The sequence below is a fragment of the Vigna unguiculata genome, chromosome 3 (assembly GCF_037176805.1).
Source record: "Vigna unguiculata cultivar grain cowpea cultivar isolate G323 ecotype 2 chromosome 3, ASM3717680v1, whole genome shotgun sequence".
Taxonomy (NCBI): Eukaryota; Viridiplantae; Streptophyta; class Magnoliopsida; order Fabales; family Fabaceae; genus Vigna; species Vigna unguiculata.
Window position 1 is genome coordinate 35546343 of NC_140794.1, and position 72089 is coordinate 35618431.

A 72089-nucleotide genomic window follows, 5' to 3' on the forward strand; every position below is an offset into this window, starting at 1 on the left:
ATAGATATCACACTTCAAAGAATGGAAGATAGGCCTAAGAGTTTAAACACACAAAGGGATAAAGGACCTTCGATAAAACTCAGGGGTTCTTGAATCACTCAAGAACTTAGGAGAATCACACTCACTAAGATAGAAGAGATAAAACTCTTATATTTTCCGAATAAAACTCAGCTTGCCTTCACTGTTGAAAATGGTTCAGCTTATATAGGAGCTTTAACCATTAGAATTACAAAAGACACATAAATTTCAATTACAACCTACTTAAAGCTATTTATGATCCACTCAAGCTAATAATTATCCGTTACTTAATGGTTGATTGTAACTAAATTTAAGGCTACCAAAAGTCATCCACAAACTTTCGGCAAAGGTCCTCTTGATCTTCCAAAGGTTGGTTTTTAAGTTGGCATATGGACCTTTATTACAACTTGAAAATAAAGCAAAACTAAAGCCCATTAATTGGTTAAGCCAATACACAACTTGGTCAGCCAATTTTAAAAGCATTGGGCCGTTATTTAGATAAAGGAAACTGCATCAATATGGCGAATTAGTTATCCTCCATCTGGCACATATGCATTCACATCATACCCTCCTTCTTCGAGAATTCGTCCTGAATCTTAAGACAGTAGTTTTAATATAAGTTTATTATGATCTTTTGAAGGACATTATTTTTCCACAACTTGAAACTAATTCTCTTCCTCTAGGATCAAATACAACTTAAATATATTCATCTTTGTTACTTTCCAATGGTTGCAATCCGTGGAGCACTTTTCTTGCCAACACTAACCCACCTTGATATGTAACAATAAATAAGCCCATGCATTGTGTTTGACGAATTTGCTTCTCATCAGGGGACCAAATCCATAATAAAGCAGAATGGACAAAATTTATTTTCAAACATGGAAGTTGGTGTGTGACGAGTGCGTATTTTTGCCCTCATTCAGTGTTTAATTCTGGGTATTTAATTTAATTTATGTGCTTAAAGAGTGATTTAATTAATAATTCTTATAATTAGGCTGTTTGAGCTTGTGTGATAAAAATGTCTTAAAAAGTGATTTTTAGCTGCCTAAATTATTTTTGGATATTTTAACATTTGTTGATGCAGCTGAAGTTAAGATTAAGTTTATTTAAAGGTGGGAAAATAAATTGATTGAAATTATAAAACACCTTTAAATAAAGCTCAAATTAGCAAGTTTTGAAAAAACACTTTTGCACCACAGTTTTTACTCATACACTGCCCTCTTTCTACATGGGTCTCACCAAAATCCTATTCTGCACCGCAGTTTCTACTAAGTTGCATCCCTCCTACCACTTAAACTCCACTCAACCAGATGCTGCCATGTGGCAATCCTCAACTCTTAAAATTGGCCAACCAGCACATGCCACGTGGGGTTAATCTCCACTAAAGAATTTGAGCCAATAACATGTTGCCACGTCATCATCTTCATCTCCACACAACCAGAAACCCTAATTCTGATATGAGAGAAGGAGAAGGCTACCACGTGTCATCCTGTCAATGGGCAGTCAAATAGTCAACTAGTCAAAAGTTGGTCAAATCTGGTCAAGAAGTCAAATCTGGTCAAAGAAGAGGGGTTTAAGTGCAAATATTCATCTTTTTGGATTTCCCAGCAAATTTGGACTACATGATTGAAAATGGTTTATTTAGAAAATTAATACAAATATTATTTGGTGATAATTTATTAGATGTCTTTAAATAATTAATTTATTTCGCGCAAGGAGGGGCGAACGGTGACGACGTCGCTGGTGGGGCCTCCGACGGGGGCTGTGTCGTTGGTGGTGGCCAAAAGGTGAGCGCATGTCTCAACCGTCGGAGTCATGGTGGCTGCTGGAAAACGAGAAGAGACGGCTACCATGGGTAAAGAAGAGCTTTAATTTTAATTAGCTTTAGCTTGAGTAGAAATTGGGTCTGACCATGTTATTTACTTGTGCACCCCCGTTCTAATCTCTGCACCTCCATTATTTGTGTTGGACTGTGATGAAGGATTGACCCCAACCAAGGATGGAGGCACATGCTTAAAAAGACTAAGCATGTTTAGAAAGGAAGTTCACTAATCCTTCATCCCTTTAATTTGTGTTTGTTATTTTTGATTCCCTAAGTTGACTTAGTTGAATCAACTTTAGTTGGCTTGTTGACCTTTCACTAGGTTTGACTTGTTGACTATAGTTGACTTTACTTAAGCCAACATGCTAATCTATGTTTATTTGCTTTGTAGGTTAATTAGGAGTAAGAAAGCAATGCTAGGTGGCGCATGGTGATTGGGGAGCATAAATGATGTGGAGGAGAGAGTAAAGCAAAGGCATAAAGCACAAAGTAAAAGGCATAAAACAAGTGTACCTATGTACCTTTGGTCTCCTTTGTTTTTAGCACACTTTGGCCACTTTTTGGAGACATACACTACAAGGAAAAATATTTTTAACAGAGGTTTATTTTTACATTACCCATGGTTAAAACCTCTACTAAGTTCTTTACCCGGGGTTTCGATTTCCCCCGCTAAACCATCCCTGGAGAATGTGTTAGCCAGGGTTTTTACGAACCCCGGGAAGCACCAATCAATAACGGAGGTTTTTTATCCTCTTGTATTTAACATAGGTTTTAAAACCTCAGTTAAGTTTTGTGGGTTTAAAACCCCCGGTTAATTACCATGAATTTTGAAACCTCCGTAAAATATCATGGATTTTGAAACCTCCATAAAATACTATCGGTTTTTGAACCTCCATAAAATAACATAGGTTTCAGAACCCCCATAAAATACCATGGGTTTCAAAACCCCCTAAAATACCCTGGGCTTCAAAACCTCCGTAAAATACTATAGGTTTCAAAACCTCCGTAAAGTACCACATATTTTTAAATTATTATTATATTTTTTTACTCATTTATATTTATGTATTCACATATATTTTTTCAATCACAATTATTTACATTTATTCTATTTTTTTAATCTATATTTAATGAAATTATACATAAATAGATATAAACTCATCAAATTGACAAATTATTTATGGATAACTAAATGTATATCAAAGTATAACAAATATACGAATTCAAATTCAAATTCAAGTACCATATTAGTCAGCAAAACCTATCATGAAGTACTGCAATGGTTCTCAAAACATAAAATGATTCAATTAACTTCCACATTATATTATATTCGTCAACTATCACATATGATTTTTCTCATGTCCAGAACTTGTTGTATTAGTTGGCACACTTCCTTGATCAGAAACCTACAATATAAATGTGAATCATAATTACAAATGTAAACTCTAAAAAATAAAAGAAGTTATACAGTCTTAAACATTACCGGTGCAGGATTGAACATACACTACAAAAAAATGGACATTTGTGACGATTAAAATTACAAATTTTAGCGGTTAAAAATCGTCACAAATAAAATTTTTAGCGGTTTAAAAAATCATAAAAAATGTGAAAGACATTTTTTTGTATTTTGTTCAATCTAAATAATAAAGTTATTTATCTGAAGGTAGGTGAAGAACAAATAAGGAAGATATGTACCTATAGTTCGGCATTGTAATGGGGTGCCAATCTCTGCTGTGAACATTAGGATCAATCCATTAGTAGTTCATTCAAACAAGCTATTTCATATAAAAAATAAAATTCCCTGAGGTAAATACTTCATGGAAATTTTAGCTATGATCAACATTCTGCAAAAAGTGTTCAATTTCTCATTTGTTGATTTTATAAGAGCAACCTTAATGAAGTGGAAAAAGTTATTTAGTACCCTTATTCAATCTCATCAACAGCATTAACAAATTTTTCATGATTGATCCATGTTCACCATATTGATGAGTTTTACGTTGGATATAATTTCATTATTCAATACTATCAAAGAAAAAAAATGATTATATAAGAGAGAGCCCTCTTAATTGAGGCAGCAAGGAAAGCAAGAACAATCTCCTCATTCATAACAAAATGACTTAGATCACTCTCAGAAACTAAGGTAGAAACATGACCCGAATGATTCAACCGCACAGAAAAATAGTTAATTTTTTGCTTGTATGGAAACTTAAATTTTAATGCCAAGTGTTATGAGGAATGAGAAGTAAAAAATATGTACCAGGATATCTTTCAGACCAGTAGATTGATCCTGTGGCAGGAACCAACATGGTGAATAATGCCCCTTTTGGTCAAATTGCTGAAACAAGAGTGTATTCATCAATTGTGTGGCTAACTGCAGTAACATGTTTTGAGTGAACCCTTTAATCACTAGTAACCCTCTATCAGTAACCTATAAACAAAATTAATTATCAAATGCTTTAATGTAAGATCAGAAGGTTATCAAGTCTTGCATTTTAATGGCCAAGTGGGGTGATGCAAACACAAGTTAGGACACTCTTAGATAGTAGGACCACTTATAACTCAAGTTTTTGTCTTTCCTGCTCTATTAAAATTACCTTCACATCCGTATAAACTTGTGCATATAGAATTTATTGTATTGCGCATTGGCTTTTGCTTCTCTCTGAATGATGAAATGGATAACCTTGTCAAGAGTCCATTTAACAACCATAATTGGTTTTCTAGTTACCAATATTTCATTGCAGGTCATTGCACCAACTCTAGAAATGTGGATCCTAATAATAGAAATCCTATAATGGATACTTTCTATTTGATTACTAGATAACTGCAACTGTTACAATTAAGTCAGTTTGGCAGGAATTGGTTTCCCCTTTCATTTCTTTCTTTGCTCTTGTAGTAATACAATGTTGATCGATCAGTTTGATTGAATATTCTTAGTTTGTTTACAAAGGTTATTTAGAATAGCAAAGTACTCACTCAGTCTAAAGACAATTTTATTGAACTCCAAGATAGATGTGTAGTCACAAAAGAAATGATAAGGTATGAAGAAAATGTATTGTATGACAAGATGTAGGTATGTATAGTTGTGATTGAGACAAAGATGACATAAAACTGGTTAACACTGTAAATTGCAACATGGTTTTGTCTGCACTATGAAAAGGGGAAGAGAAACCAAAAAGGTTAATTGAGAAGCATACCAAAAAGGATCACCACTACAAATTTTAGACCAAAACAGACCAATTACTTGGGTATAGGTATATCAGGATCACAAAAACTACAGTATCTATCTTCAAATACCTAAATATAAGAAGCATACCATAAGAATGGTAATAATAAAGATATAATAGATCACAAAAATAATAGTCATTTTTTTAAATCTTTAACTTGAAAGCTTCTAACACTAAAAGTTTTATTTTTTTCCTTTCTTGGCTAATTCTTGATGAGAGGAGGACTAAGGCTAAGGTGCACGAATTATTTTTACTTCACCTTGGGAGGTTTAACACCAATTTCAATATTGCGGTTATTTCCCTGCATGTCAACTTGTAGGTTAATTTTACCTGTTATCCTCTTAGAGTTAAAAAGGGTAAAAAAAAAGAAAGTTGCAGGACTATCAAGGTGAGTTTCTTGCCCATTCAGTAGTTAAATGAGAGTGAAACATATATGCATAAAAAATTTGACAATTAATTGAGTTTGTTTAAACAAATTTCTCCATAAACATAAGAAAGAAAAAGTTTTCTCATGAACTAAAATCAACTCACATTAGCAATCTCCTCAATTTCTCTAAAAAATAATTTATAATTAATGCATAAACTAATTTTAGTAAAGGTAGATATCTATTTTATATTTTCTTCTCCTTGAATGTTTGGAGAAAACATTAACTAGACCAATCTTCTAACCACTTATTTTATACTTTGCAACACAATTTAATAAATAGAAGTTAACTTGTGTCTACAATCTGAATGTGAATTCATAAGAAACAGACCAACCGCTAATAACTTCAATGTGTGCAATGGCACAACACGATCATCATGATCAGTTGTCAACAGCATGGTTGATGGATACTGAATAGACTGATCAGTATGTTGTTCCCATGGTCTCCTGACATTATGGAGTGGAGAGTATCTACAACAGTGGATAATAGAAACAATCATTTTCAATACACAAGTTACATATCCAAACATTAGCAAATCACAAGAGTTCATTAAGCAATCTATTTTACCACATTTTTTTATTCTATCCCATTTTACAAAAAATAATATGTAGTATTTACCTTCTCTTCAAGGGTATAAAATACAGATAAGAATTGAAAATCCTCAACTTCAACAAACCAGGAAGAAACTATATATATATATATATATATATATATATATATATATATATATATATATATATATATATATGTATGATGCTTGAAATATTGGGAGTTAGAAACACACCAACAAAGAAAATAGGAATCCCCCAACAGAACTATTAATAATAAGAGAACTGTGGAAAAATGCACAGGTTTATGCTCTGTACCTATCAAGACAACTTCAGCTTCAGGACCAAAGAATAATATGCTGTACATATATATATATATATATATATATTATATTTATAGAGTTCCTTATTCTTCCCTGTTATATTCATCAATGATAAGCGATCAAATGACAAAGGCAGTAATTAAAAATGTGAAAAAATATTCTAAAGAACTAATTTTCATAAATTTCAACAATTATTTTTTCATTAGATGTTATCAACTTTACTAAGTGATCTAGTGTCCGTAGTCGTCAGCCACCACAAATAAAGAAAAAAGAAAATGCTCTTTGACTCCACACGTGGGAAGGTCATATCAGTGCTTTATCTCTTTGGCACATCATAAATTTCTGCACTGTAAACCCATTATCATTCTGCAATGCTTGTTAGGTGGGTGATGCTGCAAGATATTTTAAATTTGTCCCAGGTGGCAAAACAAAATATTAAATGCACACAAAATAATAAAACTTAAAAGTCAAAAATAGGCCTAACATAACATAAACATTAATAACTCACAGAAACTAACATAACACAGTAAAAAACACTTAATTAAATGTCAGTACGTGTCACAATCCCTTGGAACTAATAAGAAAATTACTATATCAATTCGCAGAATCTCAAAATAAAAACAAAAGAAGAAGCAAAAACAGGTTTGAAATGAAGACCCTCAACTAAAACACCATTGGATTTGAGTCCAAGAATCTCCTTGTTACTTTGCTTTGTCAAACTCCTCTAAAACCTTGCTCAAAACAGATTCAACCAATTGTTCTGTGCACAAGAAAAATATTAAAAACTAGATTTAAAGGAACTTTTTCTCTTAGGATTGTGAATGACTAAAACAAAGTGAAGCAGCATACTATGTTTAGGACATCTTTTATGGTCATCATTCCTATCTAATGAAGCCTATAAAACTTCACTAAGAAGACTGACAAAATTACCTGCTCACTTAAAATTAAAAGTTGCTTTATAAGGAAGAGTTGTCCATTTGTGATGATCTTTTTGCTATTAATTTGCTTGCTTTTTGTGGCAGACAGAGGAAGCATAACAGAGAAGGTTTAGACTAATCACATTGTCAAATTTAAATACTTAGTAATCTTCTTGCTAGTAACAAAAAGGTCATTGATATACTGTAGAGAGCAAATTTTCTGCCAATTTAATATCCATCATGTATACTATCACAAGAAGTAACTCATCCACAACAAATAGCTTAGCAGGAGTATTACCAATGTTAATACATGGTTACATAAGTGGTATTCCCAAGTACAACAAACATGAACATCAAAGGATTGAGTCCCTGCAAACAGGACCATTTCCACACATATATTTTACTGTGCTCCTATTCAATGAAACCTCAGATTTCCCTGAGCATCATTTCAATTCACCAAAGCTACCAAGGTCACAATTGACGGAGGTGGTCTACTATTCACTAACTAAAAAGTGAAGTAATTTACTGCACTATGACAAGAAAAAATCTCAGCACTAAGCACACAGTGTAATGCGCTCCAATAGAATTTTAAGTATCATTATGGTGGATCATAACAAGTAAGAAGTAACATATAATCATCCATTAGAATTTTTTTTTCAATGGAATTTCAACCAATATTAAAAAGTGGATTCAAAAGTTTTTTTTTTCATTCTGAAAATGTTTATGTAACACAGATGGGGTTGCTTTTACTACCTGAGTTGTTTCTCAGTGGTGTTAACAAAGTAACCATCTTGAAGGAGGTTCTTGATAATCCATGAACCAATAAAGCTTGTTCCTCTTGTTACACAAACTCTTCCTTTGCTTTATTCCATTTTCTTATGCTTTTTCTCTTCCTCTGATTACTATTTAATGTGCCATTAATGCATAAGCAATAACAATGTTTGATAACTACACTCTTAGTCTCCACCACACAGAATTTGAGAAATAAACAAAAGGTTGTCTACATCTAAATCTTGAACCTCTTGAGAAGCCTGTAACATATTTGCATCAAAAGCCCTCTAAAAGAATTTATAAAAGCAACAAAAGCATTGAAAACTTAATAAAAAACAACATAATAATTATTAAAGACAAAATATTGAAGAGAAAAACCTGTAACAGTGAAGCCCCCCATCTATATGCTCCTAGATTGATGCAGTCTTTTTGCTAAACCAAGCAGCCCCAAAGCAAGTCCATATTGTGCAGGCACACACTATGGTGAAATCTCCAAAGCTTGTCAAAATTGTTCAACTACCTTCTCGTAGAAAGACTCAAAGTTTAACATATCATCAAAAACAGAAACAGTTGAGTAGTAATAGAACAACTTCATCAAACATTTGTTAGATACAATACACTTTAATATTTTTCAAGTATGGGTTTAGAGACAGAGTATTATATCTTGTCTTCTGCATTTCCTAGGTGCTATAATTTGATAAATTATAAAACTAAACATAAGTACAACCATAACCACCAGAAAAAAAAATGTATAGTAAGGAAATAGAAATCTACCAAATTCAAAGTCCAACCAGATAATACTAACTAAATGCTAACTATTACTTTGTATCAAAGGAAAAATTTTCACAAATGAGGAACTTTTGTTACAATGTCTATATATACTGCAAAATATCAATCTAGAGATAGTTGTAGTTGTCTAACCAATAACAGTTATAAACGATTTTAACAGAAAAAATTGACAAGTAAAAAGTACGTTTAACTATTTATAAATGAATTTGTAATTCTTCATGAAGATAAGTTCACCCTTGAGCAATGAATGATCATAGCAAGAATAATCTATAATCATATTTCTTAAACTCTAACATGAATTTATAATTCTTCATGAAGATAAGTTCATCCTTGAGCTGCTCCAAGTGCTACTTCAGCATATCACCACATTCAATCACTCAATTACTAACAAATTTCAACTTGTATCAATGACAAATTTCAAGTTAGGAGCAGAGAGGAACAATTAATTACCATAAGAATCGAAGCTGAAGGTAGGAGCACCGTTGTTGGGTTTGGGATGCTTGTCGTCAAGTAGAATTTGCTCCACGCGTTGCCAAGACTGATTTCGTTGTCGATGAAGAAGGTAAAGGCGGCGGAAAAACAATCGACGTCGTCATTGCCGTTTGATGAAAGCGTTGGCGGCAAGATGAATGTCGATTTCATATTCTTCAGCGATGGCAGAGTCACCAAATTCCTTCACATGCTCATGGTAGACATACTTCTCGTGATCGGTGAACGCGACTTTGAAGTCGAAGGTTCCAATCAAACCCTAGCTCGACGAAGGCATGTTTTTCGTAACTGTCCTCGCGCGACGAGTCGAGGATCGACTCCACTACGCTGGCCGAGTACACGAATCATGTGGCGAGGAGGTCACCGAGCTTCGGATCCTCAAAGTTGATCTCCCAACAGTCCTAAAGACATAGGACTCAAAGTTGATCATTGTACTTGTAGCCACTGGAGGAGATGGAAAAAATTTGGTTAAATTATCCTGTCAAATTTCAAATGCTAACTTCCTGTAAATATAAATTTATAAAAAATGTTTCTACGAAAAGATACAAAATTGCTGCGAATTTAAATTTTGTATGAAAAAATTTATAAAATAAATAAATTTTTCAATAACTTTTATATCAAAATTCGACATAAATGAATTTAGTGAAATTTGTAAGAAATTTGAAATTTTTATAATATTTTCCTGCGAAATTTTAAAATTATTTAATATGTTATTTCCTGATATAAATTTGTAACAAAATTCGTAATAAATATAAAAAAAATTGTGAAATTTGTTAGAAATCAAAATTGGTAAGAAAAAATCATATAATAAGTAAATTCTTGGAAAATTTTGCAAGAAAATTTTATGAATTTTTTTCACAACAAATCTTGCAAATAAATCATAAATTTTTAGTAGTGTACAGAAGAGAAAACCTTTACAAAAGTTACAACCAAAACAATTAAATTTAAAATAATATAAAAAAAATTTAACGATTAAAAAAATTAACAGAAAACAAAAATGTTTTTAGCGGTGTTTTTTCACCGTTACAAAATAACCGTAAATAAAAAAATAATTTTATATAACAAAATTCAAGTGAATTAATTGTGGAAGGCTTTTTTTTTAAGAAAATAATCTAAATGTATTTTTTTAATAAATAACTTTTAAAGAACATTACATATATTTTCGTAGAAATAAATTGGCAAAAAATAGTATAAGTAATAATTGTATACATTTTATGGAGTGTGAACATGGAGTTTGAAAGAAACCTAGACTATTTTCTAGAGTTTTAAAACTAAATCTTTGTAATTTAGCAAAGATTTTAAAAACCTATACTACTTTTTAGAGGTTTAACACTAAACCTTTGTAATTTAAGAGAGGTTTTAAAAACCTAAACTATTTTTTAGAGGTTTAAAGTTAAACCTTTGTAATTTAACGGAGGTTTTGAAAACCTACACTATTTTATAGAGGTTTAACACTAAACCTTTGTAATTTAAGGGAGGTTTTAAAAAAACCTAAACTATTTTTTAGAGGTTTAAAGTTAAACTTTTGTAATTTAACGGGGGTTTTGAAAACCTACACTATTTTATAGAGATTTAACACTAAACCTTTGGAATTTAACGGAGATTTTAAAAACCTCAGTTAAGTTAATCTATTACTAAGGTTATATTAACCTTCGCTAAATAACCCCCGTTAAATGCAATTTTTTTTGTAGTGATATGAGACACATTCTTTCTCTCCTTTTGTGCTAGAACGAAATTAGCCTTGCACACACCATACTTAGCTCTTTTGTCTCTCATTTTTGTAACCTTATTTAACCTAGTTTCTAGAAGCTAGTGTTAGGTTTTTGTAGAGACATCCTTAGGTATCTTTTATTTTCTTAGAGGCCCCTAAACTCTTCTATATAAGGGGTGCTCCTAGACATGTAAAAGGGTTGAACATTTTGAAGTAAAAACACTCTTGTGTCTCAACCATTTGTGAGAGTTTCCTCCCTTGGGAGTGAATACTTTTAAGCCTTATCTTGCATAGCAAGTGGCGGCACACATCCACTCATCTTCAAGGTTGTCATGGCTTCTAGCCTAGCCTTGTAGTGGCGTGCTTCTCACATTTTTACCATTCCTTTCCTTTCCATTTTATGTTTTCTTCTTCCTTTAATTGCTCTTGGTTTTCTATGGTTTATGTGCTTTCCATTTCCTTTTTGTTTTGAATCAATCCATCATCTTCTTCTCTTGAGCTTTGTGAAAGGAACCTTCACATCTAGATAGCTTGCTATCTTAATGTCCAGTGGAGATTTCACTTAGCTTTCTTAATCAACTCACACCATATTCAATAATCTTAAAAAGGAACAAGATAATCCTTCATCATTTGGTATCTAGAGCCTAGGTTATCTTGAATATGGTGTTTTTCATGTGCTAACCTTGTCTTGTTGTAGCTACCTTGTTATGGTTCAAATCCACTTTCATGACACACAAAAATAGTGCTGGCAGAAAACGTGACGATTTTAAAACATTAAACTGCACCAGCTTAGCCGTCCAAAAATTACGTTTTTGGTTTCAAAAGAAAGCTCTGTTAGTCTAGTTTCTAACAAAAAAATAACCAATGCATTTGGAGTTTTGTGGAGAGAGTTATGATTGAAATAGTGAGCAAAGGACAGAGTTGCCGAGATCACCGCGAATCAACGTTTTTCAGGTTATGTTGGGCAGTTTTGGCTACTGTTTTTGTTACTCTTCTTACTTCTAAATGTGGTTGGATAACATGTCTTTGGATGCTTAGTCTTTGAGCCTCAATTCCATGACTTTAAATGCATGTAGCTACATGTTTGTGTCTTTGTGTATGTCATGTTGAGTATTTAAATGTGTCTAACTTTTGCTTGAGTCATATGTCATATGCTTCTTTGAGTTTTCTTATTCTTGTTTCTAAGTATTTGAGCTATTGCATGAGATCTATGCCTTTTTTTGTAGCATGCTCCTTGAAATTGATTTTGACCTAATTTTAAGGAACTAAGTGTTTAAGACACCCTAAAACATCCTTCTCATCATTTTAAGTACCTAGTTTTGAAAAGAAAAAGTGTTTTCAAGACCAAATACTGTTTGGCCGAGAGCTAATGTGTTGCTTGGTGAATCCATTTGGCCATTTTTACTAGGTGTTATGCTACTAAATTTTATACTTGGATTTTGGGTGATATTGGCAAATTAGTTCCATGCTTTAACTTGGTTATGATCTTTCTTGGTGTATGCATAATTTGAGGTATAATCTTGGCTTGTTCAAATGCTTTCCATAGAATCTTTAAAAGTGTTTTTCATTGCTTTACTCTTGTTCAAGTTTTGTCTTTAAAACAAAATTTCCTTAGAAGTTAAACTTTCTTGTTTTTGTGCTTTTCTTGCTTGTCACTAGGTGTTCTTTGTTGTGTCTTAGTAGTTTTCTTTTCTTGAAACTCTTGGGATGTTCTGGCCGAATCACTTGTCTTGCATTTGAAAGGTTTTGAACAAGTTTTTAAAGTGTTTGCTTCACTCCTTTGGTGGATTTTGAGTGCTAGCCTTGCCTTGTTACTTTGGGAGAGTGATCTAAGCACTTGGGTCACAATTTGGGTTGGATTTGGTCTCGGTTTTCATGTTGTCTAACCTCTAATCCATTTATTTTGTCTCGGATTTGAGTGTTTTTGTTGTAGGAATCATGGCAAGTTCATCAAATGCACCTACACAAAAAAAAACAATACATTGATGAGATTGCTTCCGGATTTGGAGTTGTCTAGGAAGGAGGCCTTTGAACAATTGAGAAAAGACAAGGAGCAAAGTGACCTAAGAATCCAAGGGCACATTCAAAGGCTTGAAGCTAGGGAGAAAGAAAGAGATCCTAGGAAAAAAGGGCATTCTAGGCGCAACCCATCACAAGAGAAGCAAACTCCAAAGATTCCTAAGTTCTATGGTGGAAGTGATCCCAAAATCTTCCTTGATTGGGAAGCTAAAGTTGATCAAATTTTCATTGAAAATCGTGTAAAGGATCAAGCACAAGTTGATCTAGTAGTTTTAGGATTTTTGGAGTATGCCAATACTTGGTGGCATAAAGTTTGTAAGAATTATGACCAAGGGCCACCCGTGGCTTCTTGGATGGACATTAAAACTCTTATGCGCGCTAGATTTGTTCCTCCCTCCTATAGGAAGGAACTTATTATGAAGCTCCAAAGGCTTCACCAAGGTCCTATGAGTGTGAGTGAATACTTTAAAGAATTAGAGTCTCAAATGCGTAGGGTTGAAATAAAAGAAACTAACAAAGAGAAAATAAAAAGATTTGTGAGAGGTCTTAGGAGAGACATAAAAGACCAAGTAGAGTTGTATGAGTACTCCACTCTTGAAAATGTTTTCACACTTGCCCTTGGGATTGAAATTCAATTGAAAAGAAAAAGAAGGGCAAAGAAGAGTTACTCACACAACCACTACTTTAGTCACTCATGAAAGGGAAATGATAAAAAGAAACATAATAAGTTCCCTTCTAACTCTCATCAAGAACCACCAAGTAAAAGTAAGTCTCCAAGTGATCACATTCACCATTCCACTTCTTCAAGATCAAGTTCCATTAAATGTTTTAAATGTTTGGGTTATAATCCCATTGCTTTAAATTGCCCAACCAAGAGGACCATGATCTTAAAGAAGAGTAATGATGTTGAAAGTGAACACTCATCTCCCCATTCTCTTTCAAAAGAATCTTCTTCCTCTAGTAAAACTAAAATTTTTGAGAAAGACCCTATGTTATTAAGGCGCATGATAGGTCAAGATCAAAGTGAGTTTGAGCCCACTCAAAGAGAAAACATTTTTCAATCTATATGCAAAATTAACAAATGGGTTTGCTCTCTTATTATTGATGGAGGAAGTAGTACCAATGTAGCTAGCACAAAGTTGGTGGAAAAGCTTAGCTTAGAGACCATTCCTCATGCTAAGCCCTACAAGCTTGCTTGGATAAGTAAAGAGGGAGAAATAGATGTCAATAAACAAGTCCTAATTAACTTCTCTATAGGAAGCTACAAAGATGAGGTGTTATGTCATGTTGTTCCCATGGAAGTCACACATATCTTACTAGGTAGGCCATGGCAATTTGATAAACAAACTTTACATGATGGCCATACCAACCAATACATTTTCTTCAAAAATGGGAAAAAGACAACTTTACTACCTCTATCACCTCAAGAAGTTAATAAGGATAGAAATATAATAAGAAAAGATAAAGAAGAAAAACAAAAAGGGCAAGCTTTCACCAAGGTGTTACTTGCCTACAAAAAAATTCTTCCAAAGCAAGATGTGCATCACCCTTCCTTCTCTTCCCAAGCCAAAAAGGAAGGCCCAAAGCACAAGCAAGAGAGGAAGAGTAGTCTAGAAAACAAAAATGGCCTAACCAAGGCTAGGGGTAATACCCTTAGAAAGGACGGAACAAGAGCTCATAAAAGGGAGGCACAAATCCTCCCCCAAATCAAGTCAAGCTCCATCTACAAAGGCTTAAAGAATTTGTGGTCAAATTCTCTCCAAGGAGAGGAGGATGATGAAGGATTGACCCCAACCAAGGATGAAGGCACATGCTTAAGAAGACTAAGCATGTTTAGAAAGGAAGTTCACTAATCCTTCATCCCTTTAATTTGTGTTTGTTATTTTTGATTCCCTAAGTTGACTTAGTTGAATCAACTTTAGTTCACTTGTTGACCTTTCACTAGGTTTGACTTGTTGACTATATATGACTTGACTTAAGCCAACATGCTAATCTATGTTTATTTGCTTTGTAGGTTAATTAAGAGTAAGAAAGAAATGCTAGGTGGCGCATGGTGATTGGGGACCATAAATGATGTGGAGGAGAGAGTAAAGCAAAGGCATAAAGCATAAAGTAAAAGGCATAAAACAAGTGTACCTGTGTACCTTTGGTCTCCTTTGTTTTTAGCACACTTTGACCACTTTTTGGAGACGTATGAGACACATTCTTTATCTCCTTTTGTGCTAGAACGAAATTAGCCTTGCACACACCATAATTAGCTCTTTTGTCTCTCATTTTTGTAACCTTATTTGACCTAGTTTCTAGAAGCTAGTGTTAGGTTTTTGTAGAGACATCCTTAGGTATCTTTTATTTGCTTAGAGGCCCCTAAACTCTTCTATATAAGGCGTGCTCCTAGACATGTAAAAGGGTTGAACATTTTGAAGTAAAAACACTCTTGTGTCTCAACCATTTGTGAGAGTTTCCTCCCTTGGGAGTGAATACTTTTAAGCCTTATCTTGCATAGCAAGTGGCGGCACACATCCACTCATCTTCAAGGTTGTCATGACTTCTAGCCTAGCCTTGTAGTGGCGTGCTTCTCACATTTTTACCATTCCTTTCCTTTCCATTTTATGTTTTCTTCTTCCTTTAATTGTTCTTGGTTTTCTATGGTTTATGTGGTTTCCATTTCCTTTTTGTTTTGAATCAATCCATCATTTTCTTCTCTTGAGCTTTGTGAAAGGAACCTTCACATCTAGATAGCTTGCTATCTTAATGTCCAGTGGGGATTTCACTTAGTTTTCTTAATCAACTCACACCATATTCAATAATCTTAAAAAGGAACAAGATAATCCTTCATCAGACTATTTATGTATTTCTTTACGCACCCCTGATGTTTGCCAACCTCGCACCCCATATTTGTTTTGGACTTGTTTGTTGTTACTGATTGCACCTCACTTTTCACAGTTCACACCCATCCTTCTAGATTCACTTTACTTTTGACTTTTACTCACTGCACCCCCACCTTTTAACAAACACACCTCATTTACTTCATGCACCCTCACATTTTGTTTTTTCCATTTTTATCCTTTTTATTAAATTACCTTTATAAATTTCTAACAAAGACCCAGATAAAACAAAAATATTTTAAATTATAGAAAATTATAAAAAAGTAGAAAAAATCTAAAAAATGAAAATATTCTCTTTTGCTTTATTGTGTCTGTTTAGTCGCCCGCACCGTGTGACACTCATTCTCAAAAAACCAAAAAATAGTTTTTTTTGCCTTTTAGTGTGTGTCCGACCGCTCGCATCGTGTGACACATAGTTTCAAATAATTCAAAAATACCAAAAAAATACAAAATTTTCAAAATATAAAAATTTGAACATTTTCAAGCAAAAAGTCTTTTTTAAGAACTACGTGATCCTTGATTCTCCACCGTGATACATGTAAGAGCAAGGGCAGTCCTTGTCAGGTTCACCTCTAAAAAACCAAATCTTTTTCTCAATTGTTTTTCAAATATCTCTTAAAGAACTACTTAACCCTGATTTCTCATCTTTAATGAGAATACGTAGGACCAAGGTCAATCCTTGTCAGGCCCAAAAAATAAAAAATAAAATTTTGTTTCTTTTTAGCATTTTGGTCTTATTATTTCTTTTGGGGGAAAATTAATATTTTGAAAACCACATCAACTTTGCACTTTTAATTAAAGGTATCGCCTTCGTGCGGGCGTTGTAAAGTGCTAACACCTTCCCTATGCGTAACCGACTCCCGGATCCAAAAATCTGGTTTTTTTCGCAGACTTGCTTTATTTTATCGTTTTTCATAGTTTTCCAGAAATAAATTTGGTGGCGACTCCAAATCTCTTTTTTAAACCTGTTTCTCCTTTCGGTTTTCCTTCCCGTCGCGATTTCAGTTGCAACACCATGCATTGTGTTTGACGAATTTGCTTCTCATCAGCGGACCAAATGCATAATAAAGCACTATGAACAAGCATTCTTTTCATACATGGAAGTTGGTGTGTTTCATTCACATGTTTATCCTTTTGTTTCTGTAAAATGACATCACAAACTATAGAAGAAAAAAAATTGACAAATAAACTTTCCATCATATTTCTCTCTACTTCCATTTCTTTTTCTTCATTTTCCCTCCCTTCTACAGTTTTTATTGCTTCTTTTTCTGTTCTTTCTCTTTCTATTTTCTCCTTCAACCTATGTTGACCCTTACTAACTTGTCTTGGTGTCATAAATTTCAACTTCATTTTATGTCCCTCGTGCCTCGAATAAAGGGAACGTTCATCAAGATTGAGTGTTTCAAAAGGAAGCCACGCCCATCCCAAAAGAAGATGACAAGAGTCCATGGGAGCAATATCACATAATACTTCTTTCACACATTGCCATGTACCAAATTTGATCCATGCTTAATTCGGATGAAAGGTTGTTGGTAACTGGAGTTTCTCCACCAATCTTTGGCTCACAAAATTTTTGTCGCTTCCGTAATCGAATGCAACTAAACATGGGTGGCCTTTGATTAAACACCTTGTATAATAAACTTCCACTCCCATTCAAAATCTAGATAGCCAGGCTCTGAATACCAAATGATGTGAATCTAGAGGGTTGGATTCGTTTTACTGATCTATCAAGGTTGGAATGCTAATAAGCAAGAAATTTGAGAAATTATTTAAAACGAGATAATGGGAACATATAAGAAGGTCGAGTAGAAATTGATAGACATCACACTTCCAAGAATGGAAGATAAGCCTAAGAGTTTAAACACACAAAGGGATAAAGGACCCCTGATAAAACTCAGGGGATCTTGAATCACTCAAGAACTTAGGAGAATCACTTTCACTAAGATAGAAGAGATAAAACTCTTATATTTTTTGAATAAAACTACACTTGCTTTCAGTGATGAAAATGGTTCAGCTTATATAGGAGCTTTAACCATCAGAATTACAAAAGACATATAAATTTCAATTACAACCTACTTAAAGCTATTAATGATCCATTCAAGCTAATAATGATCCGCTACTTAATGGTTGATTGTAACTGAATTTAAGGCTACCAAAAGTCACCCATAAACTTTCAGTAAAGGTCCTCTTCATCTTCCAAAGGTTGGTTCTTAAGTTGGCATATGGACCCTTATTACAACTTGAAAATAAAGCAAAACTAAAGCCCATTAATTATTTAAGCTAAAAGACAATTTGGTCAGTCAATTTTACAAACTATTGGGCCCTTATTTAGATAAAAGAAACTGCATCAACATGGCACATTAGTCATCCTCCATTTTTCCCATATGCAATTCACACATACCCTCCTTCTTCGAGAAGATTTGTCCCAAATCTTAAGACACTAGTTTTAATATAAGTTTATTATGATCTTGTGAAGGACTTTATTTTTCCACAACTTGAAACTAATTCTCTTCCTCAAGGATCAAATTCAATTTGAATATATTCATCTTTGTTACTTTCCAATGGTTGCAATCCGTGGAGCACTTTTCTTGCCAACACTAACCCACCTTGATATGTAACAATAAATAATTCAATGCATTGTGTTTGATGAATTTGCTTCTCATAAAGCGGACCAAATGCATAATAAAGCACTATGGACAAGCTTTCTTTTCAAACATGCTTATCCTTTTGTTTTATTGGTGTGTTTATTGGTGTGTTTCATTCACAAGCTTATCCTTTTGTTCCTGTAAAATGACATCACAAACTGTAGATGAAAAAATATTGACAAATAAACTTTCCATCATATTTTTCTCTACTTCCATCTCTTTTTCTTCATTTTCTCTTCCTTCTGCAGTTTTTATTGCTACTTTTTCTATTCTTTCTCTTTCTATTTTCTCTTTTAGCCTATGTTGACCCTTACTGACTTGTTGATGAAGGATAGACCCCAACCAAGGATGGAGGCACATGCTTAAGAAGACTAAGCATGTTTAGAAAGGAAGTTCATTAATCCTTCATCCCTTTCATTTGTGTTTGTTATTTTTGATTCCCAAAGTTAACTTAGTTGAATAAACTTTAGTTTACTTGTTGACCTTTGACGAGGTTTGACTTGTTGACTGTAGTTGACTTGACTTAAGCCAACATGCTAATCTATGTTTATTTGCTTTGTAGGTTAATTAGGAGTAAGAAAGCAATGCTATGTAACGCATGGTGATCCATTCCCTTTTTGATTGAATCAATCTATCATCTTCTTCTCTTGAGCTTTGTGAAGGAACCTTCACATCTAGATAGCATGCTATCTTAATGTCCAGTGGGGATTTCACTTAGTTTTCTTAATCAACTCACACAATATTCAATAATCTTAAAAAGGAACAAGATAATCCTTCATCATTTGGTATCTAGAGCCTAGGTTATCTTGAATATGGTGTTTTTTATGTGTTAACCTTGTCTTGTTGTTGCTATCTTTGTATGGTTCAAATCGACTTCCAATACTCACAAAAATAGTGCTGGCAGAAAACATGACGATTTTAAAACATTAAACTGTACCAGGTCAACGCTCCAAAAATTACGTTTTTTTTTTCTCAAAAGAAAGCTCTTAGTGTCTATTTTCCAAAAAAAAAGAACCAACGGATTTGGAGTTCTGTGGAGAGAGTTATGATCAAATTAGTCAGCAAAGGTCAGATCTGCCATGAAGACGTGAATCAGCGTTTTCAAGTTCTGTGGTGGCAGTTTGGCTACGGTTTTTGCACCTCTTTTAGCTCCTAAATGGGGTTGGATAACATGTCTTTGGATGCTTAGTCTTTGAGCCTCAAATCCATGAGTTTAAATGCATGATAGCTACATGCTTTCCTTTTTTTTGTGCTTTTCTTGCTTGTCACTAGGTGTTCTTTGTTTTGTCTTAGTAGTTTTCTTTTCTTGAAACTCTTGGGATGTTGTGGCCGAATCACTTGTCTTGCATTTGAAAGGTTTTGAACAAGTTTTTAAAAGTGTTTGTTTCACTCCTTTGGAGGATTTTGAGTGCTAACCTTGCGTTGTTACTTTGGGAATGTGATCTAAACACTTGGGTGGCATTTTGGGTTGGATTAGGTCTCGATTTTTTGTCTAACCCGTAATCCATTTATTTTGTCTCGGATTTGAGTGTTTTTGTTGTAGGAATCATGGGAAGTTAATCAAATGCACCTGCACCAAACAAAAACAATACATTGATGAGAATGCTTCGGGATTTGGAGTTGTCTAGGAAGGAGGCCATTGAACAATTGAGAAAAGACAAGGAGCAAAGTGACCTAAGAATCCAAGAGCACATTCAAAGGCTTGAAGCTAGGGAGCAAGAAAGAGAGGCTAGGAAAAGAGGGCATTCTAGGCGCAACCCATCACAAGAGAAGCAAACTCCAAAGATTCCTAAGTTTAAAGGAGAAAATGACCTAAACATCTACATTGAGTGGAAACAAAAAGTGGACCAAATTTTTACCATTCATGTTGTTAGTGATCCAAAGCAAGTAGATTTGGTAGTCTTAGAGTTTGAGGATTATGCCATGACTTGGTGGCATCAATTATGTATGGACAATATTAACCAAGAGTCACTCGCGACTTCTTGGAGGGACATTAAAAATTTGATGCGCGCTAGATTTGTTCCTTCCTATTATAGGAGGGAGACTCTTTTGAAGCTCCAAAGGCTTCAACAAGGGTCCATGTGTGTAGATGAATATTACAAGTTAATGAAGTCCATGCTTCTAAAAGTAGGACTCCAATTTGAAAGTGAAGAGGAAAAGATAGCTAGATTTGTGAGTGGGTTAAGGAGGGACATACAAGATTTAGTAGAGTTATATGAGTACTCCTTTCTTGACAAAGTTTTAGATTTGGCCATCAAAGTTGAAACTCAAGTGCAAAAGAAAAAAGAGGCCAAGAGGAGCGGTTCATACAATGACTACTATTCTCGTACTTGGAAAGGTAAAGAAAGAAAACATGATAAATCACCACCCAAGAGTTCCCAAGACCCACCTCCTAGGACTAATTCATCTAGGCCTTCTAATGAAACTTCTAATTCTTCTCAAGGTACAAGGACAAGTTCTATAAAATGTTTTAAGTGTTTGGGATATGGGCACATAGCTTCAAATTGTCCTACCAAAAGAACCATGGCTTTAAACCTTAAAAGAGAAGTAGAGAGTGAACATTCTTCACCCCTTTCCCCAAAAATTACTTCTTCCCACACTTCTTCTTCAAGTGAAAGGATTAAACCCCTTGAAGGTGGATTGTTAATGATAAAGCACGAACTAAGACAAGTTTCCAAGGAACTTGACCCTTCTCAAAGACAAAACCTTTTTCATTCATGGTGCCATATCAATGACAAACTATGTCCCCTCATCATAGATAATGGAAGTTGTGTAAATGTGGCTAGCACAAGGGTTGTGGACAAGCTTGGCTTGAAAACTATCCCTCATGCCATGCTGGTGGAGCTCCAAAGGTTCATGAAGAACTCCATGGGCAACGGAAATGGATGAAGGAATGGAGGCAAGTTTTGAAGGCACTTGCAAGAAATGGAAACTGAAGGAGGTGATAGGATTTCCTAATCTATGCTAGCCTAAGGAAGGTGGCTAGAGGGAGGAGTGCTCTCAATTCAAGTTGCATCTATTGCTTAAAATTTCAAGAGTGATTACAAATGAGTGAAATTTTGGCTTTTATATGAAGCCATTTACACATGAGAAAGGAGAGCCATTGGATGGAGTGGGCCTTGATCTTGGCCCTTAGATCAAGCTTGGAGAAGAAGGTAACTTCCTAGCCTTTGGATGAAGGCTTGAAAAAGAAGACACTCTCTTAGCCCTTGGATAAAGGAAGCACATGGGTGGAGTGTGGACTTGGCTCTCTGGGATGCATGATCCATGAGGTCTAGGAAGGAGTGTTGACTTCCACTTAGTCCACCTTGGACTTTTTATAGCTCATGGACACCCCTCCTATTGGGCTTAGTCAAGCCCAATTTTAGTAATTCAACTACACATTGTTTGACTTATTATTCTAGAAAGCAAGGCCTAAACAATGGGCCAATCTTATTGCTATTCTATTGCTCTTTTAAACAGCTCTTCAAATCTTCATATCTTCTTTGGCCAATGTGAAGAGTGTGAGAAGCCCACGTGGGTTTAGGCCATCTTGAATGAAGCCCAATTGGATCTTTTTGAACATGCCTCTTGTTATTGGGCCTCTTGATGGGCTTTGGCTTGAGATGCATGTGGGCCATGGATTGGGCCTTATGCATGATTTGGGCCTAGGCATTGGACAAGCTATAAGCCTTGTTGGGATCATATCATCCCCTCCCTCTTGAAGAGGATCTGACCTCAGATCAAGAGGGTTGTGTAAGGCTCACAACAACTAAAGTTGGGTTCCACCAGGATCAAAAACATATCTGCAATAGTCATCAAATAAAATTGCATTAAAGTCATAATGACCATGCAATATAATTGATTGGAAAATGTCTGAAAATGGGCTTATAAAATTGGAAAAAGTTGGTATGAGGCCCACTTCACAAGAGTGTCTTACACTTTGACTTAGATGATTGTTGAAATGAATTTTAAAGGCAAAGTGTGTTTTGGCACAATATGTTGAGGAGGATGAAATAAGTGAATAAGATGGAGAACAAAAAGGTTGAGAAGGAAACAAAACAAAAGATTTAATGAAAAAGTGAGAAGAGTTTAAAGATGGGAGAATTCCCTTTGAAAATTGGGTCTTCATGGAAGGAATTGGTGAAGGATGGTACACCCAATCCTTAACAATGAGTTCCCTTAGGCTTGAAATACTCTTTAACTCTACCACTTTTGATTGTCGATCAAGCTCACTCTCTTGGTTTATTTTCTCTCTTGCTTCAAATTATTTTCTCTCATTCTCTTCTTTGGCTATTCTAAGATACTCCTCTTTAGCCTTTTCTTCTTCATCTCTGTTCTTCCTCTCTTTTATCTCTTTTTCTCTCTTCTTTTCATATTCTCGAAGCTTTTTAAGTTTTGCTTGCTCTTTCTTATGTTTTGCTCTCTTTCTTTGTTCACTCAAGAGCAAGTCCAAATTGTGCTTAAAATCTTTTTCTAGTCTAGAAAACTTAGCAAGATTTTGGATGAAAGCATCGTTGTTTCCACATGCATGCTTTTAATTCATAAAATGTATTAATGCATGATTTTCTCCCCTTTTTCACTCTATACTGCCTCTTTTGCCACCACTCGGATGCATGTACTATAAACCTAGAAGTAACATGCCTAAGAATGTCAAATTGACTATATTTACCAAACAATGGTTGCACCAATTTTTCTGTATCCCACATCCAATCTCTAAATGATATTGGTCCTATATCCTCCCTAAAGAATGGAATGTCACTATGAAATGTATGATGCAACTCAGGACTACCATATTTATGCAAGCTAGGACTATATGTAGAATATGTACTCATGGTGATTGAATGAACTTAAGCAACTTGAACAAAGTGTGGTAGAGGAAATCAATCACAAGTGGACCTCTAGGTTAAGCGAGGTGAGTCTTTAAGACTTCTTAAATACCAAGGCCAATCCTTGCCAAGATACACTTGTAAAAGGTGTCAAAGATCACACAATTGTTTAAGTGCAAAGTAAATAGAATCACTTGAGTCACTAAGCACAAAACAAGCAAACAAGATTCAAAGAAATTTAACACTAAAAATGGACCCCTAAATGGCAAAAGATTAGAGACTTTGGTCTCACACTTAAGCCTCTATGCAACGTGAAAACATGAATATAGTTATGCGGCCTAATGTAAGGTGAGAAAGCACTTAGAACTTTCAACACACTTACAACTAAAAACGATTCACTAATGGAGGATGAAGGTTCTACTTAGGAGATGGGATTGAACACCTTGTGGTTCCCCAAGACACCTAAGTAGACCAAAATACAAGTTCAAAGAGAGTTAAAATTGGTACACAAAATTTAGGCAAAGAGGAGCAACCCGAGAGCACCAAACTTTTAGAGAACTTTGAGTAGAAAATCAGGCACAAAGGATGCTCCAAATTGACCGAAATAAGTGACTAAATTGTAGAAAAACTAGTAAACTAAAAAGATGCAACAATTACAAGCCACAATGGCCAACAAAAATGCTTGAACACCACAATTTTGGACAGCAAAGTGATGCACTCCTAAGAGCACTTTGGTGCCAAATGAAGCCTTAGTTGATGGCTTTGAAGTATACACCAATTGGAGGAATATTTGGACCCCTTGTGGACGCAACGTGCCACACCAAACAACAACAAAACCTTGCCAAAATAATGAACAGAAACAACAAACAAACTATGCCAAAGGCATTGGTTAGCTCTCACTCAAGCAAGAAATTGATGGCTCAAAACTTTCCAAAATATGGTGAAGGTGAGAGGAAGAATTCAAGAACACTCTCTAGAGTTTTACTTCTCAACCACCACCTAAAATGCTACCTTAGACTAGCAACCAATTTGGAAAACAAAATCACTTAGTTCACAATCAAGAGCATTGAGGCCAACATTACTTGCCAATTGAAATGTAAAACACAAGAAAAGCTAATTAAGAAAGCTAAACCACATTGAATATGATTTGACAAGACGGAAGTGAATAGCCAAAAACAAGGACAAGCTAGAACTTAAGGCTTGAAATAAAGGAAATTAAAGGTAGCGTCATATAAAGATAACATACTAGTGCAGTCCGGGAGTTTGAAACTCAACTCCTTACATGATGAAGACATGACCACCTCCTTAGAAGCTCCCTCAAGAAGGATCACTAGAAGCATGTCCAGAGGTGAGTCTTCTATTCCATCACCTTTATCTTTGTTTTGCATTACTTTAGTTTGAATTCCCTAAGTTGGTTTCTAGTTGATTTATTTTGGTTGGCTTGTTTACTTTGATCCAAAGTTGACCTTTGACCAAGATTAGATTAACTTAAACCAACATGCTAATCCTTGTTTGTCTTGTTTTGTAGGTAATTAAGAGAAAGTAGAGCATGGCTAGGTGGCACTTGGTGATTGGAGCACTTGGATGAAGTGGAAGAGAGAGGAAAGCAAAAAGCATAAAGCAAAAGCAAAAGTAGACATGTACCTTGTCTCCTTTTGCCTTTGTGGTTTATGCCTTAGAAGGTCACTTTGTCTCCTTCCTTTTTTGGCCTAGAATCCTCATGGGAATGCCTCCACATATCATCTCCCTTCACTTGGCCAAGACTCACTCTCACATTAGGTTTAGGGTTTGCTAGTTAATCCTTTTTCATGTTTTTGTATTTGCTAAAGGACCCCTATGAACTCCTATTTAAAGGGTGCTCCTTGTCTTGTAAAAGGGTTGAACATTTTGAAGTAAAAACACTCTTGTGTCTCAACCATTTGTGAGAGTTTCCTCCCTTGGGAGTGAATACTTTTAAGCCTTATCTTGCATAGCAAGTGGCGGCACACATCCACTCATCTTCAAGGTTGCCATTGGCTTCTAGCCTAGCCTTGTAGTGGAGTGCTTCTCACATTTTTACCATTTCTTTCCTTTCCATTTTATGTTTTCTTCTTCCTTTAATTGTTCTTGGTTTTCCATGGTTTATGTGCTTTCCATTTCCTTTTTGTTTTGAATCAATCCATCATCTTCTTCTCTTGAGCTTTGTGAAAGGAACCTTCACATCTAGATAGCTTGCTATCTTAATGTCCAGTGGGAATTTCACTTAGCTTTCTTAATCAACTCATACCATATTCAATAATCTTAAAAAGGAACAAGATAATCCTTCATCATTACAACCCAAGGCACACCACGATGCCCAACAGAAAACTGGATAAAGAGTTTAACCAAAAGCATATAGATCTAAGGACGAACAAATACATGGGCCATAACCCTAAAGAAACTCATAAAGGAATTAGAAACCAGTCCACGCGGACTATGCAGCGAAATCACCACCTCCCTGTTGCCTACGGGTGTTCCTCACATCTGCGCACACCAACAGGTTGATGATCATCGCAAAAGAGAGTACCACACAGCAGAACACACAACAATAAAAGTAGGGTAAGCTAGAGCTCAAAAGAATTTCATCAAGTAATCTAATAAACTTTCACAATCAACCATACATAAAGCACTCAACATGCTATGACTCTCAAACCAATACACTAAGGACTCGACTCGACTCATCCGGATACATACCATCTGGTCGGATTTAGCGGATGCTTGCACTTGTGGTGGATGCCTCTGCTCACCCCCGAGCTATGTGTTACAAGTGTTACAATGAATCAATTTCCCTCACCACAAGGTTAGCCCTTACTAAATTATAGGTCTCCTGCTACTCTCACCACAGGAATTAGCCTGCTCTAAATGAGACTAATTGACCACTTAGAGTGTCAGGATGGAACCTTACCTTGAATCCTTACCAAACCATACAGATGGGGCACCACCATAGACACCCACTAACAGTGGCTTTTACGGTGTCTTGCTGAGGCGAGACCCTCCTCGCCTGAGCGAGATGCTCGCTCACTCAAAATGAGCTGGTCGCCTGAGCGACCTCTCGCGTGAGAAGACCTGGGCGAGCCTCTGCTTATCTCGCCTAGTCAAGGCCAGCTCGCTTGGGCGAGATTATCAGTCTCCACCCACTATTCACTCACACAATAGACAAAACCAAGCCAAGCACATGCAACAATACACTTCACAAACTCAGAGCAATATACAGAACCGTAAATCACACGAATCATACACAAACAATCATGTTAACAACGATTTCATAGAAACCCTAACTTCCTGTACGTGGAAAGCGGCTAGATGAGGCTTCGACACGAAACCACGGAGCACAGCAGCTCGAGAGATGGACTTGGAAACTAGCGGAACAACGAAATAGTAGCAGAACAGAGTTATTATGGAACCCTAAATGGAGGAAATACGGAAAAAAGCTTTTAGGGATTAAAGGCATGAGATCGGGGATCACTTACATGGAGCAAAAAACAAAACTGAGCTTTGAGCGGACTTGTCCGAGGCAAGGTAGCAAACCCTAGCAGAGCTCTATTGGCGTAGTTGAGAGAGATGGCTGAAATCTGTGAATGAGTGAGAGTGAGTGTTAGGGTAGATTAGGGTTTGGTTTTATCACTTGGGCCATCCCTAGGCCCAATTACAAGGGGTAGCCTTTTACTTTAGGGTAGAAAAGAATAAAACAATTTTAATGGGCCTTACATTCTCCCCAACAAGAAAATTTTCAAACTCGAAAATAAAGACTCACCAGGTAAGCAGATGTGGATGTGATTTTCTCATGTCCTCCTCTAACTCCCAAGTTGAGTCACCTGTCCTCCGATCCCAAATGACTTTAACAAGACTGACAACTTTTCTCCAACGTTCCTCAACCTTGCTATCCTCTAAAGCGATGGGTGGTACTTCCATAGTGAGGTCTTCTCTGATCTGTATATCCTCGGCTTCCGGGTGCAGGTTTGCCAACTAAGGAGGCAAGGCTATCTCGTAAGCCACCGGCCCAATCCTCCTCGTGATCTGGTAGGGGCCAAGAAACTTGGGTGAAAGCTTCCTTGAGCGGAGAGCCCTTCCCACGCCCGTGGTTCGGGTCACCCTCATGAACACATGATCCCCAGCCGCAAACTCTAAAGGTCTCCTCTTACGGTCAGCGTAAGCCTTCTGCCTACTCTGAGAAGCCTGCATTCTGTTCCTCACCATCCTTACTTTCTTGGTAGTTTGTTCTAATAACTCTGGTCTAACAAGAGCTGCCTCTCCATCCTGATACCAGCAGAGAGGAGTCTTACACCTCCTACCATAAAGAGCCTCATACAGTGCCATACCAATGCTCGCATAAAAGTTGTTGTTGTAGGTAAATTTGATTAAGGGTAGTACCTCATCCCATGCTCCCAAATGATCTAGTATGCATGTTCTTAACAAATCCTTTAACGACTGAATCGTCCTCTCAAACTGGCCATAGGTCTGAGGGTGATAAGCTGAACTCATGGTGAGCTTCCTACCTATAGCACTATGTACCGTATGCCAAAACCGAGATGTGAACCGCGGGTCTTTATCGGAAACTATGCTCGAAGGCACCCCATGAAACCTTACTATCTCCTTAATGTACAATTGGGCCAACTTGGCCATTGACATCCTAAAGTTCATCGCCAAGAAGTGAGCACTCTTAGTCAATCAATCCACTATCACCCAGATGGTGTCGTGCCCTCTAAAAGTTAGTGGCAAATGGGTTACAAAGTCCATTGAGATGCTGTCCCATTTCCACACTGGTATCTCCAAGGGTTGTAAGGTCCCACCAGGTCTCTAGTGCTTCACTTTTGCCTTCTGACAGGTTAGACAAGCAGATACAAATAGTGCAACATCCTTCTTCATTCCCTACCACCAGAAAGTTTCCTTAAGATCCTGGTACATCTTAGTCATGCCAGGATGCAGACTAAGATGACTTTTATGCCCCTCCTCAAGGATCAACCGTTTTACCTCAGCATCATCAAGTATACATACTCTGCCCTGGAACCTCAGTATGCCATGATCACCCAAAGCAAAGTCTCTGGCCTCATCCGACCCAAGTTGTTCTCTGCCCCTGTTCAGACTGGCATCCAATAACTGCCTCTCTCTGATTGAGTCCAAGAAGTCACTGGATATAGTAAGGGTACTACACCTAATGGACTCGGATCCCAACTCCACTTGCAGTCTCATGTTTTTGAACTTCTCTAGTAGTTCCACCTCCTTAATCATAAGGTGTGCAATATGCACTGTCTTCTTACTTAAGGCATCTGCCACTACATTCGCCTTCCTTGGATGATATAAGAGCTCGAATTTATAATCCTTTAGGAATTCCATCCATCTTCTCTGTCTCATGTTCAGCTCCTTCTGATCAAACAGGTACTTGAGACTTTTGTGATCGCTGAATATACGAAATTAGGCACCATAGAGATAATGCCTCCAGATCTTCAAAGCAAACACTATGGTCGCTAACTCTAGGTCATGAGTGGGATAGTTTCTCTCATGAACCTTAACTTTCCTTGAAGCATAGGCAACTGCCTTCTTTTCCTACATTAACACATAACCAAGCCCAAGATGAGATGCGTCACAATAGACTTCAAACGGTCTCCCAACATCCAAAATTACCAATATAGGAGCACTAGTCAACCTCCGTTTAAGCTCTTGGAAACTTTCCTCACATTTATCCGTCCAAGTGAAGGGTTGGTTCTTTTGAGTAAGCAGTGTCAGAGGAGCCACTATCTTGGAGAATCCCTCTATGAATCTCCTATAGTAGCCTGCTAACCACACAAAACTCCTGATCTCTATGGCCGACTTAGGACTTTCCCACTTTACCACTGCCTCGACCTTTGCTGGGTCCACTGCAATCCCCTTGGTGGATATCACATGCTCCAAAAATTGAACCTCACTCATCCAGAACTCACACTTGGACAACTTGGCATACAATTGCCTCTCCCTCAGAATGCCAAGAACCAACCTTAGGTGTTCGGCATGCTCCTCGTGAGTCTTAGAATAGATGAGAATGTCGTCTATGAAAACTATGACAAACTTATCTAGAAAGGGTCGGAAGATCCTATTCATATAGTCTATAAACACCGCTGGAGCGTTGGTCACACCAAAAGGCATAACCACATATTCGTAGTGGCCATACCTGGACCTGAAGGCCATCTTTTATACATCATCAGCCTTCACCAAAATCTGATGGTATCCCGATCGCAAATCTATCTTTGAGAATATCGATGACCCATGCAACTGATCCATCATATTGTCAATTCTTGGGAGCGGATACTTATTCTTGATCGTCATGTAGTCCACACACAGGCGCGAACTCCCATCCTTCTTCTTCACTAACAGCACTAGTGCTGCCCAAGGTGAGGTGCTGGGTCGGATAAACTGCTTCTCCATCAGTTCCTCTATATGTTTCTTGAGTTCCACCAACTTGGCTAGAGCCATGCGATAAGGGGCCATCGATACCGGACCTGTTCCTGGTACTAGATCGATAGAGAATTCCACTTCTCTGCGGGGAGGCAACCCTAGTACCTCGTCCGGGAATACATCCTCAAACTCATGCACGATCGGTATAATTGACGTTCTCTCCTCTTTCTGTACCCCCAGATGCGTGAAGATTGTGTAACACTGTGCACCCCCCTCTAGTTCCTTTACAACCCCTTGAGATGTTAACAACTCAGGTTCCTCCGAGTTGGGGAAAAACAGCTTCTGCTCTCGATAATCTATAAGGATGCGATTGGCAGAGAGCCAATCCATCCCCAAGATCACCTCCAACTCCTATAGAGGTAGGCAGATCAAATTCACCTTGTATATGCGTCCCTCTACCTCCACTGGACACCTAGCATATAAGGACGACGTCTTGACCAAACCTGACGCTGGAATAGACACCGTAAGCTCACACTGTAGCTCACACACCGGTAGACCCAATCGTTCCACACATGCATTTGACACAAAAGGAGTGTGTCGCTCTAGAATCATATAACACACAACATCTCATCCCAGAAATCATACAATAACCCATAACAAGATTACCTGAACCTGCAGCCTCTACTCCTGTCATAGCGTAGACTCTGCCTGTGGCTTGAGGCCTGTGGCCTCTATCCCTCCGTTGATGCTGGTGAGGAGTTTGGACTGGAGGACGTGTCACTACTCTAGCAAGGTTGGGGAAATCCTTCCCAAAGTGGCCTTCCTTGCCACAGTTGTTGCACCGGCGGTAACCCTCCACACGTGGGCAAGCGTTCCTCAAGTGGGGACCTCCACAGATATAGCACTGTACTCGCCCCTACTGGGGAGAGAAACTCCTGTGCCCTTAGGACTGATGATGGGGTCTATCATATGGCCTCCTCCGCTCCTCCTATCTAGATTTGGACCCAAACGGTCCACTAGTCCTCTGCGGTTGCTGTAGCTATTGTAGGAGCTGGCCTTCTATCTCTCGCTTCATCTTCTCCATCACTCTGGCCTTCTTCACCAAAGCGGCAAAGTCCTTGATGGAGAAAGGAGCCACCATCAACCGGATATCACCGCGAAGGCATTCTCAAACTTGTGGCACCTCCATTCCTCGTCGAGCGGTAGAGTGTAGAAGTGGCTGAGGTGCTTGAATCTCTCAGCATACTCTGCCACGGTCTTCCCTCCCTGGGTTAACTGGAGGAATTCCACCTCCTTGGCATACCAGATGCTGTTTGGGAAATACTCATAGAGGAATCTCTCTCTGAAAGCCTCCCATGTCACTGTGATGTTCATTCCTTTGATCTAGTGTTGATGTGAAATAAAATACCTCAGAACAAGTTTTGAAATTACTCAATTTTGCCCAGGAGTGCAAAAGAATAAGTGTGTGGGTATAATAAGTGCGTATTTTTGCCCTCATTCAGTGTTTAATTCTGTGTAAACATACCTGGATCCTTACACTTTTGCGGCATTCTGACTGCAGGCTTCTTAATTAAGCTAGAGACGTTTCCTCCCATGTTCACTACCTCTTTGTCCATAATACGCCTTTTATGTGTACATAATTCTTTGAGAAACTTGGCGTATTTAGGAATTTGTCTTACAGCATCCAACAAAGAGATGTTTATCTCCACTTTCTTGAAAGTATTCAAGATTTCTTTGTCTAACTCCTCCATCTTTTTAGTTTTTGGTTTCAAACGGTTTGGCTGGGATATTCCTTCCAATCTAGGTTGTACTTGTTGGACGACAAATCATGGTTGTATTGCTGCCGAGGTGGTCTATTATTGCCATAGATGTTTACAGCATATGCCTGAGGTTGTTCATTGTCTAACGTCCCTATCTCTTTTAACATAGAACAAGCCTCGGTAGGATGATTAGTAGAAGCACAAATTCCACATAAAGTAGAAGGGATAAGCTTTTTCTGTAAGTCTGTCAAGGTCCTTACCATTGCCGCTAAGTCATCCAACTTCCCTTCTATTTTCTTGTGATCTGCAACATATGAAGCTTCTACTCCATGGGTTCCCTTCAATAGATTTATAGAATTACTCCTGGTGGAAAATTGTTGATGGTTCGACGCCATATTTTCAATCAATTGTCTTGCATTTGTTGGCGTTTTGTCCACCAATGACCCTCCACTTGCAGCATCTATCATTTGTCTATCCATGATACTCAATCGCTCAAAAGTACTGAATGAGGAGATGCTCGTTTATTTGGTGATGAGGACAAGAAGCACATAACTTTTTGAATCTTTCCCAATAGTCGTGAAGATTTTATCTTTCTTGTTGCCTTATCCCATAAATATCTTTGCGAATAGCAACAACTCTAGATGCTGGAAAAAAGTTTTGCAGAAATAATCTTTTTAGAGTCTCCCAAGTATTGATGGATCGTGGTGGAAGGCAGTATAACCAATTCTTAGCGGAGAGAAGTAAGGATAGGCGACTTGACGGAGAGGGTACGAGTTTTGGGGTTGTTACGAGTGGGATGCCAATGGAGATTGCGAGGGAGGTTCGCGAGGATCCCCCCGAAGAGTTGGAGGAGAGCAACTGGCCGGTGAAAGGTGAGTATGGGTGGGCGACTGCTGACGTTCGTGACCAATCATCTTTGTTTAGGCGGTCTTGTCTACTGAACTCTTGGTTAAACTGCACACCTGTCATCTCCAAGGGTGTCAGTGGGGACATTGTTTCTCTAGAGAGGGTTAGTACTATCGACCGGGTATGCCATGGGCAGGAAGGGGCTACCGAGAAGTTTTTCTACATGTATATGTGCCACTTTTCTCAACTTCATGTGCGATTGCCGTTAGACGATTTTACTATGGGCGTATTGCGGGCGTTGAATGTGGCACCTACACAGCTACATCCGAATAGTTGGGCCTACTTGCAGGCTTTCCGCATTCTGTGCCAGTCCTTATACTTGGAGCCCACTCCTTATGCTTTCTTGTATTTTTACGACACCAGACCTCGGCGGCCGGCTACTTGGCTATCTTTGATAAGTCGCCCCAGCATCAGCAGACTGGATGCCTCCTCCCAGTCTTTCAAGCATTTCAAGGATGGGTACTTCAAGGTCGTCGTTAAAGAAGGAGGAAAAGCTTATTTTTTGAACGCAGACGGAAACGCCAAGTTCCCTTTTAGTTGGACAAACAATCCTTTTCGGTATAAGTACATGGGGATGGATGAATTGTCGGCTGGTGATAAGGAGGTTGGGGACACCTTGTTGAAGTTTGTTGATAAGTTGCCCACTAAGGGCCTAGTTAGAGTTTATAATTCGGTGCACACGATAATAAATATCGAAGGTATCTGTATATTACTTAAGTTGTGTTAATAATTCTAAGTTGTTTTGATCCGAGTTGTGATGTATTATTATAGGGCATATGGCGCAGTCTGGAAAGGAGAATTTGGCTCTTTTTCAAATGTTGAGGAAGGAAATGGCCGCTAAGGCCAAGGCGGCTGGGAAGACTGATGTTCCCAACTTACAAGAATCTGTGGTGGAGGTGCATGTGCATGGCGGGACAAAAAGGAAGGTTGAGCTTCTGCCTCGACCCGGGAAGGGAAAAGATGTGAAGAAAGTAAGGGCGGCCCTGCTCGGAACGGGGTCAGCTAGCGGAGCAGGGTCGACCAGTGGGGAGAAGGGGCCGAAATCTGGGTTGATCGAACTGCCGGAGATATCTGTGAGGAAGGACATTTCAATTACCCTCCCAGATACCATTATAAATTCTATTGAGAACATGGATGCGGACCACATTGTGAGAATAATGGTCGAGTTTGGGAGCAAGGCTTTAGTTTTGAGCCTGCACGTGGGGTCGCTTTATAGGAGAGAAGTGAAGGAGGGTGGCCGGGAAAAGGTGGAGGAGTTACAGGGGAAGGTGGATAAGCTGGAGGAGGAAAAGGCTGCGTTAGAGAAGGCAAAGGAAAGTTGGGAAGCGGAGAGGAAAAGGTTGGCAACATGGAGGGTTCGTTGCTTGGATTCTGAGGAAAAGTTGAATAAACAGATAGGGGAATTGGAAGAGGAGTACGATGACTTGAAGGACAAGTATGATGGAGCTGTTGGTGAGCTTGATGATCTGAAGAACAACATCATACAAGAGCACATCAATGGTTTTGAGAAGGGATTGCGGCAAACGGCTTTTTTCCACCAGGATGTGGACGTAACAGATTCGAGGTTTGATGTGAATAAGGATGTTATTGACGGGAAGTTGGTCCAGGAGGATGAGGACAATAGGAATGAGGAGGCATAGGAGAAGATGGCGGAGGAGGAGAAGAAGGCGGGCGATGCCGAGGATGCACCTGTCCCCACAGACTAGGATTTCTGTCATAATTGATTCAAGAATATTATTTGAGCCTGTTTGTAATATTTGGTACATTTAGCTACATTGGTACATTGCACTTATGTTTAAATGTGATTAAGGTTCTGCATGTTAAGATGTATGTTGTGTTTTGTTTATAAGTGGTGTATGCGTGTCGCGATAAGTTGTAAGATAAGGGTGTTCGACCCAGGCCGCTTACTTGGGGTAAAGGTGGGGAACTTAAACGAATTAAGCACAAGATAAGGGTGTTCGACCCAGGCCGCTTACTTGGGGTAAGGGTGGGGAACTTAAACGAATTAAGCACAAGATAAGGGTGTTCTACCCAGGCCGCTTACTTGGGGTAAGGGTGGGGAACTTAAACGAATTAAGCACAAGATAAGGGTGGTCGATCCAGGCCTGTTACTTGGGGTAAGGGTGGGGAACTTAAACAAATTAAGCATAAGATAAGGGTGTTCGACCCAGGCCGCTTACTTGGGGTAAGGGTGGGGAACTTAAACGGATTAAGCACAAGATAAGGGTGTTCGACCCAGGCCGCTTACTTGGGGTAAGGGTGGGGAACTTAAACGAATTAAGCACAAGATAAGGGTGTTTGACCCAGGCCGCTTACTTGGGGTAAGGGTGGGGAACTTAAACGAATTAAGCACAAGATAAGGGTGTTCGACCCAGGCCGCTTACTTGGGGTAAGGGTGGGGAACTTAAACGAATTAAGCAGAAGATAAGGGTGTTCGACCCAGGCCACTTACTTGGGGTAAGGGTGGGGAACTTAAACGAATGCAAAGGAAAACACATGGAAAGTCGTATAGTTGGGAACCCTTCTTTTTATTTATTGAATAGGGGTGCCTCGTTAAAACCTCCCTGGCCAAAACCCTCCTTAGGAAAAAAAGACCAGGTGAGGAAAAAGAGTACACCCAGGGTTACAAGTATTGGTTCGATTACAATACACATTCAGCTGAAGTAGAACTTGAGGTGGGATACATTCCAAGTGTTGGGAATCTCTTCCCCAGATAATTGTTCTAGGCAATATGCTCCTCCTCCTGCGTCTTCGCGTATGCAGTATGGGCCGTCCAAATTGGTAGAGAACTTGCCATCTTTCTTTCTAGCACTGCTGGCCATTCTCCATACTAGGTCCCTGATGACGAATGATCGTGGACGTCGATTTGCATTATATCTCCTGGCAGCTCGTCGTTTGGCAACTAAATTGTGTATTTGGGCTTTTTCTCTGAGTTCGGGTAGAAGGTCGAGATGTAGGGCCATGTTTTGGTGATTGTGGGTAGGGTCGTACAGTTCTCGGCGTAGGGATGGTTCGCCGATTTATACCGGTATCATGGCATCTGTGTCGTAGACTAGGCTGAATGGGGATTCGTTTGTTGATGATTGGGGGGTGCATCTGTAGGCCCATAAGACTTCTATTAACTCTTTGGGCCATCGGCCTTTTGCAGTATCCAATCTCTTGCGCAGTTCCACGAGGATAACTTTATTTGCCGCCTATGCTTGTCCGTTTGTTTATGGATGTTCTACAGAACTTGTGATGTGCTTGATGCCTAGGCCAATGTAGAATTTGGCTAACTCTTTGTCAATAAATTGTCGGCCATTGTCTGTGATGATGGTGTGTGGTACACCATATCTGCATATAATGTCCTTCCACACAAATTGTTGAACTTGCTGGGCCGTGATGGTAGTTAGTGGCTTGGCTTTGATCCATTTAGTGAAATAATCGACGGCTACAATTAGGAATTTTACCTACCCCTTGCCGGGTGAAAAGGGGCCAAGGATGTTCATTCCCCACTTAGCGAATGGCCATGGGGACAGTATGTGTTGTAGTTGTTCTTGTTTCTGGTGAATAAGGTTGCCATGTTTTTGACATGGCTTGCATTTCCTGACATGATCCTGGAAGTCTGCTTCTATGATCGGCCAGAAGTATCCGGCTCTAAGAACTCTGGTAGCCATGGTGCGTGCACTGGAATGATAACCACAAATGCCTTCGTGTAGCTCTTTGATGATATATTGGGCTTGCTTTGTCATGACACATTTAAGGAGGGGTTGGCCATATCCGCGCTTGTAGAGGTCATCGCCTATCATGGTGTACTTGGTGGCCTTAGCCAGCCAAGTTTTCTCCGCGTCTGGGAGGGTTGCCGGTTTTGAGGTATTGGATGTAGTGGGTGGTCCAGTTTTGGCTTTGGGAGGGGGTGGCGTTGCCAACTGGGGTGTGGGTTAAATTTTGACAAGTTTGTGTGATGGAAGGTGTGGATAGTGTTTGCTGTAGTAAGGATCGGTGACGGTTTTTTAGCTTGGTGCTGGCCAAGTTGGAAAGGATATCGGCCTTGACGTTGTCGGTTCTTGGGATGTGTTCGACGTGGACCTGTTCGAAGGCGGTTTGAATGACTGCACGGACCAGATGGTAATACTGTAAAAGGATGGGGTCTTTGATCTGGAACTCGTCATTTAGATGACCTATAGTAAGTTTGGAGTCGGTTTTGCACGTTAATCTCTTGACGCCTACCTCGCGAGCTAGGGAAAGGCCGGCGAGGATGGCCTCATATTCGGCTTGATTATTTGATGTTTTGAAAGCGAAGTGAAGGGATTTTTCAATGAGGATATCGTTGGGGCCTTCTAGGACGATGTCAGCGCTAGCAGCCGTTGGATTTGAGGAACCGTCTACATGAAGCGTCCACTGGTCCTCCACAGGTGTTTGTTGTAGGTCGTTGATGAAGTCTAGGAGATATTGGGCTTTGATGGGGCCGTGGGGTTCATAGCGGATGCTGAATTCGGATAGTTCCACGACCCATGATGACATGCGTTCGGCTAGATCTGGTTTTTGTAATATTTTTTGGATTGGGTAGTCGGTCTTAACGATTATGGTGTGGTTTTGGAAATATGGGCATAGACGGCGTGTCGCATGGACCAAAGATAGGGCCAGTTTTTCTACCATTTGGTATTTGGTTTCAGGGTCTTGTAACGTTCTGCTCACGAAATACACAGGATGCTATGTGCCTTCTATTTCTTGGACCAGTGCGGCGCTGACTGTATAATCGATGGCTGTGATGTATACGAGCAGGGGTTGATAGGTGTCCGGCTTGTGGAGGATAGGTGGGGAGGATAGGGTTTTTTTTTAGTTTTTGGAATATCTGTTCACAATCATCTGTCCACGTGAACCGGGTGGATTTCTTTAGGAGTTGGATTATGGGTTGGGTTTGTTCGGCTAGTTTGGGTAGGAAATGGGAAATGGCTGTGAGACGGCCAATGAGACGTTGGACTTCTTTAATAGTAGTGGGGCTGCGCATTTCGATGATAGCCTTGCATTTTTCAGGGTTAGCCTCTATGCCGCATTGGGTTAACATAAAACCAAGGAACTTGCCCCGATCAACACCGAATACGCATTTGTCGGGGTTGAGCCGGAGGTTGTATCAGCGTAGCGCGGAGAAAACTGCTGACAGGTCTTCAGCGTGTTGGTGATGACTTTGGGGATTTGACAACCATATCGTCGACGTACACTTCGACACAGTGTCCCATTAGGTGGCTGAACACCTTATCCATTAGTCGTTGGTAAGTTGATCCGACGTTTTTGAGGCCAAAGGGCATGACCCTGTAGAAGTAGTTGGCATCGTCCGTGATGAAGGTGGTTTTGTGCATGTCTGATGCGGCCATAGGGATTTGGTTATATCCTGAATATGCATCCAAAAAACTAAGGACCTTGTTCCCTATCGCGCCGTCTACGAGTCGATCAATGTTGGGTAAGGGGTAAGCGTCACGGGGACAAGCCTTGTTCAAGTCTGTGTAGTCTACGCACATTCGCCATTTGCCGTTGGCTTTCTTCACCAAGACAACGTTAGAAAGCCAAGTGGTGTACTGCGCTTCTTCTATAAATCCTGCGCTCAGCAGCTTATCGGCTTCGACCTTGGCTGCTTGTCGACGTTCTTCGCCAAGCTTGCGTTTTTTCTGGGATACATAGCGGGCTTCCTTGTATATGGATAGTTTGTGGGATGCCACCTGGGGGTCCACTCCAGGGAGGTCAGCGGCCCACCAGGCCAAAAGATCGGTGTTGTTGATAAGGGTGGGTGTGATGGTGGCATGCTTGTCAGAGTTTAAACCGGTGCCTAGGTTAATAGAGTGACCATTGGGAAGTTGTAGAGGAGAGGTGTCCTCAACTGGTTCGAGGCGAACATCCCGGCCTATTCTGGGGTCAAGGTCTTCGCCGGATAGGGCTATGCGGGAGCCAGGGGGTCTCTCGATATGGTTGGTTTGTTGGATTCGTAGTTGTGGTCGCAAGCTGGCCATGTAGCATTCTCGTGCTAGGCGCTGGTCGCAGTGGATGGTAAGGATGTCGCCGGATGGGGCAGGGAACTTCATGGCTAAGTGAGGGGTGGAAACGACGGCGCCAAGGGTATTGAGGGAAGGACGGCCCAGGAGGATGTTATAGGATGTTGGTGCGTCGACAATGAGGAAGCGGATTGGGATGGTTTTAGTTTGGGTTCCCTCCCGAAAAACGGTGTGGAGGTCAATGTAGCCCGGGTGGATACCTGTTCACCGGAAAAGCCATATATTGGCTCGTCATATGGGACCATGGCAGTGTCAGGGAGTTGAAGTTTTTGGTAGATGGCCCAGTAGAGGATATCGACAGAGCTGCGCTGATCAACAAGGACTTTCATGACAGCGTAATTTTCGATTTCAACAATGATGACCATGGGGTCATCTTGTTGGTGGTCAAGGCCGTGGAAGTCATCATCTGTGAAGACGATAGGAGGCATACGGCGTCTGTGGTGGGAATCGGTGATGTGCTTGATGGATTATATATGGCAGAGGTGTCTTTTTCTGGCAAAAGAGGTGGAGTCTCCGCTTGCGAAGCCACCAGAGATGGTGTTAATGGTGCCACGTAAGGGAGGGTCGGTTGGGGTGATGTCGGTGCGGGCCGGTTCCGGTTCTTAATTGGTGGGTTGGGCGGGGTTCCTGTCGTGACGGGAGTCATGTGGTGGATGTTTGTGATTGGATCGAGGGGGGTGACGGGATCAAGAGGAGGACGAATGGTCGTCTCTACGGATGAAGCGGCGGAAGTGGCCAGCACGGACCAGTTCTTCTATTTTATCGTGGAGTGCTTTGCATTCTTCTGTAGTGTGGCCATGGTTGTGGTGGTAACAACAATATTTGGTCATGTCGGCGTTGGGGGGTGTAATTGTCTTGCGTGGAGGAGGGATTAGATCAACTTGGAGGGCTTCATCGAGGATGCGGGAGCGGGCTACGGTAAGGGGGGCGTATCTAGTGAAGCAAGGTTGGCGGGGTTCGCGTGAGCGGGTATCAGGACGTGGGTTAGGATATGGGTTAGGATGTGGGGTGGGGTTGGCGGGGGTGGCTGCATAGTCGTTGCAGAATTTGGTGTGCAGGTTTTGCATTTCCTCCATGCAGACATAGTTAGCTGCACGCAACTTGAGCTCGTGCATGGAGGCAGATGGGTGGAGATAGACGTTGTTGGTGAAGGGGTCGGGTTGTAGGGTAAGGGCCATGCACTGGAGGATCATCTCCTGATTGAGGTGTGGTGTACGAAGGGCTGCCGTGCTGAAGCGACCTATGAACGCTCTGAGTGGTTCGTTTTGTTCCTGTCTGATGCCTAGGAGGGATGTGGTGGTAGTTTGATGTGGGCGGCTGCCGGCGAAATGGGTGGAGAACATGTGGGAGAGGACGTCGAAATTGTTGATTGAGTAAGGCGGAAGGGTTGTGAACCATTCTAGGGCAGGGCCCTTGAGGGTGGTGGGGAAAGCTTTGCAAAAGACTGCGTCTTGGGATGTGTATAGGGCGACATGGGTGATGTAGACTTTAAGGTGTTCGTCAGGGTCCGTTTCGCTAGTATAGCGATCTAGGGTGAAAGGTTCCCATTGGGCTGGAAGTGGGGTGTTGGCGATAAAGTCAGTGAAGGGGTGACGGCGCTTGGGCTGGTGGGGGGAGCAGGTGGGGTGGGATGGGATGGTTGATCATAGCGGGGAAGGTAGAGGGTAGGTTGTGAGGGGGGATGTGGGTTGTCGGAAGATATTGTGGGTTGTATGGTGGAATATGTGTGGTGTGTAGGGTGGTGGGTATGTTTTAGGGGATCTGGGTGGTAGGGAGGGTAGCGGCGGGGGTTGGGGGTGCGGTAAGCCCCGGTTGACCAGATGGGAAGTGATGGGGATGGGTAGAGGTAACGGGTGTTTGTTGGGTGGTGGTGAAGGTGTGAGGGGTGGGGTTGTATTCACTTTCTTCCTTTATGGGTTGGAAGGCCGGAGACTTCACAGCTTCAGAAGTTTCTTTGGCTTTTCCCTTCAGATTGGGGTCAGCCTCGATCCTTCGTCTCAGGCGAGAGTTCTGTTGCCTCAATGCCTCCATTTCATCAGCGCTGCAATTCTTCAAATTCGCGAGTTCTTGTTGCATCTTTGCTTGGCCGTCTAGGATGGCGGCCAGATCAGGGGTGATGCCTGGAGGTCCAGAGGGAGCAGCATCCGCTTGCTTGTTCACTCCAGCCTTGCTACGGGTGGAAACCATCTTCAGAGAAAAACGGGTACTGAAGGTGTTCGTCTCGTGCCCCACGGTGGGCGCCAATTGTTCCTGCAGAGAACAAATAAGATGTGTTAGGCACAAGTGCCACCTTACCATGTAGTCCCCTATCTCTACAGTTGGTCTCTCCCCGGTTGATACATGCCAGCTTGAACCCAGGAGGGGTTACCTGTAGAAGAGTCTCCGAAGCTCAAGTAAGTCAAAGCTCTTAGAAAGTCAAATTGGTGATTAATGAATGCGTACCTTTAATTCGTGGGGTCCATGCGTATTTATAGAGCATTAATGATGTTCGTTTACCTAATGGGTCGGGCCTTGGTTTGGGCCCTAGCCTGGGTTATGAGTGGGCCTGGGCCCTAACCCAGGCCCCCAAGGTCCATCGAACGCGGGGACCTCCATTTTACTAAGTCTTCGAGGGCGGTCTGATCCGTTTATTTCTTGGCTTGTCAGATGTCGTCCTTGGCCGTGTACTATCCGTGTTGGCCATTTTGTTGTTACTTTAGCCTTTGTTCATTTAAATTTGAGACCATGGCAGCCCAGGTCGTGTACTTGGGTTGTCTCTGGCATGTTCGTGAGGTTTATCATTTATATGGTTAAATTGACCAGTCCCAACCATACCCAAGTAGACGGCAATCAGAGAGCACGATGGCCGCCTACCACACAGACGCCTTCGCACAGAACCAGGCAGCCATCAGAGACCATGATGGCCGCCTACCACACAGACGCCCTCGCACCGAACCAGGCAGCCATCAGAGAGCGCGATGGCCGCCTACCACGCAGAGCCGCTTACCACACAAGAACCCCTCCGTATGAACAACACGGTCCCCACCTAGCTCCACACCCCCCTGTTAAACCACGTGGCCAGCAAACCGAAGCCCGACAGCCAATTTCCACGCGAAAGGCATCCTCCCAAAAGAAAGCCCCCCTTTTTATGCATCTCATGGCCGAGCACCGGACGCCGCCAACACCTAGAAGACCTGAAGGACCCCTTGGTAAATTCTCCCCTTTTACACTAGATCCAAGAATGGCTAAAAAAGGAGTATTGGGCCAGAAAGCCCATCCCAGGTAGGACTCACAAGTAAAAAGGTAAAAATAGCACACTATCCTATGCATTCATTACGCATTAATTATTCTCTGAAACCCTGACATCACCAGTGCTGACTTAGGCATCGGAGTGTCTTTTGCAGGTCTCCTGCGCCGCCCTCAAGCCCCCTTTGACGAGAGAAGACCGGCCTCGAGAAGACGTACAAGACCCTTGGTTGACTTGTGGATTACAGACCTCGGTCCCTTGAGAACAATTGGCACCCACCGTGGGGCCGAAGAGTATTCCACAGATCCAAGGTAAACCCCAGAAGCGAGATGGTGGCCAAGCGAAGCAGAACAGCAGAAGTCCCCCCCTTGATGCCGACTGTGGAGGTTGGCGACGCCGGCCCCGCCTCGGAGGTGTCACGCATCCTGGAAGCTCAAGCCAGGATGCAGGAGGAGTTCGCTGAGTACAAAAAGAGAAATGCGGAAGAGATGCAAGCACTAAGGGAAGAAAACTCCCGCCTTAGGCGGAGAATCGAGACAGACAAAGCAACTGGGGAGCCAAACGCCCCTCATTCGAGGATGGAGGCCCCCCCTCAGTCGAAAAATGACCCCCCTCCCTATTCAAAACTCGACGTCCATCCTACTGAGGACGAGAGCAAATACAGGCCCACCGCTCCAACCATGGGCGGCAATTATGGCTCCTTCGCCTCCAGAAGAAATCGCCGCCACCCCTTCGTGGACGGGATAACGGAGACACCTCTACCCCATAAATGGAAGGCACCAACAGTCACCTACGACGGAACCACGGACCCAGACGAATTTGTATCCATCTATACCAATCAAATAAGCTTGTACTCCACTGATGATGCAGTGCTATGCAAATCATTCTCAGTAGCCCTCAGGGGATCGGCTCTAGAGTGGTTCATGAGCCTCCCCCCCTACACCATTGACTCCTTCGCTACACTCACCTCTACCTTCACCACACAGTTTGACACAAGCAGACGGCATGATCTAACCACAAACGCCCTCCTCAACCTCAGACAAGAAGAAGGAGAACCCCTACGAGTTTTCATTGATAGGTTCGGAACCATTGCCATGAAGATCAAGGACCTCACCCCTAACCTCATCTTGATGTACATGATGACCTCCCTCAGGCCGGGACCTTTCGCCGACGAGCTGGCAATGCACCCCCCCTGAGTATGCAGGAACTTCGCAAGAGAGCGGCCATGTTCATAAGGGTTGAAGACATGAGGCGTTACCAGAACAATGCCCAACCCGCCCCAGCGCGGACAAAGACCAAAAGGACCAACAAAGAGCCCATTCCACGGGACCATAACCGTCCCTCAGAACGCAGACCAGCAAAATTCTCGAACTATGCCCCCCTCAACGCACCCCGGTCCCACATACTCGATGAAGTCCTGCAAGCGGAGCTCCTCCCCCCACCCAGGAAGTATCAAAACCCGCCCAACGCAGATTTGAGCAAGTATTGTCACTACCACCGCAACAATGGCCACACCACCGACGAATGCGACACCCTACGAGATAAGATCGAAGAACTCATCCGAGCTGGACATCTAAGGCACTATATAAGAGAAGTTGGGGCGGGTCCACCCAGACCCCGTTACGACAGGAACGATAACAGGAGGACCGAGCGACGCAATGACCAACGAGTCGAGCGCCGAGAGCCAGCCAGAGCACAGAACGCGGAACAAAGGGAACCACCGCAGCCGCAGCCGCGACGAGCGGATGACAGACCCCCCCTACGAGGAACGATCAATACGATATCAGGAGGATTCGCAGGAGGAGGAAGGTCCTCTTCATCGAGGAAGAGGCACCTGCGGGCCGTCCAGCAAATACACGTAATGTCCAGCCGAACGCAAAGAAGAATGCCGCCCATCACTTTTTCAAACTCTGACTTTCAGGGTACCGACCCTAACCAAGACGACCCCATGGTCATAACTGTAGAAGTCGAGAGCTTCGCGATAAAGAAGGTTCTCATTGATCAGGGAAGCTCCGTGGACATCTTGTATTGGAAAACATTCAACAGGATGCAGATACCCCTCGCTGACCTGACCCCTCACAATGAGCCCATATACGGATTCTCAGGCGAGAGAGTCCCCACCAAAGGGTACATCGACCTTCACACAACATTCGGAGAGGGAAGGCAGACCAAAACCATCCCCATTCGCTACTTGGTCGTCGACACCCACACGTCCTACAACATCCTCCTTGGCCGCCCATCCATCAACGCGCTGGGCGCCATAGTATCCACCCCACACCTTGCAATGAAGTTTCCATCCCCGGAAGGCGACATCATCACAGTACATGGCGACCAGCGCGCAGCCAGAGAATGCTACATGGCAAGCTTGAAACTCCCACTCCCACCCTTGACAACCCACAACATTGAACAATCCCAAGCCCACCCCACTCTGTACGGCGATGACTTGGACCCCAGACTAAACTCCGAAACACGCCTCGAACCCGTGGGCGAAACAAGGCAGCTCCCACTCGAACAACAAGGCCACTTCCTCCAGGTTGGAACTTCCCTTCCTGAAGGAGAGGTAGATCACATAGAGCAAGTTCTCAGACAGAATGCTGACCTCTTCGCCTGGACAACAGCCGACCTCCCCGGCGTTCACCCTAGGATAGCCGCCCACCGGTTATCCGTTTTCCCTAACGCAAAACCCATCTCCCAGAAAAAAAGGAAGCTTGGAGAAAGTAGAAGACAAGCGGCTATGGCAGAGGCCGAAAAACTAAAACAGGCCGGTTTTGTCGGTGAAGCCCAGTACACAACCTGTCTCGCCAACGTGGTGCTAGTCAAGAAACCCAGTGGGAAGTGGCGTATGTGTGTAGATTACACAGACCTGAACAAGGCCTGCCCCCGGGACGCTTACCCATTACCTAGCATAGACAGACTCGTTGATGGGGCCGCAGGACACGCCCTACTGAGCTTCTTAGACGCTTACTCTGGCTATAACCAGATACCCATGGCCGATGAAGATAAAATCAAAACCGCGTTCATAACCGAGGAAGCCAACCTTTACTACAAAGTCATGCCCTTTGGTCTCAAAAATGCCGGCGCTACATACCAACGCTTGATGGACAGAGTCTTCCAGCCACTCTTGGGCAAGACGGTAGAGGTATATGTCGACGACATCATCGTCAAAGCCCTACGCACCTACAACATCAGGCTCAACCCTGAAAAATGCACATTCGGAGTAGACGGCGGAAAATTCCTGGGCTTCATGCTCACGCAGCGAGGAATCGAGGCCAACCCTGAAAAATGTCAAACCATCATCAACATGAGAAGCCCCGCGAATGTCAAGGAGGTGCAGCGATTAGTGGGCAGACTAACCGCCATCTCGCGTTTCCTCCCCAAGTTGGCGGACAAGACCAAACCAATGATCCAACTCCTGAGAAAGTCGACAAAGTTTACTTGGGATGACTCCTGCGAGCAAAATTTCAACACTCTAAAGCAACTCCTCACCACCCCCCCGGTCCTAACCAAACCCGATCTCTCCCTCCCCCTTGTTATGTACATAGCCGCGTCCGCAAACGCCATCAGCTCTGCACTCGTCAAAGAAAGGGACAACACCCAACATCCAATATACTTTACGAGCCGCATCCTCCAAGACCCAGAAACGCGATATCAGATGGTAGAGAAAGTCGCCCTCGCAATTATAACAGCGGCGCGTCGCCTACGACCATACTTCCAATCACACACGATCATCATCAGAACGGACCATCCCATACAAAAGATCCTGCAAAAACCTGATTTAGCCGGTCGGCTATCCTCCTGGGCCATCGAACTGTCAGAATTTACAATCCGCTACGAACCACATGGACCCATCCGAGCACAATGCCTGGCAGACTTCGCCAATGACCTTCAAGAGCAAGCCCCTTGTGACACCTGGTGGACCATGCACGTAGACGGCTCCTCAAACCCGCTAGGGGCCGGCGCCGGCATAGTACTGGAAGGACCCGGCAACGTCCTCATAGAGCAATCTCTACGTTTCACCTTCAAAACATCCAACAATCAAGCTGAATACGAGGCCATCATTGTCGGCCTCAATTTAGCACAAGACGTTGGCGTACGTAAACTCCTATGCAAGACAGACTCAAAGCTCACCGTAGGACACCTCAACGGTGAGTACCAAATCAAAGATCCCACCCTCGCACAATACTACCACATGGTAGTCTCCCTGGCTGAGCACTTCGACACTTTCCAAATTCAACACGTCCCACGAAGCGACAATACCCGGGCAGACATTCTCTCAAAGCTCGCTAGCACCAAAAAGAAAGGTCGTTACAAGTCACTCCTCCAACACACCCTAACCGCACCCTCCATTGAGCAACAAAACCAGTGCTTAAACATTACCACCACCAATACTTGGATGGAGCCTTTCATCAGATACCTAGAAACAGGGGTCATCCCGCCAAACGAAGAAAAAGGGTGGGTGCGGAAAGCGGCACGATACACACTAATTGGGGGCGAACTATTCAGAAGAGGCTTCAGCAAGCCCCTGCTCAAGTGCGTAACTAAGGAAAAGGCCGACTATGTCATCCAAGAAATACACCAAGGCATCTGCGGCTACCACTCAGGACCCAAAACCATGGCCGCCAGGATACTACGCGCCGGATATTACTGGCCCACAATGGAAGAAGACTGCGCCACATACGTCCAAAAATGCGTCCAATGCCAAAAGCACGGGCCGGTTACACACATGCACCAGGAAGAACTGCACCAGGTCTCCTCACCATGGCCATTCTCAAAATGGGGGATGGACATAATCGGCCCTTTTGCAGCAGGGAAAGGCCAAGTCAAGTTCCTCCTTGTCGCGGTCGACTACTTCTCCAAGTGGATCGAAGCAGAGCCATTAGCCACCATCACAGCCAACCAAGTCCAGCGCTTCGTTTGGAAAAACATCATCCACCGCTATGGAATCCCTCACACAATCATAACCGACAACGGCCGCCAGTTCATAGACAAGGGCCTCGCTGACTTCTACCGCAACCTGAACATTACCCACATAACGAGCTCCGTCGAACACCCTCAAACCAAGGGCCAGGCTGAGGCCACTAACAAGGTCATCCTCAGGCAATTAAAGAAACGCTTAGACGGAGCCAAAGGCAAATGGCCGGAAGAACTACTCGAAGTGCTATGGGCATATAGGTGCACCCCCCAGTCTTCGACCCACGAAGCACCATATACTCTAGTCTACGGAATAGACGCTGTCATACCAGTGGAAATCGGGGAACCCTCAATCCGACAACAACACCACGACACACAGATAAATGCCGACTGCATAGCCACACACCTCGACCTCCTTTACGAGACAAGGGAAAAGGCACGCATCCGGGACTTGGCGACCAAATTAAGGGCAGCAAGAAGGTACAACTCCAAGCTGAAACCACGTTCTTTTCACAAAGGAGACCTCGTGTGGAGGATGGCTAGCAAAGCCCGCAAGCACGAAGGCAAGTTCTCACCCAACTGGGAAGGATCTTTCCGAGTACTTAAAGAGGTCGGCAAGGGAGCCTATCGCCTGGAAAAACTATCCGGAGAGCCGCTTCCCAACACTTGGAACATCTCTCACCTCAAATTCTATTTTAGCTGAACTACACTTATAATCTGATGTACTCTTTCCTACCCCGGCATTTTTTCCCTAAGGAGGGTTTTGGCTAGGAAGGTTTTAATGAGGCATCACTCATCAATGAAATACAAGTTTATGCATCTCTTATTTACCATAGCTCCCAGCCACTACTCTAAGTGCCGTTGGTCGAATAAATAAACTCCCAGCCACTACTCTAAGTGCCGCTGGTCGAATAAATTAACTCCCAGCCACTACTCTAAGTGCCGCTGGTCGAATAAATTAACTCCCAGCCACTACTCTAAGTGCCGCTGGTCGAATAAATTAACTCCCAGCCACTACTCTAAGTGCCGCTGGTCGAATAAATTAACTCCCAGCCACTACTCTAAGTGCCGCTGGTCGAATAAATTAACTCCCAGCCACTACTCTAAGTGCCGCTGGTCGAATAAATTAACTCCCAGCCACTACTCTAAGTGTCGCTGGTCGAATAAATTAACTCCCAGCCACTACTCTAAGTGCCGCTGGTCGAATAAATAAACTCCCAGCCACTACTCTAAGTGCCGCTGGTCGAATAAATTAACTCCCAGCCACTACTCTAAGTGCCGCTGGTCGAATAAATAAACTCCCAGCCACTACTCTAAGTGCCGCTGGTCGAACAAATAAACTCCCAGCCACTACTCTAAGTGCCGCTGGTCGAATAAATTAACTCCCAGCCACTACTCTAAGTGCCGCTGGTCGAATAAATTAACTCCCAGCCACTACTCTAAGTGCCGCTGGTCGAATAAATTATCTCCCAGCCACTACTCTAAGTGCCGCTGGTCGAATAAATTAACTCCCAGCCACTATTCTAAGTGCCGCTGGTCGAATAAATTAACTCCCAGCCACTACTCTAAGTGCCGCTGGTCGAATAAATTAACTCCCAGCCACTACTCTAAGTGCCGCTGGTCGAATAAATTAACTCCCAGCCACTACTCTAAGTGCCGCTGGTCGAACAAATAAACTCCTAGCCACTACTCTAAGTGCCGCTGGTCGAATAAATTAACTCCCAGCCACGGCTCTAAGTGCCGCTGGTCGAATAAATTAACTCCCAGCCAAGGCTCTAAGTGCCGCTGGTCGAATAAGTAAACTCCCAGTCACTGCTCTAAGTGTCGCTGGTCGAATAAGTAAACTCCCAGCCACTGCTATAAGTGCCGCTGGTCGAATAACTTAGCTCTTGCCAACACTCTTAAATGTTGTTGGTCGAATAAGTAAACCCCTAGCCCCTACTCTAAAATACCGCTAGACGAACTTAATAACCACATGCCGCTACGCGAGAAAAGTTAAACATTCTGGTATACGTGAAATTAAAATTTCAGATGTAAAAACAAAGTATACACTAATAACACCGCCATTTCCATAAATTTCCAAATATAATTACAATGATAACATTCTTGTCCCCAAAGTTCAATACCGGCACATTCGCTCTCAAAACAAACTGGCAACACACCGACAAAACAAATTATAGTCCCCACATGGACATACAAAAAAGAACTAAACAAATTCCCGGCAACGGCGCCAAATTGATAGCGCTGTCGTTGACGCGATCAAATTAATACTACTTATCTATAACAACTTCAGTATTTTTAAGAAAATAGTAAGGGTAAAGTAACCCAAAGTCGTCTCCCAACGAACACGAAATTGATTTTTAACAAGTTAGTTCTTATAAAACTATACAAGAGTTAGTCAAATAAAATTATAAAAATATGAGGGATAAAGATTAAAAGATAAAATAAGATATAAACAATAGTAAAGTAAGTAGATTGATTCCATTGCTTTTTCAAACTAGATTCATCATCGGTTATCTAAAGATTATTGCTCAATTAATTATTGTTGTAGATTTACAAATTAATCAATATAAAGTCTCAATTAATTTGTTGGCGTTCTCACTTTTAACCAAAGTACAGTCTCAATTAAAAGAGAGAACTTTTAGATTATCCAATGTAAATTCAACCAAAGTACAGTCTCAATCAAATTTATTATGCCTAATCATGTCTATTCTTTTATCTCCTCACCAAATCAAAAGCTTAATTAATTAAAGTAAAGTCTCAATTAATTATAGTTAGAGTAAATACCTTTAACCAAAGTAAAGTCTCAATTATTGGTAAAAACTCATTTAATCATATGAAAGTTTCTAAATAAAATAAAATTAAAGTCTCAATTCAATTTAAAAACCCTTGGACTCATATGACCAACATGCATATAGATTTAAAATCATTACTTCTTATGTGATTCAAAGATAAAAGACATAGATGAATTAAAACCTCAACAATAATAAAAAGAACAAAGAAATTAGTTGATCTAACCTCAGAATCCAATTAAGAAATTACAATGGAATCAACCCAAGAAGTTTAGAACTCCATGAATGCAAAATAAAGATAAAAGAAGAATAGAGAGAAGGAAAGAGAGAGAAAAAATTAGGCCCCCCCTAAGGGTTCCTAAATTCCGACGTGTCGAGCTTGTTCCTTCTGCTTCTCCCTTGGTGTCTTTATATAGGAGTTGGGCTGGGCATTTTTATTGCTAAAATCTCTCAAATATCTTTTAAAATAAAGATAAATATAAATATTTAAAAATATTTGGAGAGATATAGAGTATTTCACAAATATAGTTGGTTGATAATATCAATATCTAATATAATTAAATTAATTAATTACTTAAAGATATATGATAAATTATCACCAATTAATATTTGTATTAATTTTCCAAATCAACCCTTTGCAATCTCATCAAATTATCTTCTAAATAATCCAATATCTTCAAGATATATTTGTTTGTTGTGGATCTAAAAAGATTCCAGAAGATCTTGTCATATTTAAAAATATTTGGTAGTTAATATCTTTTAATATTTTATGATATAATTAAATACGATAATTATTTAAAAATATCAAATAAAATATCTAAAGATATATTTTTCCCAAATTATCTTCTACAATAAAGATAAAGAAAACCGCAAGGTCCAATTTTGTTGTTCCTCTCTTCTTGGTTTAGCCAAACTTCTTCACTTTTTCAAGTTTTTCTTACCGTCTTCATGGAATGCTTGGCTTGGATTTTTTTGATTTTGATAATTTCCTATTCTTGGATTTATCTTTAAGGTGTCATGAAGCTTTGAGAAATTTATTTCCACACCTCCATGAGCTCAACTTAGCTGCAGCTGCACTAACACACCTCAAAATATCCAAAGAAAATTTATGCAACTAAAAAGCTATTTTTAACATGCTTTTGAACCTCATGCTCAATAAACCCAATTATAGGAAATTCCAATTAAATCAATCTTTAAACACAAAAATTCAATTAAATACCCAAAATTAAACACTAAATGAGGGCAAAAATACGCACTCATCACACTGGCTCATCTCTCTCCTCTAGGATAGATTTGGTGCTGATGCACCAATGCTCCGCCTCCCCCGTGAGCAGATACACAGAGAATGCCAACCTTTTCTCCATGGGGCACATCATTGCATCATAGATGCGCTCTAGGTCCTTCAGCCATTGGTCTGCGGCGTCAGGACTAGTCTTGCCGTGAAACTTCACCGGATGATGCTTCGAGAAATCTTCTAAGCTCCACTCCCTGACCGTAGGTTATGATTCAAGACCGAAGGCAGGTGCAGCTGTCCTGATCTCTTGTAGCTGTCGGAGAGCCTCCATGTGTTGCAAATGGGCTTCCTCTGCAACTACCCTAGCAGCCTCCATCTACTGCATCACCACCTATTACTGCTCAAGCGACGCTGCCTGTCATTGCTATGATGCCTCTTGCTGCTGCATCATAACTATACTCTGCTGCGTCATAGCAGCTACCATGGCTTTTTTAGCTCTTGCGATGTCCGGGGCATCGCCCTAGGAGGATTAAGTGTTCCTACGATGAGGTTCCATAGTTCACTGGAACATAGAAAATCACTTGGTTAGGCTTGATGAGACAGGAATTTAACTAGAACACTTAGAAAGACACAGAGAAAGCTAAGCCGACATTCAAGTCCACAGACCTAAGGAATGACCGCTCTGATACCATAAATGTAACACCCCATTTAATTTAATAAGCAAAATTAAAGGTAGCGTCACATAAAGATAACATACTAGCGTAGTCCGGGAATTTGAAACTCAACTCCTTACAACCCAAGGCACACCACAATGCCTAACAGAAAATTGGATAAAGAGTTTAACCAAAAGTATATAGATCGAAGGACGAACAAATACATGGGCCATAGCCCTAAAGAAACTCATAAAGAAATTAGAAACCAGTCCACGCGGACTATGCAGCAGAATCACCACCTCCCTATTGCCTATGGGTGTTCCTCGCATCTGCTCACACCAACAAGTTGATGATCATCGCAAAAGAGAGTACCACATAGCAGAACACACAACAATAAAAGTAGGGTAAGCTAGAGCTCAAAATAATTTTATCAAGTAATCTATCTAATACACTTTCACAGTCAACCATACATAAAGCACTCAACATCCTACGACTCTCAAACCAATACACTAAGGACTCGACTCATCCGGATACATACAATCTGGTCAGATTCAGCGGATGGTTGTACTTGTGGTGGAGGCCTCTACTCACCCCCGAGCTGCTCACCCCCAAGCTATGTGTTACAAGTGTTACAATGAATCAATTTCCCTCAGCACAAGGTTAGCCCTTACGGAATTACAGGCCTCCTGCTACTCTCACCATAGGTCAGTCCGCTCTAAATGAGACTAACTGACTCCTTAGAGTGTCAGGATGCAACCTTACCTTGAATCCTTACCAGACCATACAGATGGGGCACCACCATAGACACCCACTAACAAGGGCTATGGAATTACGTCTCGACCCCTGAAGCACGACCCTGAAGCCCCACCTAGAGACTCCAAGGGATTACGTACATCATGCATAGGAGATTCATACCAACATCCATAAACAACCCTCATTTATTACATGTCGAACCAGTACTAACTCGTGTTACCAATCATGAGAAAAGCGTCTCCCATGATATCAATATCCTGCCACTGAATTACCAATCATCAATGTTCACTATTTTTCATGCCAGATTGGGGACCACACACATATCCAACCCCTCATGTATAATTAAGATAAGAGCATGCCAAACTCACCATTTATTTCATGTAAGCCCCCCTAATCATGTATACTCATCCCTATCAAGCCATCATAAAGTAATCCCATTAATTATACATCAAACATCCACGAACGGGAAGAAAGCCAAACTGAATCGCACACTCTCACCCAGCCTCTCGCTCAGGCAGAGGAGTCTCGCTCAAGCGAGAAGGTCTCTCGCTTAGGTGAGCTCTCCTCGCCTAGGCAAAGGCTCGAAAGACGAGAATAGTGGCTTTTACGCTGTCTCGCTTAGGCGAGACCCTCCTTGCCTGAGGGAGATGCTCGACCATTGAAAATGAGCTGGTCGCCTAAGCGACCTCTCGCGCGAGAAGACTTGTGCGAGCCTCTGCTCATCTCGCCTAGGAAAGGGCAGCTCCCTTGGGCGAGATTATCAGTCTACGCCCACTATTCACTCACATAACAGACAAAGCCAGGCCAAGCACATGCAACAATACACTTCACAAACTCAGAGCAATATACAGAACTGTAAATCACACGAATCATACACAAAGAATCATGTTAACAATGATTTTGCAGAAACCCTAACTTCCCGTACCTGGAAAGGGGTTACACGAGGCTTCGACACGGAACCATGGAGCACAACAGCTTGAGAGATGGACTTGGAAACTGGCGGAACAGCGAAACAGTAGCAGAACAGAGTTATTATGGAACCCTAAATGGAGGAAATACGGAAAAGAGCTTTTAGGGAGTAAAGGCATGAGATCGGGGATCACTTACATGGCACATAAAACAAAACTAAGCTTCGAGCGGACTTGTCCGAGGCGAGGTAGCAAACCCTAGCAAAGCTCTATTGCCGTAGTTGAGAGAGACGGCTGAAATCTATGAATGAGTGAGAGTGAGTGTTAGGGCAGATTAGGGTTTGGTTTTATCACTTGGGCCAGCCCTAGGCCCAATTACAAGGGGCAACCCTTTACTTTAGGCCATAAAAGAATAAAATAATTTTAATGGGCCTTACAAATGTGAGGGAAGTAATCCACTCCAAATAAAAGCAATTGATGGCAATATGGAATACACACATAAACAAGCAAATGTATAGAGCAAGATCACTGAAATTCTGAAGCAAAACACACCAAAAACGCACAAAAGAGTGATTTTCCCGAAAACACAGCACCAGAATTCAATTCTCAACATAATGGAATGATTCTTGTTGGAGAATTTTCGTTTATGACTTAGATTTTTGAAGCAACAATCAACTTAAATTTTGGTGCACTGAGTCACTCGTGACACTTCTCAAACAGAAGGTGTGTAGTGGAAAAAAATGTTGAAAACAGAAGCAAAAGCAGAGTGAAAGGGGAAGATGTTCAATAGGCAAATCAATTCAATTTGGAGCTTGATTATGATCTAGAATCAAGCATAGATGAAGATGAACATCTTAGGACACTCTAAAGCACAAACCAATCAGTGAACTGGCATTAAAATAGTGAGGAAAGTTGACTCAAACAGCCACACGCATAGCATGAAGCTTCATTGCGTTTTGGAGTGGAGTTTGGCACGGTTTCACTCAAGCAAGTGCAGAAAATGATTGTAAACGGTGGAAAATTGAAGAAACATGTAAAAGAAAGCATGAACAAGACATAGAACACAACTTGAACGGTGGAAATTGAAAAGAAAAAAAGAATCACCGAATAAAAATGACAAGAAACACAATAGAAGCAATAAAATGGTGTTGAAATGTAAAGGAAAGCTAGTAAATGATGTGAACCATAGCAAGCAAGGAAATCTACAAATAGAGTGTAGAACACTCTTGTAGTCTCATAGTTGCATGGAATCAATGGAGAAACACAATATAATAGACAATGAATGGTAAATGTGAAAGAGAAAAACAAAATAGAAGAAGAAGAAGAAGATGAGAACAAGACGGAAAATAAAGGAAACACAAGACTAGGAAATAACCTTACCAAACTGTGAGAGACCATGGTTTAATGGCTCTTGATACCATTATGGTGGAGCTCCAAAGGTTCATGAAGAACTCCATGGGCAGCGGAAATGGATGAAGGAATGGAGGCAAGTTTTGAAGGCACTTGCAAGCAATGGAAAGTGAAGGAGGTGATAGGATTTCCTAATCTATGCTAGCCTAACGAAGGTGGCTAGAGGTAGAGAGAGGAAATCTCTAGAAAGGGGTGACTCTCAAAGGCAATAGAGGGAGGAGTGCTCTCAACTAAAGATGCATCTATTGCTTAAAATTTTAAGAGTGATTACAAATGAGTGAAATTTTGCTTTTATATGAAGCCCTTTACACATGAGAAATGAGAGCCATTGGATGGAGTGGGGCTTGATCTTGGCCCTTAGATCAAGCTTGGAGAAGGAGGTAACTTCCTAGCCTTTGGATGAAGGCTTGGAAAAGAAGACACTTTCTTAGCCCTTGGAAGAAGGAGGCGCATGGGTGGAGTGTGGACTTGGCTCTATGGGATGCATGATCCATGAGGTCTAGGAAGGAGTGTTGACTTCCACTTAGTCCACCTTGGCCTTTTGATAGCTCATGGCTACCCCTCCTATTGGGCTTAGTCAAGCCCAATTTTAGTAATTCAACTACACATTGTTTGACTTATTATTCTAGAAAGCAAGGCTTAAACAATGGGCCAATCTTATTGCTTTTCTATTGCTCTTTGATACAGTTCTTCAAATCTTCATATCTTCTTTGGCCAATGTGAAGAGTGTGAGAAGCCCATGTGGGTTTGGGCCATCTTGAATGAAGCCCAATTGGATCTTTTTAAACATGCCTCTTGTTATTGGGCCTCTTGATGGGCTTGGGCTTGAGATGCATGTGGGCCATGGATTGGGCCTTGTGCATGATTTGGGCCTAGGCGTTGGCCAAGCTATAAGCCTTGTTGGGATCACATCACATGCCCTACAAACTATCATGGCTTAAGGAAGAAGAAATTAAAGTAACTCAACAAGTCCTCATTAACTTTTCAATTGGAAATTTTAAAGATGAGGTGTTATGTGATGTTGTGCCTATGGAAGCAACTCATATTTTGCTAGGTAGGCCATGTCAATTTCATAGAAAAGTCTTTTATGATGGCTATGCTAACACCTATGCTTTCTCCTTCCAAGGCAAGAAGTTCAAACTCCTACCTCTCTCACCCAATCAAGCAAATGAGAACCAAAATAAAGTGAAAGATGAGAGAAAATATGAAAAAGAAAAAGAGCAAGTTACCTCCAAAGTGTTACTTACCTCCAAAAAAAGATTTCCAAAGCAAGATGGACATCACCATTCATCCTTCTCTTCCAAGGCTCAAAAGGAAGACCTAATGCACAAGCATGAGAGGAATAATGGTCTAGAAAAGAGGGATGGCCTATTGACCTTTGACTAGGTTTGACTTGTTGACTTTAGTTGACTTATTGACCTTTGACTAGGTTTGACTTGTTGACTATAGTTGACTTGACTTAAGCCAACCTGCTAATCTATGTTTATTTGCTTTGTAGGTTAATTAGGAGTAAGAAAGCAATGCTAGGTGGCGCATGGTGATTGGAGAGCATAAATGATGTGGAGGAGAGAGTAAAGCAAATGCATAAAGCATAAAGTAAAAGGCATGAAGTGTACCTATGTACCTTTGTTTTTAGCACACTTTGGCCACTTTTCTGGAGACATATGAGACATATTCTTTGTCTCCTTTTGTGCTAGAACGAAATTAGCCTTGCACACACCATAGTTGTAACCTTATTTGACCTAGTTTCTAGAAGCTAGGGTTAGGTTTTTGTAGAGACAACCTTAGGTATCCTTTATTTTCTTAGAGGCCCCTAAACTCTTCTATATAAGGGGTGCTCCTAGACATGTAAAAGGGTTGAACATTTTGAAGTAAAAGCATTCTTGTGTCTCAACCATTTGTGAGAGTTTCCTCCCTTGGGAATGAATACTTTTAAGCCTTATCTTGCATAGCAAGTGGCGGCACACATCCACTCATCTTCAAGGTTGCCATGGCTTCTAGCCTAGCCTTGTAGTGGCGTGCTTCTCACATTTTTACCATTTCTTTCCTTTCCATTTTATGTTTTCTTCTTCCTTTAATTGTTCTTGGTTTTTTATGTTTTATGTGCTTTCCATTTCCTTTTTGTTTGAATCAATCCATCATCTTCTTGAGCTTTGTGAAAGGAACCTTCACATCTAGATAGCATACTATCGTAATGTCTAGTGGGGATTTCACTTAGTTTTCTTAATCAACTCACACCATATTCAATTATTTTAAAAAGGAACAACATAATCCTTCATCAGAGTGTGACCAAAAACACTTGGGTGCTTGTGAAGACCACACTTGGTCTTGGGTTTGACTTGTTTTATTGTCTAACATCTTTCTTGTCTCGGTTTTTGGTTATTTTTGGTGTAGGAACATGAATATGGATCCAATCTTGGAGGTAGAAGAGGAGGAGGAATCAGCTTCACCTTATTCCCCTCCCATGGTGACTCTTATGGCCCAAGAAAGTGAACAAATCACCCTTGCCAACATCCTACGTGAGATGGAAATTAGTAGCAAGGAAACTTTTGATCAATTGAGGGCGGATAGAAGATAGAGTGAGATCTTCCTTCAAGAGCACATCTAAAGACTTTGATGAAGGCATGACCACCTCCTTAGAAGCTCCATCAAGAAGGATCACTAGAAGCATGTCTAGAGGAGAGTCTTCTATTCCATCACCTTTATCTTTATTTTGCATTACTTTAGTTTGAATTCCCTAAGTTGGTTTCTAGTTGATTTATTTTGGTTGACTTGTTGACTTTGATCCAAAGTTGACCTTTGACCAAGATTAGATTAACTTAAACCAACATGCTAATCCTTGTTTGTCTTGTTTTGTAGGTAATTAAGAGAAAGTAGAGCATGACTAGGTGGCACTTGGTGATTGGAGCACTTGGATGAAGTGGAAGAGAGAGGAAAGCAAAAAGCATAAAGCAAAAGCAAAAGTAGACATGTACCTTGTCTCCTTTTGCCTTTGTGGTTTATGCCTTAGAAGGTCACTTGGTCTCCTTCCTCTTTTGGCCTAGAATCCTCATGGGAATGCCTCCACCAATCATCTCCCTTCACTTGGCCAAGACTCACTCTCACATTAGGTTTAGGGTTTGCTAGTTAATCCTTTTTCATGTTTTTGTATTTGCTAAAGGACCCCTATGAACTCCTATTTAAAGGGTGCTCCTTGTCTTGTAAAAGGGTTGATCATTTTGTTTCTAAACTATTGTGTTTCAACCATTAAATTTTCGTGAGCTCTCCTTCCTAGAAGTGAACTCACCTTTGCCTTATCTTGCTTGCAAGTGGTGGCACCATCACTCATCTCTAGGGCTTGGTTGGCTTAGATCCCCCTATGAGTGGCGTGCTTCTTCCATGCTTCATCTTCTATGCTTTCCATTTTTAATGTTTCTTCTTTCATTTTGGTTCTTTAAGTGTTGTTAATGCCGTGTGAGTTTAAGCTTGAATCCAACTCTCTTCTTCCTTTCATGAGCTTGAGAAATGAACCTTCACATCTAGATAGCTTGCTATCTTAATGTCCAGTGGGAATTTTCAAAAAGTTTTCTTAAACAACTTCACCATATTCATAAATCTAAAAGAAAACAAGATAATCCTTCATCATTTGGTATCTAGAGCTTTGGTTTTCCTTGAATATGGTGTTTTCATGTTCTAACCTTGTCTTGTGTAGCTATCTTTGAATGGTCCACATAAAAACAGTGCTGGCAGCAACGTGTGCGTTTTTGAAAAAAATACTACAGCTAGATTAGTGGTCCAAAAGTAACGTTCTTTATATCAAAAGAAAGCTCTGTGAGTCTAGTTTCCAACAAAAAAATAATTAACGCATTTGGAGTTCTGTGGAGAGAGTTATGATCAAATGAGTGAGCAAAGGTCAGAGCTGCCGAGAATACGAAAAACAACGTTTTCAGGTTATGTTGTGGCAATTTTGGCTTCGGTTTTGTGACTCTTTTGCTCCTAATTGTGGTTGGATAACATGTCTTTGGATGCTTGAGTCTCTTGTCATATGCTTCTTTGAGTTTTCTTGTTCTTGTTTCTAAGTATTTGAGCTATTGCATGAGATTTATGCCTTTTGTTGTTGTATGCTCCTTGAAATTGATTTTGACCTAATTTTTTTGGGAACTAAGTGTTCAAGACACCCTAAAATATCCTTCTCATCATCTTAAGTGCCTAGTTTTGAAAAGAAAAATTATTTTCATGACCAAAAACAGTTTGGCCGAGAGCTAATGTGTTGCTTGGTGAATCCCTTTGGCCATTTTTACTAGGTGTTATGCTACCAAATTTTATACTTGGATTTTGGGTGATATTGGCAAATTAGTTCCATGCTTTAACTTGGTTATGATCTTTCTTGGTGTATGCATAATTTGAGGTATAATCTTGGCTTGTTCAAATGCTTTCCATAGAGTCTTTGAAAGTGTTTTTCATTGCTTTAGTCTTGTTCAAGTTTTGTCTTTAAAAACAAGTTTCCTTAGAAGTTAAACTTTCTTATTTTTTGAGCTTTGCTTGCTTGTCTTTAGGTAATCTTTGTTTTGTCTTAGTAGTTTTCTTTTCCTTGTCTTCCTAGAGTGTTGTGGCCGAGCCACTTGTTTGAGCTTTGAAAAGGTTTTCATCTCTTTAAAGGTGTTTTCACTTGTTTGGAAGGTTTTTGAGTGCTAGCCTTGCTTGTGTGCTTTGGGAGTGTGATCAAAAACACTTGGGTGCTTGAGAAGACCACACTTCGTCTCGGGTTTGGAATTGCTTGTTAGCTAACCTCTTCCTTGTCTCGGTTTTTGGTGAGTTTTTGGTGTAGGAAAATAAATATGGATCCAATCTTGGAGGTAGAAGAAGAGGAGGAGTCGGTCTCACCTTATTCCCCTCCCATGGTGACTCCTATGGCCCAAGAAAGTGGACAAATAACCCTTGCCAACATCTTACGTGAGATGGAAGTGAGTAGGAGAGAAACTTTTGACCAATTAAGGGCGGATAGGAGGCAAAGTGAGATCTTCCTACAAGAGCACATCCAAAGACTTGAGCTTAGGGAAGAAGAAGAAGAATACACGGCTATGATGGTGGTGGAAGGCGCAATCAACTCCCACAAAGACAACCTCCACCAATCAAGATTCCATAGTTCAAGGGGGAGAATGATCCAAACCTCTACATAGAGTGGGAGCAAAAAGTGGACCAAATCTTCAATATTCATTTAGTTAGTAATCAAGAACAAGTAGATTTAGTAGTTTTAGAATTTAAAGATTATGCCATGACATGGTGGCATCAATTGTGTATGGACAATATTAACCAAGAGTCACCCGCGGCCTCTTGGATGGACATTAAAACTTTGATGCGCGCTAGATTTGTTCCTTCATACTATAGGAGGAAGACTCTTTTGAAGCTCCAAAGGCTTCAACAAGCGTCTATGTGTGTGAATGAATATTTTAAAATGATGGAGTCAATGCTTCTCAAAGTAGGACTCCAATTTGAAAGTGAAGAAGAAAAGGTAGCTAGATTTGTGAGTGGTCTTAGAAGAGAAGTTCAAGATGTAGTTGAGTTGTATGAGTATTCCACTCTTGACAAAATTTTACACTTGGCCTTAAAAGTTGAAAGTCAATTGAAAAAGAAACAAGAGGCCAAGAGGAATACTTCATACAATGAATACTACTCTAGAACTTGGAAAGGAAAAGAAAGAAAGGATGAGAAACCTCCTTCCAAAGACCACCCACCTAGGACCAATTCGTCTAGAACCTCCCATGAAAATGCAAACTCTTCTCAAAGTTCAAGAACTAGTTCCATCAAATGTTTTAAGTGTTTGGGCTATGGTCACATTGCTTCAAATTGCCCAACAAAAAGGAACATGATCTTGAACCCTAAAGGAGAGGTTGAAAGTGAACATTCTTCTCCCCCCTCCCCTAAAAGTTCTTCCTCCCACACTTCTTCCCAATCTTTAAGTGAGGATGAAATCAAACCTAATGAAGGAGGTTTGTTGGTGGTTAGGCACATGCTAGGCCAAGTGCCTAAAGAATTTGAAAACCAAAGAGAAAATATTTTTCACTCAAGGTGCCAAATCAACAACAAAACTTGCTCCCTCATAATTGATAGTGGAAGTTGTGTTAATGTGGCTAGCACAAGGGTTGTGGACAAGCTTGGCTTGAAAACCATCCCTCATGCCAAGGCCTATAAGCTTTCTTGGCTTAATGAGGAAGGTGAAATTAAAGTGGACAAACAAGTCCTTATTAACTTCTCCATTGGAAACTACAAGGATGAGGTATTATGTGACTTAGTGCCCATGGAAGTAACTCACATTTTATTAGGAAGGCCATGGCAATTTGATAGAAAAGCTTTTCATGATGGCCATGCTAACAAGTTTACCTTTAGCTTCCAAGGCAAAAAGATCACATTACTACCTCTTTCACCAAGAGAAGTCAATGAGGACCAATTGCAAATGATTAAGAAAAGAAAAGAAGAGAAGGCACAAAAGAAGGCGCAAGGGCATGAGTCCAAGAAGAGCATGATCACTCTCAAGGGGGTGAAGAAGGTAATGCTTGCCCAAAAACCCATCTTCCTAGCTTATCCTAGTGAATATTCCCCCTCCTTCCAAAACCCTCACTCTAGATGTCCCTTAGACTTGTCATTAGTCTTAGATGAGTTCAAAGATGTTTTTCAAGAACCTCGAAAGGGTCTCCCACCCCTAAGAGGTATAGAACACCAAATTGATTTCATACAAGGCTCATCTTTGCCTAATAGGCCAGCCTATAGGACTAGTCCCGAGGAGGCTAAAGAAATTCAAAAACAAGTGAATGAGTTGTTAGAAAAGGGGTGGGTGCAACATAGCATGAGTCCTTGTGCAATGCCCGTGATCCTAGTCCCCAAAAAGGATGGAACATGGAGAATGTGCATAGATTGTAGGGCTATCAACAACATAACCATCAAGTATAGGCATCCCATTCCTAGGTTAGATGATTTGATTGATGAGTTACATGGTGCAACCATATTTTCCAAAATAGACTTGAAAAGTGGGTACAATCAAATTAGAATCAAAGAAGGTGATGAGTGGAAAACCTCTTTCAAGACTAAGTTTGGATTATATGAGTGGTTAGTCATGCCTTTTGGCTTGACCAATGCACCTAGTACATTCATGAGACTCATGCACCATGTTCTTAGAGAGTTCTTAGGGAAGTTTGTTGTGGTATACTTTGATGACATTCTCATTTATAGTATGTCTCAAGATGACCACTTGCATCATTTAAGGAGTGTGTTAGAAACCTTAAGGAAGGCATCCTTGTATGCTAATATGGAGAAATGTGTGTTTGGGATGGATCATGTGATCTTCCTAGGTTTCAAAAGAAATCAACATGGGGTCCATGTGGACCAAGGAAAAGTGATGGCAATCAAGGATTGGCCTCCCCCAAAGAATGTAAGTGAGCTTAGGTCTTTCCATGGGTTAGCTAGTTTCTATAGGAGGTTTGTGCCAAACTTTAGCAACTTTAGCACCATAGCTGCCCCTCTCAATGAATTGGTCAAGAAAGGTGTGGCCTATAAGTGGGGCAAAGATCAAGAAAAGGCTTTTGAAACTTTAAAACAAAAATTGATCAATGCACCACTCTTAGCCCTCCCTAACTTCTCCAAAACTTTTGAAATTGAGTGTGATGCATCCAATGTAGGCATTGGGGCCGTGCTTCTCCAAGAAGGGCACCCCATAGCTTATTTTAGTGAGAAACTCAAGGGGAGTCACATCAATTACTCCACCTATGACAAAGAGCTTTATGCTCTTGTGAGAACTTTGCAAACTTGGCAACACTATCTTCTTTCAAAGGAGTTTGTGATACATAGTGACCATGAGTCACTCAAATTTTTGAAAAGCCAAGGCAAGTTAAACAAGAGACATGCTAGGTGGGTAGAGTTCTTAGAACAATTCCCATATGTGATCAAACATAAGCAAGGAAAGGCTAACATTGTGGCGGATGCACTTTCAAGAAGGCATTCCCTCCTTTCCATTCTTGAAACTAAATTTCTTAGTTTTGATCATATTAAGGAATTGTATCCAAAGGATATTGATTTCTCCCCCTGATGAGTACGTATTTTTGCCCTCATTTAATGTTTAATTCTGGGTATTTAATTGAATTTGTGTACCTAAAGAGTGATTTAATTGATAATTTTGATAATTAGGTTGTTTGAGCTTGTGTGATAAAAATGTCTTAAAAAGTGATTTTTAGCTGCATAAATTATTTTTGGATATTTTAACGTTTGTTGATGCAGCTGAAGTTAAGTTTTAAGCTCATTTAGAGGTGTGGAAATAAATTGATTAAAGCTTCATGACACCTTAAAGATAAATCAAAGAATAAGAAATTATCAAAAGCACAAAAATTCAGGCCAAGCATTACATGAAGACGGCAAGAAAAGCTTGAAAAAGTGAAGAAGTTTGACTAAACCAAGAAGAGAGGAAAGAAAAATTGGACCTTGCGGTTTTCTTTATCTTTATGATAGAAGATAATTTGGGAAAATATATCTTTAGATATTTTATTTGATATTTTTAAATAATTATCTTATTTAATTATATCATAAAATATTAAAAGATAATAACTACCAAATCTTTTTAAATATGACAAGATCTTCTTGAATCTTTTTAGTTCCACAACAAACAAATATATCTTGAAGATATTGGATTATTTAGAAGATAATTTAAGGAGATTGCAAAGGGTTGATTTGGAAAATTAATACAAATATTAATTGGTGATAATTTATCATATATCTTTAAGTAATTAATTAATTTAATTATATTAGATATTGATATTATCAACCAATTATATTTGTCAAATAGTCTATATCTCTCCAAGTATTTTTTAATATTTATATTTATCTTTATTTCAAAAGATATTTGAGAGATTTTAGCAACAGAAAAACCCAGTCCAATTCCTATATAAAGAGACCAAGGGAGAAGTAGAAAACAAGTTCGGGACTTCGGAGTTTTGGAACCCTTAGGGGTGCCTAATTTCGTTTCCTTTCTCTCTCTTTTCTTCTCTCTATTCTTCTTTTTATTTTGTATTCCATGGATTGCTAAACTTCTTGGGTTGATTCCATTGTAATTTCATTATGGATTTTGAGGTTAGAATGAATTAATTTCTTTGTTCTTTTTATTATTGTTGAGGTTTTAATTCATCTATGTCTTTTATCTTTGAATCTCGTAAAAAGTAATGATTTTAAATCTATATGCATGTTGATCATATGAGTTCAAGGGTTTTTAAATTTAATTGAGACTTTACTTTGATTTTATTTAGAAACTTTCATGTGATTAAATGAGTTTTTACCAATAATTGAGACTTTACTTTGGTTAAAGGTATTTACTCTAATGAAAATTAATCGAGACTTTACTTTGATTAATTAAGCTTTTTATTTGGTGAGGAGATAAAAGAATAGACATGATTAGGCATAGTAAAATTTGATTGAGACTGTACTTTGATTGAATTTACTATGGATAATCTAAAAGTTCTCACTTTTAATTGAGACTGTACTTTGGTTAAAAGTGAGAACGCCAACAAATTAATTGAGACTTTACATTGATTAATTTGCAAATCTACAACAATAATTAATTGAGCAATAATCTTTAGATAACCGATGATGAATCTATTTTGAAAAAGCAATGGAATCAATCTATTTTCTTTTCTATTGTTTTTATTTCTTTTTATCTTTTAAATTTTATTTCTATCTTTGTTTATCTGAATCCCCTATATGTTTTATTTTGTTTGACTAACCGCTTTGTATAGTTTTATAAGAACTAATTTGTTAAAAATCAATTCTGTGTTCGTTGGGAGACGACTTTGGGTTACTTTACCCTTACTATTTTGTTGACTACTTTCTTAACAATACTGAAGTTGTTATAGATAAGTAGTATTAATTTGAACGCGTCAACGACAGCGTTATCACCCCCATTCTTAGTGAGTGCCACCAAGGGGCTTACAAAGACTTTTACCTTCTCAATCAATATCTTTTCAAAGGTAAGAGACTTTGCATTCCCCAAGGTTCCTTAAGAGCCTCACTCATTAGAGAGGCACATGAGGGAGGATTAATGGGGCATTTTGGGCCAAACAAGACTTTGGAAGTCTTGAAAGAACACTTCTATTGGCCTCACATGAGGAAGCATGTAGATAGGCATTTCAAAGGTTGCATAGCATGCATGAAAGCCAAATCTAGAGTCCAACCCCATGGTCTTTACACCCCCTTGCCTATCCCTTCCAAGCCTTGGGTTGACATTTCTATGGATTTTGTCTTAGGTCTCCCAAGGACTAAAAAAGGTAGGGATTCCATTTTTGTAGTGGTGGATAGGTTCTCTAAGATGGCCCATTTCATTCCTTGCCATAAGATTTATGATGCAACTTATATTGCAAATCTTTTCTTCAAGGAAGTGGTAAGACTACATGGCCTACCTAGGTCCATTGTAAGTGATAGGGACTCCAAGTTCCTAAGCCATTTTTGGAGAACCTTGTGGGGTAAACTTGGCACCAAGCTTCTTTTCTCCACCACTTGTCATCGCCAAAGTGATGGCCAAACCGAGGTGGTTAATAGAACCCTAGGGCAAATGCTAAGATGTATGATAGTGCAAAACATTAGAGAGTGGGAGGAACTTCTTCCCCACATAGAGTTTGCCTACAATAGGGTTGTGCATTTCACTACTTCTCATTCCCCTTTTGAGGTTGTGTATGGGTTCAATCCCCTAACTCCCTTAGACCTCCTTCCCCTACCCACTCATGAGGCATGGACTTGCCAAGATGGTGAGACCAAAGCCAAGTACATCCAAGACTTGCATTCACAAGTTAAGGAAACCATTGAGAGGAGAGTTAAGAAACAACAAGAGGATGGTAATAAGGGAAGAAAGGAAGTCATCTTCCAAGAGGGAGATTGGGTTTGGCTTCACTTGAGAAAGGAGAGATTCCCTACTCAAGGGAAGTCTAAGTTCCTCCGTAGAGGGGATGGCCCCTTTCAAGTCATTAGGAGAATTAACAACAATGCTTATGAGTTAGACTTACCCCCAAGCTACAACATAAGTAACTCATTTAATGTTTGTGACCTTTCTCCTTAAGAATTCGTGGTCGAATTCTCTCCAAGAAGGGGAGGATGATGAAGGCATGACCACCTCCTTAGAAGCTCCATCAAGAAGGATCACTAGAAGCATGTCTAGAGGGGAGTCTTCTATTCCATCACCTTTATCTTTGTTTTGCATTACTTTAGTTTGAATTCCCTAAGTTGGTTTCTAGTTGATTTATTTTGGTTGACTTGTTGACTTTGATCCAAAGTTGACCTTTGACCAAGATTAGATTAACTTAAACCAACATGCTAATCCTTGTTTGTCTTGTTTTGTAGGTAATTAAGAGAAAGTAGAGCATGGCTAGGTGGCACTTGGTGATTGGAGCACTTGGATGAAGTGGAAGAGAGAGGAAAGCAAAAAGCATAAAGCAAAAGCAAAAGTAGACATGTACCTTGTCTCCTTTTGCCTTTGTGGTTTATGCCTTAGAAGGTCACTTGGTCTCCTTCCTCTTTTGGCCTAGAATCCTCATGGGAATGCCTCCACCAATCATCTCCCTTCACTTGGCCAAGACTCACTCTCACATTAGGTTTAGGGTTTGCTACTTAATCCTTTTTCATGTTTTTGTATTTGCTAAAGGACCCCTATGAACTCCTATTTAAAGGGTGCTCCTTGTCTTGTAAAAGGGTTGATCATTTTGTTTCTAAACTATTGTGTTTCAACCATTAAATTTTCGTGAGCTCTCCTTCCTAGAAGTGAACTCACCTTTGCCTTATCTTGCTTGCAAGTGGCGACACCATCACTCATCTCTAGGGCTTGGTTGGCTTAGATCCCCCTATGAGTGGCGTGCTTCTTCCATGCTTCATTTTCTATGCTTTCCATTTTTAATATTTCTTCTTTCATTTTGGTTCTTTAAGTGTTGTTAATGCCGTGTGAGTTTAAGCTTGAATCCAACTCTCTTCTTCCTTTCATGAGCTTGAGAAATGAACCTTAACATCTAGATAGCTTGCTATCTTAATGTCCAGTGGGAATTTTCAAAAATCTTTCTTAAACAACTTCACCATATTCATAAATCTAAAAGAAAACAAGATAATCCTTCATCAGACTTGAGCTTAGAGAAGATGAGAGGAGAAGGAGGAGATCTTCTTCCGAGGATTCTAGCCAATGGGAAAGAAGAAGAAGGCACGACCATGATGGTGGGGGAAGGTGTAATCAACTCCCACAAAGGCAACCTCCACCAATCAAAATTCTAAAGTTCAAGGGGGAGAATGATCCTAACATCTACATTCAATGAGAGCAAAAGGTGGACCAAATCTTTAATATTCATTTATAGACTTAGTAATTTTAGAATTTTAGGATTATGCCATGACATGGTGGCATCAATTGTGTATGGACAATATTAACCAAGAGCCACCCGCGGCCTCTTGGATGGACATTAAAAACTTGATGCACGCTAGATTTGTTCCTTCCTACTATAGGAGGGAGACTCTTTTGAAGCTCCAAAGGCTTCAACAAGGGTCCATGTGTGTGAATGAGTATTTTAAAATGATGGAGTCCATGCTTCTCAAAGTAGGACTCAAATTTGAAAGTGAAGAAGAAAAGGTAGCTAGATTTGTGAGTGGTCTTAGAAGGGAAATTCAAGATGTAGTTGTGTTGTATGAGTACTCTACTCTTGACAAAGTTTTACACTTGGCCTTAAAAGTTGAAAGTCAATTGAAAAAGAAACAATAGGCCAAGAAGAGTACTCCTTACAATGACTACTACTCTAAGACTTGGAAAGGAAAGGAAAGAAAAGATGAGAAACCTTCTTCCAAAGACCACCCACCTAGGACAAATGCGTCTAGAAACCCCCATGAAAGTGCAAACTCTTCCCAAGGTTCAAGAACTAGTTCCATAAAATGTTTTAAGTGTTTGGGATATGGTCACATTGCTTCAAATTGCCCAATAAAAAGGAACATGATCTTGAACCCAAAAGGAGAGGTTGAAAAGGAACATTCTTCTCCCCCCTCCCAAAAAAGTTCTTCCTCCCACACTTCTTCCCAATCTTCAAGTGAGGATGAAATCAAACCCAATGAAGGAGGTTTGCTGGTGGTTAGGCGCATGCTAGGCCAAATGCCTAAAGAATTTGAAAACCAAAGAGAAAATATTTTTTACTCAAGGTGCCAAATAAACAAAAAAACTTGCTCCCTCATAATTGATAGTGGAAGTTGTGTTAATGTAGCTAGTACAAGGGTTGTGGACAAGCTTGGCTTGAAAACCATCCCTCATGCCAAGCCCTATGAGCCATCTTGACTTAGTGGGGAAGGTGAGATCAAAGTAGACAAACAAGTCCTTATCAACTTCTCCATTGGAAATTACAAGGATAAGGTATTATGTGACTTAGTGCCTATGGAAGCAACTCATATTTCACTAGGAAGGTCATGACAATTTGATAGAAAAGCTTTTCATGATGGCCATGCCAACAAGTTTTCCTTTAGCTTCCAAGGCAAATCGATTACATTACTACCTCTCTCACCAAGAGAAGTCAATGAGGACCAAATTCAAATGTTAAAGAAAAGAAAAGAAGAGAAGGCGCAAGGGCATGACAATGAGTCCAAGAAGTGCATGATGACCCTCAAAAGGGTGAAAAAGGTATTGCTTTGATGAACGAATATCTTGTTCCTTTTTAAGATTATTGAATATGGTGTGAGTTGATTAAGAAAGCTAAGTGAAATCCCCACTGGACATTAAGATAGCAAGCTATCTAGATGTGAAGGTTACTTTCACAAAGCTCAAGAGAAGAAGATGATTTATTGATTCAAAACAAAAAGGAAATGGAAATCACATAAACCATAGAGAACCAAGAATAATTAAAGGAAGAAGAAAACATAAAATGGAAAGGAAAGAAATGGTAAAAAATGTGAGAAGCACGCCATTACAAGGCTAGGCTAGAAGCCATGGCAACCTTGAAGATGAGTGGATGTGTGCCGCCACTTGCTATGCAAGATAAGGCTTAAAAGTATTCACTCCCAAGGAAGGAAACTCTCACAAATGGTTGAGACACAAGAGGGTTTTTACTTTAAAATGTTCAACCCTTTGACATGTCTAGGAACACCCCTTATATAGAAGAATTTAGGGGCGTCTAAGCAAATAAAAGATACCTAAGGATGTCTCTACAAAACCGTAACCCTGGCTTCTAGAAACTAGGTCAAATAAGGTTACAAAAATGAGAGACAAAAGAGCTAACTATGGTGTGTGCAAGGCTAATTTCGTTCTAGCACAAAAGGAGACAAAGAATGTGTCTCATATGTCTCCAAAAAGTGGCCATAGTGTGCTAAAAACAAAGGAGACCAAAGGTACATAGGTACACTTGCTTTATGCATTTTTCTTTATGCTTTATGCCTTTGCTTTACTCTCTCCTCCACATCATTTATGCTCCCCAATCACCATGCGCCACCTAGCATTGATTTCTTACTCCTAATTACCCTACATAGCAAATAAACATAGATTAGCGTGTTGGCTTAAGTCAAGTCGACTATAGTCAACAAGTCAAACCTAGTCAAAGGTCAACAAGTCAACTAAAGTTGATTCAACTAAGCCAACTTAGGTGATGAAGGATTATCTTGTTCCTTTTTAAGATTATTGAATATGGTGTGAGTTGATTAAGAAAGCTAAGTGAAATCCCCACTGGACATTAAGATAGTAAGCTATCTACTAGATGTGAAGGTTCCTTTCACAAAGCTCAAGAGAAGAAGATGATGGATTGATTCAAAACGAAAAGGAAATGGAAAGCACATGAACCATATAAAACCAAGAACAATTAAAGGAAGAAGAAAACATAAAATGGAAAGGAAAGAAATGGTAAAAATGTGAGAAGCACGCCACTACAAGGCTAGGCTAGAAGCCATGGCAACCTTGAAGATGAGTGGATGTGTGCCGCCACTTGCTATGCAAGATAAGGCATAAAAGTATTCACTCCCAAGGGAGGAAACTCTCACAAATGGTTGAGACAGAAAAGTGTTTTTACTTCAAAATGTTCAACCCTTTTACATGTCTAGGAGCACCCCTTATATAGAAGAGTTTATGGGCCTCTAAGCAAATAAAAGATACCTAAGGATGTCTCTACAAAAACCTAACCCTAGCTTCTAGAAACTAGGTCAAATAAGGTTACAAAAAATGAGAGACAAAAGAGCTAACTATGGTGTGTGCAAGGCTAATTTCGTTCTAGCACAAAAAGAGACAAAGAATGTGTCTCATATGTCTCTAAAAAGTGGCCAAAGTGTGCTAAAAACAAAGGAGACCAAAGGTACATAGGTACACTTGCTTCATGCCTTTTACTTTATGCTTTATGCCTTTGCTTTACTCTCTCCTCCACATCATTTATGCTCCCCGATCACCATGCGCCACCTAGCATTGCTTTCTTACTCCTAATTAACCTACAAAGCAAATAAACATAGATTAGCATGTTGGCTTAAGTCAAGTCAACTATAGTCAACAAGTCAAACCTAGTCAAAGGTCAACAAGTCAAGTAAAGTTGATTCAACTAAGTCAACTTAGGGAATCAAAAATAACAAACACAAATGAAAGGGATGAAGGATTAGTGAACTTCCTTTCTAAACATGCTTAGTCTTCTTAAACATGTGCCTTCATCCTTGGTTGGGGTCAATCCTTCATCATCCTCCCCTCCTTGGAGAGAATTTGACCACAAATTCTTTAAGCCTTTGTAGATGGAGCTTGACTTGATTTGGGGGAGGATTTGCACCTCCCTTTTATGAGCTCTTGTTCCATCCTTTCTAAGGGTATTACTGTAACATCCCTAGGGAATATTACTTAAAAATAAATAATAAAAGAAATAAATTCATTAATAGTCGTCTCGATAAAAATCCCAACGCGGGAATATTTAATTTCATGAAAACGCGCGCCAAAACTTATATCATAATTAGTCAATGGTTACAAGTTCCCATTATTCGTGTGCATAATAAAAACTTAAAATAATACATGTAGGAGAAAATCCTAGAGCTAATCCCAGGCTAGCCCTCATTCCGCCATCTGAACATCCTCAGCACCACCTGTATCAACATCTGCTCCCGTGTAACGAATTACACGATCATCGCCACACACAAACAGAAAGGGTTTGCTGAGAAAATAAAATAACAAGTATATAAAACACAAGAAAATCATATACCCATTTTATTCATTATATATAATTCTTGGCCAAGACCTTAACCCCAAGACTTATCAGTCTTCAAATCATACAATTTGTTAGCCTTGAACTCGGGAATCTGATGCTCACACGAACCTACCCGCTCGTGGTCCTGCCTCTACGAACCTCCTCGCTCGTAGTCCTGCTCTACGAACCTCCCCGCTCGTAGTCCTACTCTACGGACCTGCCCGCCCGTAGTCCAACACATGTGATCCACCAGCCCCCGTACCTCCCCGCACGTGGCATCTCTAAACGTGAGCACGGAACATACGAACCTACCTCGCTCGTATCCCCACGTGAGAGTAACTGAATATGAACCTCCCCGTTCATATCATCACATGTCAAACACCATCCATGAACCTACCCGCTCATGGCACAGCATCTCCCGATCCAAGCAAAGCATCGTTGTCAGTTAAAAATAACAAACATAGTTCACAACCTGTCACTCAAGCGCCTGGCGCATCCACCAGTACCGCCTGGCGAAACAGGTTCAGGCCGCCTGGCGATTTACGTCCCACCGCCAGGCGCTATGGCCTCCAACAGAATCTCGCTGTCTCACGTCCGCCTGGCGGGTATCGTCTTAATGTCGGGCATCAGCCTCTACAGACTCCCTTTCTGAGTCTTCGACCGCCTGGTGCACTCAGTCCAGCCGCCAGGCGCTGTGACAGTACCATACCAGTTATGTTTTCATCTCTCTTTCCATCTATCCCATATTACCCTACTCCCTCCAAGGTAACAAGACAATCTTGATTAACTCCACTCTCACTCTGGATTTCCTAGCCAACCTCTTGACGGATTACAGTGCCTATAACTCCCCTTCCAAACTCCCTATCACCTCTATAGTGCACCAATCTCTTCCAACATTATATCATAAGTTTTCTTATCTACTAATAAAAGCCACACAGTATAGTTTCACATACCATATTCTCTATTCGACTTGTTGTATCACAGCACCACACTTCCTACTAAGTTAATTTTATAACTTATTTTACACCATCATGGTAATACCTCCAATCTTAATCCAACTATCTCTTATTCCAGCGATGCGACACTAACCAATGTGTTCACATAACCTGAGACTTGTCATTAAAACTCTTATCCTTACTATTTCAAACTAACCTTCCTACAACCTTACCATATCACGTGCATATCCTCACACTTAATTCATTTCCCTTAATTATATACTACTGAGTATTTAACACTTACTGTTTTACCAACAATCGTCTACAACCATGGCTTGTCCCAATTCTACCCCTTCCCATTCCTTTCTCCCTCTTTTAAACACTCAAACCAGACCTGCACCCATCGCCGCCTGGCGGCACGTAGTACGCCGCCAGGCGGTACACCAGTGTTCTGCAGCAGCGCAGACTCCCATTTCCTATGGTGTACCCAATCCAGTTTCCAGTTTCCATTCCTATCAATTCCACCCATCAGGACGCACAGACCTGCATTATGCGCTAGTTTCTCTTCTCAATTTGATTCACAAAGGTGTCTCTATGTTTACATTCATGTGTAACCCCAATCGATTCATACCCAATCGTC

General features: G+C 40.5%; 1 protein-coding gene and 1 long non-coding RNA gene across 9 annotated transcripts; both read right to left on the reverse strand.

Moving 5' to 3' along the window:
• Positions 1-2995: 2995 nt before the first annotated feature.
• LOC114174941 (uncharacterized) lies at positions 2996-9799 on the reverse strand. 8 transcript variants are annotated; one of them, XR_014994082.1, is made up of 8 exons: positions 9285-9799; positions 8424-8565; positions 8028-8305; positions 6580-7643; positions 5821-5956; positions 4095-4172; positions 3533-3568; positions 2996-3243 (listed from the first exon to the last, which is right to left on the reverse strand). It is a non-coding gene; the product is annotated as an uncharacterized LOC114174941 (long non-coding RNA). The 8 variants fall into 8 exon arrangements; XR_014994079.1 differs by adding an exon at positions 6353-6450 and having other exon boundaries at positions 6580-8305; XR_014994080.1 differs by having other exon boundaries at positions 3533-3565; positions 6580-8305.
• A 19785-nt stretch (positions 9800-29584) lies between these two features.
• On the reverse strand, positions 29585-31152 carry LOC146887783 (uncharacterized). The gene is made up of 5 exons (XM_085670395.1): positions 30934-31152; positions 30445-30694; positions 30238-30380; positions 29733-30189; positions 29585-29655 (listed from the first exon to the last, which is right to left on the reverse strand). Exons 1-5 carry the CDS (start codon positions 31150-31152, stop codon positions 29585-29587), a joined length of 1140 nt encoding a protein of 379 aa, XP_085526521.1.
• Between the last annotated feature and the right edge of the window lie 40937 nt (positions 31153-72089).

Bases quoted from the DNA above. Each gene is read 5' to 3' on its own strand.
- LOC146887783 (XM_085670395.1), bottom strand. From the start codon at position 31,152: ATGAACATCACAGTGACATGGGAGGCTTTCAGAGAGAGATTCCTCTAT. The intron at 30,695-30,933 runs GTGATATCCGGT...TCTCCCCAGTAG, and splicing joins AGTTTGAGAATGCCTTCGCG to GGGCGAGTACAGTGCTATAT. The intron at 30,190-30,237 runs GTAGAGGGACGC...CTACCTCTATAG, and splicing joins ATGCTAGGTGTCCAGTGGAG to GAGTTGGAGGTGATCTTGGG.